At 42.5% G+C, this 64,506-nt stretch overlaps 3 protein-coding genes across 5 annotated transcripts in view; 1 reads left to right on the top strand and 2 right to left on the bottom strand.

The window, feature by feature from the left end:
• Positions 1–1,869, top strand: part of LOC110537409 (RNA-binding motif protein, X-linked 2) — a 2,888-nt gene extending 1,019 nt beyond the window's left edge. The window contains exons 4-6 of the mRNA XM_021623429.2: positions 209–338; positions 516–702; positions 928–1,869. Coding sequence (XP_021479104.1) covers positions 209–338; positions 516–702; positions 928–1,544 — 934 coding nt within the window. The 3' untranslated portion in view covers positions 1,545–1,869. The remainder of the gene's footprint in view (positions 1–208; positions 339–515; positions 703–927) is intronic.
• A 7,236-nt stretch (positions 1,870–9,105) lies between these two features.
• LOC110537410 (E3 ubiquitin-protein ligase Siah2) lies at positions 9,106–31,079 on the bottom strand. 3 transcript variants are annotated; one of them, XM_021623431.2, is made up of 3 exons: positions 30,487–31,079; positions 9,731–10,311; positions 9,106–9,429 (listed from the first exon to the last, which is right to left on the bottom strand). In XM_021623431.2, exons 1-2 carry the CDS (start codon positions 30,892–30,894, stop codon positions 9,760–9,762), a joined length of 960 nt encoding a protein of 319 aa, XP_021479106.1. In that variant the 5' UTR covers positions 30,895–31,079; the 3' UTR covers positions 9,106–9,429; positions 9,731–9,759. The 3 variants fall into 3 exon arrangements, with proteins under 3 accessions (XP_021479106.1, XP_021479105.1, XP_021479107.1); XM_021623430.2 differs by having other exon boundaries at positions 9,106–10,311; XM_021623432.2 differs by lacking the exon at positions 30,487–31,079 and adding an exon at positions 22,061–23,426 and having other exon boundaries at positions 9,106–10,311.
• An 842-nt stretch (positions 31,080–31,921) lies between these two features.
• Positions 31,922–42,374, bottom strand: LOC110537411 (transcription initiation factor TFIID subunit 9). The gene is made up of 7 exons (XM_021623433.2): positions 42,121–42,374; positions 41,248–41,329; positions 40,258–40,394; positions 40,023–40,157; positions 39,844–39,925; positions 39,537–39,647; positions 31,922–32,278 (listed from the first exon to the last, which is right to left on the bottom strand). The coding sequence occupies exons 1-7, from the start codon at positions 42,181–42,183 to the stop codon at positions 32,124–32,126; spliced, it is 765 nt and encodes a 254-aa protein (XP_021479108.1). The 5' UTR covers positions 42,184–42,374; the 3' UTR covers positions 31,922–32,123.
• Positions 42,375–64,506: the final 22,132 nt, after the last annotated feature.

A 64,506-nucleotide genomic window follows, 5' to 3' on the forward strand; every position in this document is an offset into this window, starting at 1 on the left:
CATACATATATATATACCCTTTCCTCCCATCTCTCCACTCACTCACATTCCCCTTTCTCTCCCCCGGTTCTTTCTGTCTCTTGTTTATCCAATTGCATGTCTCTTTCCATCCTTATCTTCCACTCTTCCCTCTGAACCTTCTTCCTTTTCATTCTGAATAAAAAATTCTGCATTAGATTGAGTTATCCTGGTTAATGTGTGTCTGCAGGTATGGCGAGATAGCCAACATCAACCTGGTGCGTGATAAGAAGACTGGTAAATCCAAAGGCTTCTGCTTCATCTGCTACGAGGACCAGAGGAGCACAATCCTGGCTGTGGATAACTTAAACGGGATTAAGGTAATGCACAGTAATCACTCCCAGCTGAGAGAGAACAAGAGAAATACATTTGAGACCAAACCAGTAAACATGCATAAATGAAGGTTAGATGTTCCAAACACTTTTACTGGCAAAATACTTGTAAATTACTGTACCTCATTACATTGTGTTATGATCTGTCTCTCTCTTGACATCTAGATAAAGGGGCGGACCATCCGAGTGGACCATGTGCTCAACTACCGCCCTCCCAAAGACAATGAGGACATGGATGATATCACCAAGCGCCTGAGGGAGGAGGGCTGTGCCCCTAAACTGCCCGACCATTCATCCTCTGAGTCCGAAGAAGAGGAACAGTATGCTGTACCAGTGAAGAAGCCCAAGAAAGGTGAGGAGGGGATACTACTGGAGGCTTAGAGGGTACATGTCTGCTGCTTGTCATACCCAGAGCCGTTTTGACTAAAGTAGATTTTAATTGTAAGGCAAGGACACTGAGTACAGCCGAGTAGTGAAGGATAACTTGGCTGTCAGTGTCTCAAATAGGTGTCTGTCATGTTCATATCATCTCCTCTTACCTGACCTCACTCCGTCTTTTCTTTCATTTCCAACCCAGACAAGAAAGAGAAGAAGAAAAAGAAAAAGGAGAAGAAGGCTCTAAAGGCGGAGAGGGAGCAGAGGGAGAGGCTGGCCCAGACTCCACCCAGGCCTGTCCCGACAGTGAGGGTGAAGCAGGAGAAAGAGGACCTGGGTTATGACAAGTACAGCCAGCGGGGGGCGGCAGAGGAGCGGCTGAGGTCCAGGGGAGAGAGACCAGGGCCTGGGGCAGAACTACGGAACCCCCGAGACACACACAGGCAGGAGGACGGAGGGTTCCGAAATCGCTATGGAGACCAACAGGACAGAGAGGGGGATAGGTCCAGGGAGGATGAGAAGAGGAGACATGAGATGGGGGAGAGGAGAGATGGAGGACTGCAGTTGGAGAGCAAGAGGACAGGCAGGGAGGAGGGAGAAAGAACTAGGGAAAGAGAGAGGGACAATGATAGAAATAGGGAGAGCGAGAAAGACAGTGATAGAAATAGGGACAGGGAGCGAGAGAAAGACAGGGACAGTGATAGAAATAGGGACAGGGAGCGAGAGAAAGACAGGGACAGTGATAGGAATAGAGAGAGAGACCAGTCCAGTAAGCATAGAGAAGAACACAGTCGGGAGAGAGACTACAGGAGAAAGTAACAGGAAATACATGCCATGAGAAGATGTCCTATACTGTTTTCACGATAACAGCTTAGTCAACATCAGCAGCAGAGTAAATGGGAACTGGATTTCCAATGGATTGCCACCTTTAAACTGCTGTACATTGTTTAATTTGACTTACTGATTTACTGTTGTAAATAAAAATGACAATTGCTTTTGTAGAGAAGACTTGAGATTTGCTTTCAAACAAGAGTGAGACAGATGCCATATAAATAACATTTTTATTTTTGTAATTGGATTTCAAGACGACGCAAGATCAGAGCTTCCTCTTGGCTTCAAAAATAGAGGTAATTTTGGGTGAAAAGAAATAGAGAAATAGCCTCCAAAGATAACATTGACTGTCCAAAACAACATTACACAACTTGTAATTCAGTGAAGAACCAACACAATTAGAAAATGAATAATTCTAATCAAACAGAGTATTTACATGGTATCACTAGCCCAGGATTTTAACTGTAATTCATCCGTATCACTGAAAGTCACACTAAATTATGTTTAAAAGCCACATCAACATAGTTAATCACCTAGCGAGAGAGAACAAAGCATTGCTACAGAAATATATTCCATGAATAAATTAACTTTGTGAAAACATAAAAGGGGAAAAAGAGGTAAAGCACATTCTGCCTGTGATCATCAGACATTAGAGAAACAATTTAATTCCAACCAAGCGGTTAAGCGTGTGAAGGAGCCTGTCGATCGTTGGCATTTGAAACACAGTACATGTAATCAGCTCTTTTAATCTCATCACACAAGGGTTCCAATGAAAATACCAAACTGGGGTACTGAGGACGAGCCACCATTTTGTCCTCAGTAGACAGATATGAGTTAATCTCCCTCTCAAAACTCTCCCAGTGGGGGGCCAGGCAACAGACAGGCCACACTCACTTAATCACTGGTCACCACCGTTGTTGTCTGGCTGCATGAATAGATCCTCAATGCTATGCTATCCTCTAGTCCAGTTGATGCTATCTGTTAGTTGTCTAGGTGGTGATGTACTAGACAGTTTTTATGAATTCCAGGTCTGCGCTTACTGGTCAGACTGGGCTAGAGGTCAGAGGTCAATTTCTTCTTTGACCTGGGCTCCAGATGAGCAGACACTTAGCCAGGCTGGGAAGAAAAGGAGAGGAGACCCTTGCGGTGTCCCAAATATATATATATTTTTAGTTAGGGACATAATTGCAATTGAAAGGGGAGTTTTGGAGCATGGAAGTTGGTGCAATTTAGCACTATGTGATGCAATATAGTTGAATATCATGCAAGCATCATATTTAACTGTGTTTTGACTAATTCTCTGTTGAGAGATAATAATAATAAAGTTCAGGGAGACAACCCAAATATTGACCTTCTGTCTTGGTTTATAAACTCCTCCACACTATATAGCCTCAAAGGTTTCCTACTGTATAGGAATACATCTCACAAGCAGAACAAATATTTTGCCATTACAATTAACAACACTGACAATATCAACCCCCATCATTTCCTGTTTACAGAAAACAAACTTAAAGAAATACAGAAAACAAGCTCTGATCATAAACTGTAATGATCACATCTCAATCCACAATCTGACACAGATGATGCAGTCCATCCAGAGTTGAAAAGAAGTTGTCAAGAGTATCTATCACAAATAAGAAATTGCACCCATATATCTGTTATAGAAACCTCACAGGATCTGGCAAGACTAGGGAAGAGATAAGTATTGGGCCTGCTGTACAAAATATGTCTTTGACATCATGTTTACTATGAATGTACTCAATCTAAAACACTTGGGTTGTATTTCCCTGAGGTATGTCAAGAACGTGTGTACTTTTCAGGGTTGTAGAATGATTATAATGGATTGACAGGTGGATGAAAATGCCTCTGAATGAGGTATGGTAGTAGGTGCCAGGTGCACTGGTTTGAGTGTGTCAACGCTGCTGGGTTTTTCACGCTCAACAATTTCCTGCGTGCATAAATAATGGTCCACCCCCCCAAAGGACATCCAGCCAATTTGACACAACTGTGGGAAGCATTAGAGTCAACATGGGCCAGTATCCCTGTGGAACGCTTGACACCTTATAGAGTCCTAACACCGACCAATTGAGTCTGTTCTGAGGGCAAAAGGAGGTCCAACTCATTAGGAATATTGTACACTCAGTGTACAGTGGATATCATAAGTATTCCACCACCTTGGATGTCTTCACATTTTATTGCTTTAGTGGGATTAAAATGGATTTGTCATTTTTTGTCAACGATCTACACAACATACTCTGAAATGCATAAGTGAGATTTTTTACTTTTTTCATTTCTTAAAATGTAATGAAAAATAATATACAGTACCTTAATTAGATAAGTATTCACCCCGTCAATACATGCTAGAAACACTTTTGGGCAGCGATTACAGCTGTGAATCTTCTTGGGTTAGTCTCTAAGAGCGCTTCACACTTGGATTGTGCAATATTTGCCCATTACTCTTTTTAAAATGTGTCAAGCTCTGTCAAGGTGTTGGGGGTCATGGCTACAAAGCCATTTTGAAATCTTGCCATATATTTTCAAGCAGATTTAAGTCCAAACTTTCACTTGGTCACTCAGGAACATTATAACGGTCTTCTTGGTAAGCAACTTCAGTATAGATTTGGCTTTGTGTTGTAGTTTATTACCCTGCTGAAAGGTGCATTTGTCTCCCAGTGTCTTGTGGAAAGCAACCTGAAGACTGTTTTCCTCTAGGATTTATCCTGAAAAATTCCAGTTTTTGCCAATGTCAAGCTTACCCATACCATGATCTGCCATGCTTGAAAATAAGGAGGCATTTACTCAGTGATGTATTGTGTTGGATTCACCCCAAAGATAAGGCTTTGCAATTAGGCCAAAAAGTGTATTCCTTTGCCGTGTTTTCTCGCAGTATAACTTTAGTGCTTTGTTGCACACAGGATGCATGTTTTGGAATATTCTGTATATTTATAGACTTCTTTTCACTCTGTCATTTAGGTCATTATTGTGGAGTAACTAGAATGTTGTTGATCCATCCTTAGTTGCTTTCTCCCATCACAGCCATTTATCTCTGTAGCAGTTTTAAAATCACCAATGGCCTCATGGTGACATCCCTGAGCAGTTTCCTTCCTGTCCTCCAGCTCAGTTCAGAACGACAACTGTTGTGTCTGGGTGGTTTAATACGTCATCCACAGCATAATTATTCATTTGACCAGGCTTAAAAGAGATATTCAATGTCTGATTTGCCCTTCTTTTTGAGGCTTTTTATGTGGCTCCCTGGTCTTTGTAGTTGAATCTGTGCTTGAAATTCAATACTTGACTGAGGGACCTTACAGATGTAATTTGGAGGACAGAGGAAGGTGTAGCCATTAAAACAACATTAAAATGTATTATTTCACACAGAGTGAGTCCATGTCATTTTTGTAATTTGTTAAGCCAAAATGTACTCCTGAACTAAATTTAGGGGGTGAATACTTATGCAACGACTATATTTGAGTTATAAAATGTTTATTCATTTGTAGAATTATTTTCATTTGACATTGAGTATTTGATGTAGTATAAATGACAAAAAAAAAAAAAAAATCAATTACATCCATTTCAATCCCACTTTGTAAATACATCCAAGGGGGATGAATATTTATGATACCCACTGTAATGACAGCCTAGGTATTCATTAGCATTTCTAAGACTTGGAGTTCATATGACAGTACCTGCAAAGGATTTCTATATTTCTAACTACCATCGTATGTTTAAAGTAGCTGTCCAGTGTTTCCTGATTTCTATTAAATATTTCTATGATCTATAATTTATTACTATATGAATTAAATAATGGCCATATTTTGGAAGGGAAACTATGTTAAAAATCAGATTATCTGTGTTTGAATGATGTGGGGGTATTAAAAGTATTCATGACAAGTAAACCGCTGATTGGCCAGCTCAGCCAATGAGACGTCTCGGCCAAAAACCTGACGTCCTCCTCTATGATGAAATAGCATGCATTTTTTAAGCAGTCTGTTTCAGATATGTTTTTGAAGTGTTTTTTTCCCCCTCAAATGTATGCTTTGGCCACAATTAGTGTAGGACGAGTCAACAACATTATTTGGCTGAGTGAACAGATGAGCTTTTAAAAGTGAGCTTTTCCCTGGACAGTTACTTTAAGTTAGATGATAGAATGCTTATGATTGTTGACAGATGTTTCTGTCAGGTAATGGTGATGTAGACCTAAAGGTGTTTTCAATTTGCAAAGTGGAAACAAATGCGCCATGAAATCCTGAAATCTCATTTTGTGGACAGTGTCTCTGCCTTAGTTTTCACTGATTTGATCTCCTATTGCACCATTAACAATACATTAATGCAATGTCAAACAGATCATCAATTACTATTATTACTGATGTTTGTTTTTATTTCTGCTTGCATTTTGTATTGATATTGATGTGTTTATTTTCTGTAATTCAGGGCTAATCTGTGAATGAGACATTGGTCTCAGTATGACTCCCTGATTAAATAAAGGTTTAAAAAAATTAAAAGACTGCAGTTCTCGATGACTCATGGCAACTGATCATGATAACTGACGCAGTATTAAAAGCTTAAAGTCCATCTTAGGAAAATATGACCGTCACAGTTAGCATTTTTTGCTGACATTACAGATAAACCATAGTGATTGCAGAGCTGTGCTGCCCAAAGGACTGTGTTGGCAGAAATGTCTGTCCAGGCAGTGGGTAAAGCAGGGACACTGACCACTAGAGCAGAATGGCAGGTAGTTACAACAGCTCAAAATAACCTCAAAACCTCTGTACAGCAGTTGGAGTAACCGTGAACACATAAATAGCGCTCAAATTAACAGAATATCCTCATACTATCTTTTAGAAAATATGGTAATCCAACATCTACATATTTCAAATTTTTATAAGAAAGACGAGAGCAGTGGAGCAGAGGTGATTGGCAGAGGATGTTTCTGGGTATACTGCAGGGGTTTGTGGGCAAGTAGTGGGGATCCCTCCCCCCATGCAGGACATCAGGAGAGCGAGCAGGAGAGGACTGTTGGATTAGACATATCCGTGGTCGACGTCAGAGGTATTTCATGGAAAGGTGGGTACTTGCTCGGTTACTATGATGCCAGGTGAGGGCGAAGGTACATGGCTACACTACTATGGGATGCCCATTTTTGCCCCGAAGTCCACTCAAACCGAGAGTCTGTTCAAGACACTAAGGGTTGGTCTGAGTCAGTCCTCAGAGATGCCCTCCCAACGCAGGGCATGCTAGTTAGGATACGTACAAAAGTAAGGCTGTGGTGGGTTGACTGACACAAGAGGAAAACTACCCCCATATTACAGTATATCAGAGCATAAAATAATTGAAGGTAAACCAGGTTCAACGATTAAGAGAATTGTTACACATAGGAACAAATAAGAAAATGTGTGTATTTACAAATGCGTGCCTCCTCCATACTGTTCTCTGTTGGTAAGGAGTGTATGCAGAGAAAAACCCAGCATAAATAATCCCAAGTGGTGGTACTGTGGGACTTGCTCCAGAACCTTCTCAGTGCTTTAAACCTTGACAATAACCTCATCTTCAAAGCAAACATTGAAGTATTCACAAACGCACACACACAATAAAATGTGACTTGACTTGTGTCATGAAGTGAACATAATGTCATATTTTAAATAGCATGACACCTCAAGACCTTGGGACGATCTGCGCAAAGCAGTTCTGAGATATTGAGCATAAAAGTCCACACATCTCAGAACTGTTTTGTAGTGAATTATTCTTTCTTAATTAACATTCATCACATTTGTTAAAGCGAAAGTTCCCCAAAATGGCAAATACACTATATCCTACAGAGAACTAGTAACATTGTTAAAGCTTAGCTATGGATGAGTAAACTGATACTGTTCTGGTCTCTGACACAAGGTCAGTAAACTACTTGCTATTAATCGATAAAATCTGGTAAATTTATAATTTCAGTGAAATAACCTCCATGGAGGTTTTCGTATTGATATAGAACAAGACAAAAACAGTAATGCCTCTCCTAAGTGCCTAAAATATGCTCTAATGCACCTGTATTTATTAGTTTTTACCTTACATTATGGCCATTGTTCTGAAAAAGTGGTGAAAAAAAAAATGTGAATTGGAAAAAGAGGACCTATGATATAATAATCAAGAACTTGGGACTATAAGGTTCTATCTGCAAAATCTATCGTTTTTAGATGGAGTAATTTTCAAGTCCCAGATCTCAGAACTGTTTTGCGATGTCTTACTCTTTTATGACTCAATAAGTATATCACCTTACATGCAGTTATTTTTGATTGACAACCCAGCATTGTGAATGGATTGCAGATAAAACCTTAAAATTAAAAAGGTGTTTGCGCAAATAGAACTTAGAATTGATTCATTTTCTTTCCATTACAAACCAGACCTCTCTCACATGTAAAGGACCACCAAAAGATCTGAATAACTCACTTTTGACCAAAATGTAAGATAGAATCCGGTCTTTCATTCAGGGATTTAAATAAAAAAATGATCATACAGAAAGGCGTGGGACTTCATTGTTAGCAAACAAGCTAACCTTCGATCAGTCAGGGTATAAACAACAGAACTTGTGACTTTGGAGAAGTAACATGCTTTTGTTGTTTGAGAATGTAAATATTCAACTTAAGTTTGTTTTACATTTGTTGTTTGTATTGTCATACAGAATCCATGTGAATAACTAGGCACTAGGGTTTTACCAAACAGGGGTTACGACAGGTTTCATACCATCATTACGAAGGCATTATGAAACCTTTATGATACGTTATGATGACCAAAAATCTAATCTTTCTTTATTCTACATGCTGGACAGATATGCTTACAATCTCAGGATCAATCGCCTGAGTTTACAAAACATTAGGAACATCTGCTCTTTCCATGACAGAGTGACCAGGTGAAATCTATGATCCATTATTGATGTTACCTGTTAAATCCACTTCAAATCAGTGTAGATGAAGTGGAGGAGATGGGTTAGCAAAATATTTTAAGTCTTGAGACAATTGAGATAAGGATTGTGTATGTATGCCATTCCGAGGATGAATGGGCAAGACAAAATATTTAAGTGTCTTTGAACGGGGTATGGTAGTAGGTGCCAGGCGCACCGGTCTGAGCGTGTCAAGAACTGCAACACTGCTGAGGTTTTCATGCTTACGGTTTCCCGTGTGCATCAAGAATGGTCCACCATCCAAAGGACATCCAGCCAACTTGACAACTGTGGGAAGCATTGGAGTCAACATGGGCCAGCATCCCTGTTGAACACATTCGACACCTTGTAGAGTCCATACCCAGACGAATTGAGACTGTTCTGAGAGCAAAAGGGAGTGCAACTCAATACTAGGAAGGTGTTCCTAATGTTTCGTACACTCAGTGTATATTATACACACAACTTCTCAGTTACAGTGTCATCTTCATTTCATAGACACTCGGGGCATAACATAGGCTTGTTTTAATAAGCATGACATACTTATGGAAATGGTTGCGTTTTGCAGCTTACTGTTTTGAACAGTCTGTGTAATCCTTTAGCAACCCCTCAGCTCACACTAACCCAGACTGGGAGGCAGCGCATTGGTCACCATCAGGCCCCGACTCTGCCCACATGCGTCTCTGAAGCCCCGATTTGTCCACTGTCCAATTTACTGAAACTTGATTCGCTGTGAGGATTAGAAAGCTGCATCTGCAGGGGCCACTGGCTGTTGAAGTGGAGCTTCTCTGAATCTGCCGGGTGGAAGCAGATTGACGGACCGCCTCTTCTTACCCTGGGCAGTGCCCTCCTTGCCTGGCACCGGTTGGCTGGGCAGAAGAGGTGGTGGGGGTGAGCGGGGTGGGAGCAGTTGAAGAGGGATGTGGGGTCCTGGGAGCAAGGCAAACTCACCTGGGCACAGGTAGGGAATCAATCATTACAAGCCCACCACATGTAAGCTACTGTACACTGTCTCCAGCACACACAATGAGAGAACAGGCACACACCTTGAAACTACGCTACAGGCCAGTCTCCATTCAAGCATTATGGGGAGCCAACAAGGCTCAAGCAGCAACACACACACACACATATATCCTCTCGATCTCCTACCTGTCCTCTCACACACACACTCTACTGCATCACACAGCAGTCAGTAACTGTATACTGGTTTGTGTGTAAGTCTGAGAACGAGAGGTGTGTAACTTCTACGCACGGGTGTGTGTGTTTCCACATCTGAGCAGCTCAGCACATAGAGATGGTGACGTTGATCCCCAGGTTGCCGTTGTCAGCAAACAGGTGAGCAATGGACGTGTCAAACACCAGACAGTCGCTGTTCATGATGGCGGCCGCCACGCCGTCGTGGATGGAGCGGGGCGTGGCCTCCCAGGTGAGGCGCCGCCGGTTCCCGTTGAGCTCCAGGCGGTAGGCGAAGTTCTCGGCCTGCTTCCTCGTTCCGATGAGCAGCACCACGGCAAAGAACTGCTGGTGGCCCTCGTACTTCTCCTGCTTCTCCAGGACCAGCATAAAGTGGTGGCCGAAGCAGGACTGCATCATGACCCAGTCCACAGCCCCCGGCAGGTTGATGTCTGTGGCCAGGAAGACGATGTCCTCTCCCTGTAGGGTGGTGATGGACTTGTGGGCATGCATCAGGTGGGGCATGACAGCCTCCAGGGAGCCCTGCCACTTACAGGAAGCTCCGGGGCACGGGCAGGTGTAGGGACGGTACTCACACACTTCCTCGTGTTCAGGCTTCTCACTGTGGTGGAGGGACAACAGGCAGCCGGCTGATGCGTACTGGAGGGGGGAGAGCGAGAATGACAATTGTTTACAATTTGGTTTTAGGTATGTTGATTGATAACCTATTCTTGTTTATGACAATAAGCTTGAAGTGGAGTGGAGTTGAATGAGCCACAGATGGGAGAGGGAAAAGAAAAGAGATGACAAAAGGAGATGGGAGGGGGGGGGGGGGGGGGGGGGGAGAGGAAATGAAGGAATGATGGTGGAAAGGGAACGAAAGAAGAACAAATTGAGAGAAAGAAAAATGTGGGGGAGGAGAGGGAAAAGAGAGGCAGGGAAAGAGTGCAAGAGAGAGGGAACAAAGACATGGAGGAGGGAGGGGGTGTGAGGGAGAGCATGTGAAGAGTAGTAGATCAAATGAGGAGTGTAAGGAGTGGGGGAGGAGAAGAACATGATCAAGATAAATGTTCATCAAAAGACCCATGACATTGTAATATCACCAATTACCATTCATGAGACATTACTGTCCAACCAATGTCATGCATAGAAAACTAAGGCTATACAGATGATGGGAGCCAAGGTTGAGTGTAAATGCCAGCTGCATTCCATTTTTCGGTGAAAGTGTCAGGGTACGAGTGTGTGATGTGTACGTGTGTGGTGTGCGTGTTTGACGACGAAGCAGCTGCCTATAGATGTTTGTGTGTGCATGCTTATGAGCTGGTGTGAAGCATGCATGCATGCTCTTTAAAGGAGGAGAGGCTCAGGTCAATCAAGAAGAGATGAATTGCATGGCTCCAGTACAGAGCTTTCTCCTTGATCATCTTCGACAGGGAATACCAATGAAGGTCATACTGGTATGCTCTCCCTCCCTCTCCTCCTCATACAGCTGCTTAATCTAGTTGAACAGCAGCAGCACCTCTCTAGACAAACCCTCTGGCACTACTACAGCTTCCAAACACATCAGCGGAGATGTTAGGCAGGACAAATCTTAGAAGATTCGATGGTAATGAAACAATGTACGAAAGCAATGCAATACAAGGCCATTCAACTAAATGAGACACATGACATCGTTAGCAGGGATGTTTTTAAAAGAAATGCACAATCTGAATCATCAGCAGACAACAGTAAAGATCGAGTGTAGCAGGAGAGGAGAGACAGTATGGGAAGACATGTCATGTGCGTAGCTCCTCCATTTCTGGGAGTGCTGGGGAGGTATTGAATGGTTGGAGTAATAAATTGATTATCAAATGAGGAGGCGGATCTGGCTGTTTGGCCTTGATTAGACTGGAGGGAGAGGGCTTCTGCTGAACTAGAGCGGGACTCACGTCCTGAAGGGCTACTAAAACAAGGCCAGGAGATCTATTTGATGTCATTAAGGTGGATAACCTGGGATAGATAGACAACCTATTGTCTATGATGGAAAGCTTGAATTGGAAGTTCCTTCAGGAAGGAATTGAAGCAAATGTCACTATATACCCACGCAGTTCTGTTAGATCAGTCATTACTCCAAGCAAGGTAGGAAGGAAGAAATTATGCACTTTTCTAAGCATTCCAACAGGGTCTATGTGCTGTATCTTTTAACCTGGGATTGAAAGGATGGGAGCGTGTGAAGGAGGAGAACCGAGGGAGGATGTGGGGTGACATGGTGTGAGAGATGCTTGTGTTTTGGCCCCAGTTAACCAAGGTTGTGGTCAATTCAGAATTTAATAGAGAATGACTCAAATTCCAATTGAATTATTGGATTTTAATTTTAAATAGTAAACATGAATTAAAAGGAAATAGAATGCAATGAAATTCAAATGCCTCTTCTATTCTATATAAATACACATCTTGTACATAAAACATTTCGTTATACACATGCATATAAAATATGGTTGACATTTTCCAGAATGCATTAGTAACCCTCAAATTATAAATGGGCTATTCTAAGCACTAAGGTCAAAAAAAGTATGAACATTGTTTCCATATAAAAGTGATATATTCTTTGGTATCTGGAAGTGTGTCAGATACAATGAAAATCTCATGTTCTATGACGGAGTGGAATTTCTTTGAATTGCACTGAATTAAATTCTACTTCCTGAACCTCAAATTCTACATCCTGTGGGGTGTGGTCAATCAAGTCAAATTTCAACTCATGAGTTGAATGGGAGTCAATTCAAAATTCTGAATTGAGCACAACCCTGCAGTTAACTGCCCTAGGGGGAAAGTTTTAATATTTGCCCCATTAAATATTAATCTATGTGGCAGATTAGAGGCTTCCCACTTGGTGTGATAGCATAGCTATTGGACCCACTGGACCATTTGAGAGAATAGAAGCATGACCGACAAACCGTGCGTTATATATAGGGTAGCTGGGTATTAAAACCATCAGGGGCCAGACACGCACAACTGCAACTGTTTGGGTTAGAACATGTTGGTTAAAATCAAATACTGATTCCCGTCTCCATTAAAAGTTTCCCAATCATTAACCTAACAATGTGGTTAAACGTCATTCCATTCGGATTTTCAACTGGGCCTACTTGCAGTCACGCAAATTCCTCTGTATCCTCTCTCACCCTCCCCCAGACCAAATATCTGTATAGAAGTCAGTCTGTTTCACTGGTTAAGTCCCTGGGGGAAGCTGATCCTCTTATCCACCTTTATTAATGAGTGATTGACAGGATTTGTTGCCGTAATCCTGTCGGCAGGCCGTCTGTGATAAAGCTCGCTCCCTCCTCTCCCCTCCTTGATGAGGGGTGTGTGCGCTCGGGGGTTGGGAGGGAGAAGGGGTAAATGAGGACCTCTGGAAGAGTGCCCCAATGTTGCCAATTAATTTAGGCAAATATAATTGAAAAACCTTGAACAAAAATGGTCACATTTCCTCAGAGCCACCAAAACATGAACACACGCTAAACAACTGAGCAGCGTTCACATTACATCTCATGGAATGTAGCGTGTCCCTGCTCCATTTGGATCAAACCCCTTGTTCTCCTCTTCATCTCTGAATACAATAACAGTGATTGTACACCTTCTCCTACCTCCATCTACTCCTCCTCCAGTGTGTGTGTGTCGGACCAGAGTCATAGCCCGGCCTCTCTCTGTGGGGTGCTACAGAGTCTCAGGGTTTTCATGTCAACTACACTTCTCTACACTGTCAATGACATAGTGCACACACACACACACACAACCCCCTGACACTTATTCACCCACACAATTAAAACAAAATCTATTTAGCTCTCTAAACCAGGGAGTGAAAAACCAACTGGTTTGTTGGCAATCCCCTGACATTAACAAAAGCTGGTAAATTCGCCCAGTGGTGGTAAATGCTATTTTCTTCCTCGCACTTATTTTAATTAAACCTAATCTAGCCTGGGCCTGGGCTCTGGAGGCCTGCTAAAATCCTAACTAAAGCATTATCTTTCTAGTACTGGCTGGCTTGGGATAACTGCATGGTGGGGGCGATATGGCGGAGGCTGGGGGATAGGGCTAGCAATAGGGATGGGACTGGTGCTGGGCAGATAGAGATGGGGCTGAGGCTGGGGAGATGGGGATGGAGATAGGTCTACTAGGGTACGTGGGCTGGAGCGAAGGCATGGGGCCAAGGTCTAGAGCAGGGTTTCCCAACTGGCGGGTGGTTTTATTTAAAAAAGGAAATGGCCTGCGGCCAAATCTAGTTGATGATCCCTGGTCTAGAGAGAGAGATGGGGCTGGGTTCCTGCCAGGAAACGGGCCAAACCTTTGAAGAGGCACAAAGGTCAGCCCAGCCGCTGGCTGCTGAATTAATGAACTTCCACATTTAAGTTGCAAATCATGTGCAGTGAGCTTGGCCAGCGAGGGGAGTCTGACTGGAGCTGCTGGTGAACGTTTCCTAGACTTATGTGTTCACGTTAAATCAAAACAGAAGTTCGATAAACCGCCTTGGCTTGTATCCCTCTGCTTTGACATTCTTAAATGTACATATATTTTCTGAAATTCTGTATGCTTCTTTGTTGGTTTGATGACAGCTTTTGACTTGAGGGTATTTCCATCAAAAAGGAACCATGAGCTTCAACATGAAGTTCAAAGGAGCTTGTCGAAAAGCTAAAAGTAAATATATTTCTGGGGAAATTAAGGCATAGATAACATTTTCAACCATTTTTAGAATTTGGCATAATTAAAGGCTTTGATTTCTGGATAAACATCTGCCAGAAAGTCTTAAAAAGGTATCAGAAACACATCAAAACACAATAATGTTGACCCCTGTCAACTAACATCAATACATATTTAGTTTTGGAGAAGCTGTTTACCTTCTATGAGTTAATGAAATACTCTGCCTTGTCTCAGGATGGTTAGTTGGTGGTTGAAGATATCCCTCTAGTGGAGTGGGGGCTGTGCTTTGACAAAGTGGGTGGGGTTATATCCTGCCTGTTTGGCCCTGTCCGGGGGTATCATCGGATGGGGACACAGTGTCTCCTGACTCCTCCTGTCTCAGCCTCCAGTATTTATTCTGCAGTAGTTTGTGTGTGTGTCGGGGGTCTAGGGTCAGTCTGTTATATTAGTATTTCTCCTGTCTTATCCGGTGTCCCGTGTGAATTTAAGTATGCTCTCTCTAATTCTCTCTTTCTTTCTCCCTCTCTCGGAGGACCTGAGCCCTAGGCCCATGCCTCAGGACTACCTGGCATGATGACTCCTTGTTGTCACCAGTCCACCTGGCCGTGCTTCTGCTCCAGTTTCGACTGTTCTGCCTGCAGCTATGGAACCCTGACCTGTTTACTGTGATTACTATTATTTGACCATGCTGGTCATTTATGAACATTTGAACATCTTGGCCATGTTTGTTTATAATCTCCACCCGGTACAGCCAGAAGAGGACTGGCCACCCCTCATAGCCTGGTTCCTCTAGGTTTCTTCCTAGGTTCTGGCCTTTCTAGGGAGTTTTTCCTAGCCACCGTGCTTCTACACCTGCATTGCTTGCTGTTTGGGGTTTCAGGCTGGGTTTCTGTACAGCACTTTGATATATCAGCTGATGTAAGAAGGGCTATATAAATACATTTGATATATTGCCTTGTAATTCCATTAACGAAAACCACCACATATCTTTAAGATATTTTCTAATCTCTCTACCTCATGAGGGAGGATAATGAAAGTTCACAGAATTAACAAGTAATGGTAGACCTACCAATAAATTGGTGATTCTACTGATATACATGGTTTATTAAGTGATTACAACTTCTACCGTCCTTTCACTGGCATACTGTTTAAAAAAAGTGTTTTAATTTTATTTCACCTTTATTTAACCAGGTAGGCTAGTTGAGAACAAGTTCTCATTTGCAACTGTGACCTGGCCAAGATAAAGCACAGCAATTCGATACAACACAGAGTTACACATGGAATAAACAAAGCATACAGTCAATAATACAGTAGAACAAAACGTCTATACACAGTGTGTGCAAATGAGGTAAGATAAGGGAGTTAAGGCAGTAAATAGGCCACTCAGGCAAAGTAATTACAACATAGCAATTAAACACTGGAATGGTAGATGTGCAGAAGATGAATGTGCAAGTAGAGATACTGGGGTGCAAAGGAGCAAGATAGATAAATAAATAACAGTATGGGGATGAGGTAGTTGGATGGGCTATGTACAGGTGCAGTGATCTATGAGCTGCTCTGACAGCTGGTTCTTAAAGCTAGTGAGGGAGATATGAGTCTCCAGCTTCAGAGATTTTTGCAGTTTGTTCCAGTCATTGTCAGCAGAGAACTGGAAGGAAAGACGACCAAAAGGAGGAATTGGCTTTGGGGGTGACCAGTGAGATATACCTGCTGGAGCGCGTGCTACGAGTGAGTGCTGCTATGGTGACCAGTGAGCTGAGATAAGGCGGGGCTTTACCTAGCAGAGACTTGTAGATAACCTGTAGCCAGTGGGTTTGGCGACCCGTATGAAGCGAGGGCCAACCAACGAGAACGTACAGGTCGCAATGGTGGGTAGTGTATGGGGTTTTGGTGACAGCTCATAACTGTTTTCTTTGTCTTTCTGTTGGTCAAACCAAAAGTGTTTAAACAGTCAGTCTCGACAACCCTTCTCTATCACCCCCTCTCTGCCTCTCTCTCCAGTTAATGTCACCTCTCCCAGTTCTTACTGACACCTACCCATGAGCCCCCTCTTTCCATTTACTGTAAGCAGCATCCTCACCCACTGAGCACCGACCGACACTGGAAGTCCATTGCCATTGAAAAGTAGTTGAAATTTGGTCAGTCTACCCTGGCCTTGATGTTAATGGATTGTACCAAATCTGAACCCATCATAGACGAATGTTTCACAAGTTTGGATATCACAGTACAGTTAAGTGAGTAGAGCACAGTACTGAGTCCAGTACAGCAACTTACTGTACAGTGAGTAGAGCACAGTAGAGTAAAGTCAAATACAATAAAGTAAAGAAAAATAAAGGTACAGTTATTGTGTTCTGCGATGTCCAATTATGCATTTCTGTGTTGTACACATCAGGGACCCATGATTTAATTCTGTTAGCAGGTGTTAATCCACTTCAAACACATGGTGCCATGACGAATTGCAAACATCGCTGAAGTTTGAGACTTATCTGCTATCTGAGCAGCTAACCGATCGCTGCAGCTGTACATAGTCCATCAGTAAATAGCCCACCCAATTTACCTACCTCATCCCCATACTGTTTTTATTTATTTACTTGTCTGCTCTTTTGCACACCAGTATCTCTACCTGCACATGAATCACTCCAGTGTTAATCTGCTAAATTGTAATTATTCGCCTACCTCCTCATGCCTTTTGCACACATTGTATATAGACTTTCTTTTTTTTCTACTGTGTTATTGACTTGTTTATTGTTTACTCCATGTGTAACTGTGTTGTTGTCTGTTCACACTGCTTTGCTGTATCTTGGCCGGATCGCAGTTGTAAATGAGAACTTGTTCTCAACTAGCCTACCTGGTGAAATAAAAAATAAAAAATAAATAGCAGACATCGTATTCTTTCTGCAGACATCTTTGAATCTTAAGTCGAAGCAGATATTTAAGAGTTTCTTGGAAACCACGTTCGCATATAAAACTGAAGGGAGATTCCGTTACCAAAGTTTACATTTGCACAGTTCAACCACAAAATAAATGTTTTCAAATGTTTCAGTGTAAACTGTTAAGTAGTCCTTGTGCATGGAGTTGTATGGTTTACTATGAAATCAATGGTGGTTTTTTGGAATACATTTTAAAGTGAAAAAAACAGAGTCCATGATTCTCGCTCTTAAATTCTGTCCAAAAAGCAACACAGCCAACCTCAATTATAAGCTGGTCAGCAATCAATTAACACATGACATGACATGTAACCATCTCAAATTTGAGAAGATGAATATAAAACACTCAGTTGTGGGACCATTAACTGTGAGGGCATTGCTAGAAAATTAAATTTACGGACAACCTCCTGAAGCAGCAGTAAAACACTGCCAACCCCACCTCAATTCAGCTGAGAGAACCAGCTTCTCTCCCACCACTACCTCTTGAGATGACCAACTCAAAGTACACAAACTACCTCACTGGCTGTGCAGGAGTGGAACAGTCAGGCCTGTTCTAACAGTTAAAAGTTGTTAGCTACACTGAATTATTGAACAGTTTCTCAGACTAAGACAACGTTCACCTGGACAACTTCCTCACTGCTGTGCCGGGCTGGGTTGGTATCGACTGACTGGCTGAGGCACTTTGGAAGCACTCCTTCTGAGGTAGAGGTGTCTTGTCCTCCCTCCAGGATGTGTTCCATCAGGCCTGTGAAGTTGCAGACTCATCAGTCCTGCTAAGTGGCTACTCTTCACAAGGCAGCAGGGCTGGCTGGGAGACCTGGTCCAGACACTACAAGGTACGTGGGTTAATGGGCCTCAGACTAAGCTGATGGAAGACTTTACAGGTCAGTCAATGAGAGTCTGGGATCACAGTCGTGGAGTAGTGTACATTAGTGCCCTTTTAGTCGTTGTGCTTAAAAACAGAACTATAAACTAGAGGATGCCCGATTATGATTTTTCAACCGGATGCCGATTGGAGGACCAAAAAAAAGACGATACCAATTAAATCAGCCAATTGATTGATTGAGTGATATATATTTGTAATAATGACAATTACAACAATACTGAATGAACACTTATTTTAACTTAATATAATACACATAAAATCAATTTAGTCTCACATAAAATAATGAAACATTCAATTTGATTTAAATAATGCAAAAACAAAAGTGCAATATGTGCCATGTAAAAAAGCTAACGTTTAAGTTCCTTGCTCAGAACATGAGAACATATGAATGCTGGTGGTTCCTTTTAACATGAGTCTTCAATATTCCCAGTAAGAAGATTTAGGTAGTTTTTAAAGGAATTATAGGACTATTTATCTCTATATCATTTGTATTTCATATACCTTTGACTATTGGATGTTCTAATAGGTATTTTAGTATTGCCAGCCTAGTCTCGGGAGTGGATAGGCTTGAAGTCATAAACAGTGCTGTGCTTCAAGCATTGTGAAGAGCTGCTGGCAAATGCAGGAAAGTGCTGTTTGAATGAATGCTTATGAGCCTGCTGCTGCCTACCACCGCTCAGTCAAACTGCTCTATCAAATCATAGACTTAATTATAATAAACACACAGAAATATGAGCCTTAGGTCATTAATATGGTCAAATCTGGAAACTAAACTAACGTTTATTCTTTCAGTGAAATACAGAACCAATCCATATTTTATTGAACGGGTTGCAACCCTAAGTGTAAATATTAATGTTACATTGCACAACCTTCAATGTTATGTCATAATTATGTAAAATTCTGGCAACTTATTTAGTCTTTGTTAGGAAGAAATGGTCTTCACACAGTTCACAACGTGCCAGGCGGCCCAAACTGCTGCATATACCCTGACTCTCCTTGCACTGAACGCGAGTGAAGTAACACAATTTCCCTAGTTAATATTGCCTGCTAACATGAATCTTTTAACTATATATGCAGGTTTTTTTTAAATATACTTGTGCATTGATTTTAAGAAAGGGATTGATGTTTATGGTTAGGTTCATTGGTGCTACGATTGTGCTTTTTTCGCAAATGCGCTTTGTTAAATCATCCCGTTTGGCAAAATAGGCTGCGATTCGATTATAAATTAACAGGCACCGCATTGATTATATGCAACGCAGGACAAGCTAGTTAAACTAGTGATTATGTTAAGATGTATTGTTTTCTTATAAAGGTATGTTTAATGCTAGCTAGCAACTTACCTTGGCTCCTTGCTGCACTTGCGTAATAGGTGGTCAGCCTGCCACGCAGTCTCATCGTGGATTGCAATGTAATCGGCGTACAAAAATGCAGATTACCAATTGTTATGAAAACTTGAAATCGGCCCTAATTAAATCGGCCATGCTGATTAAAATCGGTCGACCTCGACTATAAACGGAACGATTTATTTCATATTGACGTTGACAGAGCAGATTGGAGAAAGTGAGATGGTGGTACGGATACTGTACATTTGTGTGTGTTGTCTAGGCAGATCCTCTGAGACAGAGCCCTGGGGGGGAGTGATGGTGGTGCTGAGGGGACTTAACTCCTTGGAGAAGACTGCATCATTAACCGCCATCAGACTCAGAACACAAACCCTGCTAGCTAGCCTCCACCCTGCAGCTCTCTCTCTCTTCTCCACGGATGGCTGGAATGTCCCACGAGACAGAGAGCGGGAGGGAAAATAATGATCAAAAGGGAGAGAGAAGATGGATGAAGTAAGCAAAAAAAGGAAGGAAGAGCTCAAGAGAAGTGCGAGGAGGGTGGCGAGATCAAGAGAATAACCAAGTGGATGTAGACGTTCCCTAAAAATTGAAAATCCCACTGAGCAAATTTCAGGTCTACTGAGCGCAAACTTGAACTTTGTGAAAATTCTGTGCAACTTCCAGTGCGTGTTCACAGTGAACACTGAGGCTGTACCCGCTTTAAGTTAGTTTTAACAGTGGCCAAGTAGGCTACTGTGGCTATTTGATCATAAATGTAGACCTAACAGAGTGGTCTACCATCATCAATGGAGAAAATGCATCCCAAATAGAAATAGCTCACAGTAGCAGCCACAGTGTGGTGTTTATTGTAGGCCTACATTCCATGAGACGTTTGAACAAAACCATGCAGAGCTTGACATGAACCTGTTGACATGAACCTACTTGTCCTTCAGACAAGGTGAGTGAAAATGTTGTTTGATGCAAGAAACCACTTTACAAAATAAAATGCATCATTCCCATACCATTATTATATAGAATCAGACAAATGATGCTTCCCTCTACCTATTTAGCTTATTCAAGTCCGTCTCAAAATACAACACGACCCCTTTACTTGACTTGATTTTCAAAGATGTCTAGAAATGTACACGGTTTGTGCTCTTGTAGGAAGCAATCAGTACAAATGATCTATAACTGGCCTAATTTCTTACACATGGCTACATGCAGCTCTTGCTTTGATCTCAAAACAAGCACATCTACTCATGACTGCTCATGCTGTAAACACAGTCCAGTTCAAAGTAAATGGCACAGATTCATATATGGCAATGGTCCATTTGCATAGGCCTTACTGCAGCTCTGATTGGTTATCCTGTGCCGGTCTGTGTAGAATCCTTCTCCGATGCTTTCTGCCTACAACAAAATCTCTTGCATATTTACTTTTGCATACTCAGTCTGGCATAGTTTGTTTTGGTATGTTGCATTGAAAGTGGATAATATCGCGCTGATTCGATCACAATTCCCACAGTAAAAGGAAACGTTGATAGTGTTAACTAACATGGAAAACTCTAGAAAGTTGAGTGAAGTTCAAGCTCATGTTTCTCTGCGGAAGCTGATATTTCTTCTGCGCGCAGCTTAGAGGAAACAGATGTAGAGGTAGACGGAGAGAAAAACAAAGGGAAAGGAAAAAACAATGGTGAACTGTAGAAGAAAAGCAAGAAGCTGGTGAGGAATAGAAAGAGAACAGGTGTGGTCCTCTCCTGTAGTTCCAGTGAGAGGCAGTGACCTCATGGTTCTCTTCCTGGGAAGCGTGATGAGGTCATAATGACAGACTACTGAACAGAGTACCCAGAGGCTCATGTGTCCCGAACAGTCATCCAGCTGCCGGACCAGGGGTGTTTGATTACCCTCTTGGCCAGGGAATGGGTCACAGAGGGCCGTCTGCATTCTCTCCATCTCCCCCCACCCCTCCAACCCCAGCCATTACACCCACCACCTCCTCTCCATTCCTCTTCACACACTAGGATCAATAGCAATCTGGCTAAAAGTTTGGGATGAGATTGGCCGGCAGTGAGAGACTGTCTAGTAATTGGGTTAGAGGCATCAAATTTCCCGGATTGAACACCACACGTTCCATTACCTGTTCTTCTCATCCAATTGTTTTTCCTTCAGTCACACTCTTTCCTTGGCTGCAATAGCAGGCTTCAAAATGAGATACAGCAACATTGTTTTGATGCCATGGTGAGAGGAGAGCGCTTCTAATTTTAGTACAAGACTTTCCTTCATCTGCTGCTGCTAAATATTCAACATCATGCAGAACAGAGGCAAGAATTTCATCAAACGAGTTACATTCTGGTGGTAAAAACAGTTCTGGGCATAACAACCCTCACATCAGCAGCAAGACCCCCAATGACAAACTCTTCTCAAAAGAATACAGAACTCTGAGGGGAGAGACACCTAAAAGACAGGGTTTATAAATTATTAATTGCTCTTTTAGCAGTATCTAGCTGATCTAAAGTGTGGTGTAAAAATACTAGGTTTAAACTGTCTGAAAGGTTGCTGAGGTTGTCTGAAACCTGTCTGAAAGGTTGCTAAATTAAGGTACTCACCTTGCGCCCCTGTTGAGGATTGGTGCGGCAGATTGGTCGAGTCGTGTCCCCCACCGCAACCCTGACTTCTGACCCCAGCCCAGCCCCTGCCGTGACCCCCGTGCTGACCCCGTGATGGCGGTGCCACCCCAGCAGGCAGCGCCACTGAGCCATCTCCCTCAGGAGAGGCAGGCAGGATGCAGGGCACAGCATGACGTGTGAGAATGGACACACACACACTATCCCTCAACCAATTTCACGCACCACTGAGTCTTTACTATACCCCCCCACGAGACCCGTCAATGACCGCGCTCTTCCTTCACAAGCGGATCCAATCCAAATCTCAATTCCTGTATACCAAAGTCCTGCTGAATTCACAGTCTCAAGTAGTTTAGGTGCTAAATCCCTTCTGCACTCTAAGGATAGAATACCTCTCCGGCTCCACCATAAGCCAGGTAAGACAGATGAGGGGCTCCACAGCTGGCCTGCTGGCTACATAAAGCAATCTGAGTATCAGTCCCCAAAGCACACTGCTGTAATGTAACGGCAGCCTGAGGTGTAAGGAGAGCTGCCTGCCTAACTGACTGCTCTAATGGTGCAGTAACGGCTGAAAATACACAAAGTCCCTAATATCGGTTCCACACAGTCAATGGTATGCATGTCTCTCTAAGTGTGAATGAATGGGTGTTGTGTCTGTCCGGTCCACAGTCACACTAAGTTACCTCTAGTACTCAGGCACCTGCCAAGCTCAGCTCACACATTTATTGTGCCTCTGACTGAACACACTGAAATCAGCCCAATGTTTCTCTCCTGCCAGACAGCCTAAACAAAGCCACGAGGAGCTCCGAACCCCTCTGCTGTGGGGGAATTCAGTCTCTTCTCTCTCTCACACAAACAGTCTGATGCGAAGCACACAGCAGCATGGATCCCAGCTGACTAGCTACCTCGCCGTCTGTCCTCTACCCAGAGAGAACATTCAGTACCGCCCTTGTAGGACTTCAGCCTGGCTCAGGCATGTGCTGTATCAGCCACACAGCTAAACACTAGCAAGCAGCATCTCTAGAGAAGATGAACAGACCAATGGACATGGAGGGTAACATCTGTCTCTCTTTCACTCGTTCCAGCGCTCCCCCTTTCCTGCTCCCTCCCTTCCTGGCGGTCTCCTGCTGCAGTCAAATACAAACAGCCCTCAATGACAGCTCCTCCTCGATGGCTTACCGAGCTAAACACACGACCAACAGCAGAATAGTGGCTGTCACACACAGCAAAAGCGCCTACTGAATCACCTGAAGCTGGACAGAGGAATGCCTGCATAACACACAAACACACTCTGCTGTGCTCTCCTTTCAGCTCAGCGCGGTGACAGACAAGGCGCCGCGCAAAAACATTCCCCCATCGAACGACTGCAGCACACACACGAATGGAGGAGGCGGGGAGAAACACTGCCTGTGTGTGTGTGTGAGGGGAGGGGGGGGGGGGGGGGGGGGGGGGGGGGTACTGTATTCGTCACGGCAGCATCCCTCCCTCTGCATATTGAGATACATCCTCAGTGTAAATCAGTTTATACTCCAGAGTTTGTTTACTGGATTTCTATTGAATGTTCTATATGTTGACTGTGTGTCTATTCAGTATGTACATCGTCTATGTCAACAACCCCTGGCCTTCCTCTCTCATGTTTTTCTTTGTCCTTCTCTTTTTCCCTCTGCATCCATCTGCCCCTGTAGGACAGACTGTTTGGACTCCAGAGCAGACTCACCATCCTCTGGCCTTTTCCTTGCAGATTGTGTGTGTGTGTGTGGGGGGGGGTGGGCTGGTTTCATTGATTCTGGCAGGTAGCTGATCGAAGAGCAGCTGGCCTTGGCCGAATGACTTTCCATTTCCCCAGCATCTGTTCCATTGTGTCCCCCCTATCCAAGGCCAGCCTCTAATACCTCCCTCAACGGGATGTGGATGAGATGCCGGAGGTACATGTATGCGTGTGCACTTGTGTCTGGAGGCTAGGGACACACCTCAGTCTAAAAACAACAGATTCAGCAGCAGGTCCTGCCAGAGGAGAGGTTCTGCAAATGCAATGACTTCAGAACACCCACCACCTCAGTGGTATCAGGTGAGGTTACGATTAGGGAAAGGGAGATACCTAGTCAGTTGTACAACTGTATGCCTTGATTGCCTTCAACTGAAATGTGTCTTCCCCATGTGTCTTCCCCATTTAACCCAACCCCTCTGAATCAGACAGCTGGAGTCGTGTGATGTAATGAGGCACACGCATGCACACACACACAAACCCATACACTGCAGTGCAACATGGACAAGTGCCATGGACAAGGACAAACAGGATGCCCCTGAAGCCAAAAAGGACCAGGAGCCTCCATTACTGCCAAATAATTGATGATTAAAGAGTGAGAGCAAAGGGAAGGAGATGGGGAGAGCAAGACTAGAACAGGAAGGGAAAGTACTCCCTGTATATTAGCTTCATCCTTCTGGATTTTATTTCTCCTGTTGCTATTTCTATAATTTTTTCTTTCACTCCGCATCATTGGAAGGGCTCGTGAGCAAGCATTTCACGGTCAAGTCTACTCCCGTTGTATTTGACGCGTGTGACAAATAACATTTCATTTGAAAGAGAGAATGAGGCCTTTTGCCAGGTCATTATTGTAAATAAGAATTTGTTCTTAACCGACTTGGCTAGTTAAATAAAAGGTTAAATCAATAGATAAATAAATGATAAATGAGTGATAGTGAATGAGGAAATAACAAGAAAAAGCATGAGAGAGAGGAAGAGAATGACGAGTGAGAAAAGGCATGATTAAAAGACCCACATCGCGCAGAGACAGACGGGTGCTCAGTGTTCTTAATCACCAGGCAATTCAATTCAGTGCTGACGGGTTTATGGTGCAGTCAGGTGTGAATGACTCCTCACACAGGAGAGAGGGAGGAGGAGGAGTAGAGATAAGGGGAAGGAGAGGAAGGAAGACTAGAGGACACACTGAAGATCTGGTCATTGTGATTCAGCAGTATAATAGAATGGGACCGGTATGGTGGTAGCTGGGCTAGGAGCTCATAAAGCAGATAAATCATGTTCTTTTGTTTTCATGATGACATTCATTCAAGTACATCTCACCCCCACTGAGCCCAGGCTGCTAATACAGCATGATGAAAACAGGTTCCAGTCAAATAAATCCCATTCAGGGGCTTGGTGAACACACACAGCAACCATACACACCCTACCGCAGTGGTCGCCAACCGGTTGATTGCGATCGACAGGTCGATCTCCAAGGCATTTCTAGTCGCCAAACATCGGTAAAAAAACAACAACGATAAAGCCTCGAGTTCCCCTCAAAAAAATATTTTTCTTGCGCAGTTGGCGGTAGGGTGCACACGATTCAGCCCTGCGTGTTCTGATTTTTGAACCATTTCATGTGTCTGAAGGTACAAACTCTGCCTTCCCAGCGGGCCCGGAGAACCAATCAAGCGCACTACTGTTCTCTCCCGCGCTGAGACTGACCATCAGATGCAGGCACCATCAGCCCAGTAAAATAAAAAATAAAAAGCAAATTATTTAAAATGTATGTTCACTCAGCTGTGCCTCATAAGTAATACAACTGATCGATTGCCGGTGTGATCAAATAGCCGACCAAAAAATGGTCAGGACAATAATGCATTGGCAGGGCAATTCAAGCAAAGCCAATATGCGGTGATAATGTATTGGGCCTGTGTGTGTTCACCAAGTCCCTGAATGGGATTTATTTGACTGGAACCTACTCCACAAACCTCATTGCTACAGAAATGTTTTTAATAGCTTCATGTGCCATAGGATTACATTTGTTAAGTCATGTTTTAAAAAAGTCTAAGCGGAAGATCTCGGTTTGTATTTTGATTCAGAAAGTGATCTTGACTCAGATAAGGTTGGTGACCACTAATCCTACCGCAAACATCAGTAGAATGAGATATTGAGATGGAATGGTATTTTTCAGATATACAAGACAGTTCTATACATTTATGCAAGGGAAAGCATATCACACTACTGGAACAATCAATAGGACAGACAGGTAGACATGTTATCAAATGGCTCCGGCTAGAGACTCTCCCCTCAGCTAGAACCCCAAGACCGCAACACAGAAGCACACGTGTCAATCACAACGCTAACACACACACACACACAGGAGAGCAACACTTCAGAGGGGGAGAGGGGATGGGGTTGGATTGGCAACCTACAGTGTAGGATGATATTTTCAGGTTGACTGAGTGTGAAATGTGATGATGGCTTTGAGAAGGAGAGCCAAGGAGATTCAGGGAAAGACTGAGGAGGAGAAAGAAGAGGAGAGCTGAGGAGATAAAATGCCCCAGAGTCTGCTCACGATCCTCTTCATTAAATCACACACTTAACAAGACTGCAGTAGTGCGATCCAGACAGCTAATGCTGGTTTAATCAAATCCCCATTAGAAACCCCCATGGTGAGACATCACATCAGCTGTAATAGCTAGTAGAGGTCGGATATACTGACTCGCAGGATCTACTACATCCTCCCTGCATTACAAACTCACATTTTATTGGCAATTCCATTTCATCTCCAAATGAGGTCTATCATTTTAAATTGATAGCCTAAAAAATAAACACTGCAGTTTCCCTTTAGGAGATAGTGGCACTACAGACAAGTTGATGTACAGAGCAGTTGATACATTCACTGAAAAACAACCACAACAAACATTGCACCGTCCTACTTCCTAACACCTCCCTTGACTTGACATCCTAACAAATGAAAACAAATAATTAATGAATAAAAGGTAACGCAAAAGTATACAACCAACAAGACTGCTAATACAAAAACAACCAAAGTAAGGAAGCAGCTCTCACACGAATAATGTAAAACACACCAAATGAACAGCCATTCCATCCACACCACAACTGAGCTGAACTACCATCTGTCATACATCAGCCCTGCTCTCTCTCTAACACATGTCCTGCTTTATCGACTAACCACGCCACAACTTTAACCACACTTCACACACACAGACTGCCTGCTCCCTCCCAGCAGAGGTCTCAGCTCGGAGGCAGAGGAGTATGCAAAGCAGATGTCACATAGCCTGCTTCTAAAAATAACATGGGGCCATAGAGGCAGAACTGAAGTGAAGAATCACATGCTCAGGAGTGACGCGCCAGGCCAGCGCAGCACCACAGGCCATGCAACCGCAAGGGGGATGCTGTAGGGTGGAAGGACCAGACATAGTTAGCATTTCATAAATAGTCCATCAATACAGACCTGACACATCCAATTAAAATCTGTACTTGTATTGGGATAACCAATCATGAAATAAGGGGAAGACGATTCTCGACCTGCTAACAGTTTTACTGCTCCTAAAAAGATAATGTCCCAACAACACCTGCACCCTGAAATCGAGTTAAGCTTAAGGTTTTTTATTGAGTGAAAATGCCAAATATCCTGAGTGGAATTAACCATGTTCGAGTTCCGCTCCATTCAAGTGTGTTTATTCAGTCGTCAACTCATTTCCTGAAAATGAGTAACCAGAACTCCCTAAGAGGATTTTGTTTTCTTCGATAAACAGGAAATAGTGCATATTTCCTGCTAAGACAATTGTCTCATGGTGTGTGTGTGTGTCTGTTCACATGGCCCAATGCCTGATTTCGACAAAAGCTGCAAGGGCACATGGGTCACCCTGCAATCAGCAAAACTGTGAAATTAGCCAGAGGCAGCAGGCAAGGCATCCTCACTCCCTCAGCCATATTATGGAGGGAACACACCTCAGAAAGGAGGGGAACAATGTTTGCATGTGTTTGTGTGGGAGAGAAAGAGAGAGGCTAATGAGAGAGAGAAAATGAATGAGCAAGAGTGTGTGTGTATGGGCTTTTGATCTGCTTCTAAGCTCAGCTGAAGTGTGAAATGTTGCTGATTTCTCATTAAAATCTCCATTATGAGAGTGGAGGGGAGTGGAGGTAAGTGTGTGTGGGAGGGAATGTGTGTGAGAGGATTTGTGAGTAGGCCTACCTGTTGTGTGTGTGTGTGTGTGTGAGAAAGAAAGAATATGAGACATTACTATTATGATGCATAAGCGACTCCTAGTGTGTATAATGATGTTTGTGTGTGTTGTTCCCCGTCTGCTGCAATGAGGCTCTGCCATTCTAAATGACTCAGATAAGGGGTGTGATTAGAGGGGTCCAAAAAGGTGTGCGTTTGTCTGTCCGCACCCGAGCGTCTGTTAGAATCAGCTTTCGTAGCCAACAATAAACCGTCAGGAAAGCAGTTGAGTGCCGGCAGTTGGCAGTGTGTGTGTGAACAACCAAAAAAAAACAGGAACCGGTCCAGAATAGATTGACTCCTACCGAAATAAACTGTCAGCCCATGCAGGCAGGGAGGCAGGCAGGCCTGGGGCTCAGCATATCCGTGTCTAATCCCATTACGCGGTTGCAGGCCAACGCTGAGACAGTTACAACACGAACACCAGGAGAGGACCTGGTTGGAAAAAGTCCAAAATACATCAAAAGTAGCTGCATAAAACAGAGCTCACTGAATAGAGGGAGGATGTCCAGAAGGACCATCAGTGATGTAGCCTAAACAATGAGCTGCTCCTGAGGAAATGGGCATGCATAAAACCACCATATAACACCTCTATGTGCAGTGGAGCAGTGGGCTGAGGCTTTAGAGAAGATAAACACAGACATTCAGAGGAAAAACTACTGGAAGAACAAGTGCTGTCATGTTTGGGTCAAGGGTCTGCTTAGTCCTGTGCTGTTGTCGGTCATAGTGTTACCGGTCCTCAGTGGAAGTTAGAGAAGGTTAAGGGTACTGTGTTGTTGGTACTACTGAGAGATGAGGGCTGAAGATGGTTCGGCTGACGACTGAGGCAGGGCTGGGAAGGACATGGCAGGGCAGGGCTTCATACAGCTTTCAAATGTTCGTCTCAGCAGGCCTGGGTCTCGCAGAGGCCTTAGCACCCCAACGAAAACACTTGAGGACATATGGATATACAGGCAGGTATTAAATACCAAATTACTGACCTTAGTCTCTTTATCCCTGCTTCTCTCTGACACAGCCTTTAGCCTCAGCCAGAGAATGAGAAGATGAAGCAGGGATCCCCTTTCAAAGGATTGTAGCACCACAGAGCGCCGATACATCTTTAATGCAGACACAATGCAATCACAGCACCATTAAGAGGCAGGAGCTACTGCCCTGACTGACAGAGAGAGGGAATACATGTGTTTCTGTGTTTCACACTACCATGAAGTCAAGCGATGGCTTGACTGAGTGGATCCAAGCAAGCATGAACGAGAGTAGTGAGAGACAATTTAATGGTACACATTAAGCCTCCTCTGCTCCATTTTGAATGTTGGAATCCAAAGGATTCATGACCCTCAGGACCCTGGGACATTGAGGGAGTTATTTTACGCTGGCCCAGTTTGAACCGGGCAAAAGCCTGTCATGTCATCAGTTGAAAGCGGGCAGGGAGGAGAGCCCTTCTCAAATCAAACAGTAAGGCATCCTTTTGTCAACAAGGCAGCATGGTGCATCATCCAGAAGCTATTTTCCATAAAATAAATTTTGAATTTTCCAACTAGTTCTCACTGGGAAGGCAGATAAAGCATATTTATCAAAAGCAATTATTTTTTGCATGGGAAAACACAGAATGGTTCCACATGGAATGCAATCATCTTTCAGCCGGTGCAAGACACACCTACACAGGCAAGATTAATCGAACCCCCTCATTGAGCAGTTAAGAGTGATGATATCACCACCATCTCAGCAGGTCCAATGAAAGGGTGTGAACTACAAACTGAACCTTTTGATTTGTAAAGGTAATTTGAGCAGTCATAACTGTGTGAATGATTGAGCAGATTTACAGAATGTACTGTTGATGATTCACAAAGACAATGACAACACATCTGGTCCTTATGACAACACCAGATACTTCTCTGACAATGTTAGTTCAGACAAGGGCTTCTTGTACTTTGCCAGGCCAGCATTCTTCAATGTTGTGGTCCATTCAATTATGGTCTTCTCTGACAATTACATGGCAAGTGACTAACCATGACGACAACACAGTATAGATCATAACTAGCTACTTCCCAGTAGTAAAAAAAGATTGCAGAGATGCAATAGTAACCCCTGCGTGGCATCAACGTCCAAACCTTCAATTCGAATACACTTTGTTTGCTTTAGACTAATTTAATGTAACGTTACCCAAGTACAATACACTGGAAGAGATCTGATGGGAAAGATGCAGTATGGAGATTTACAGACCTGGACCTTGTATCATCATCAGAACTCGTTTTGATCTAGTTACCGGAGCGCACGAGGGACTCGCACACACACTTGTCACTACGAGCTCTCTTAGCTGTCAATCGAGTTATTAATTGGCAATAAGTACAACAAGCTAGTTAAAAATCAGATATCTCCGTATTTCGGATTCCATGCATCTCTGTATTTTCTTACCTTACAAGGAAACGGTAGAGTAGAGGCAACTTTTTCCATAGCCAAGTTCCTGATACTCGGGGTAAGAGGGCCTCGACAAGTTGGACAACAACTCAGCTTTTGACGACATTGGTTGCAAACTAGATGCCCGGCCTGGCATTGCAGAATCGGTGGCAGAACGTAGTCAAAACAAACCGGGCACTCAAACAAGGCTGTAAGTTCAGCAGATTGTCCAGGTAGTGCTGCTGAGGGCAAGGAAACAACAGCGGCAGGTAGAGCCGAGACAGACCCGGCCACAGCTCCTACTCCGGCGGCGGCGACTGCAGCAGCGGCGGCCGCAGCTCCTCCCGAACCTCCGTGCTTTCCTCCTCCAGCTTTCCCGGCACCAAGTCCTCCGCCCCCGCCGCCCGCAGAGGACGGGTGGCTCATAGCGATTAGTTCAGTTCTTTAGGATAAACCCAGCGCGAAGTTTGAAGCCCAGAACACTGTTTACGCACTCCTCGGCGTGGCAGACTCCGCTCCAAGAAATCTACAAGCCCCCGGGGACAGAACATGGCGGCCTGTGTTTGACAGAAAGCAAGTAGTCCATTGGAGAGCATGGTTTGGACTGACAGCTTCTGCGCCAATTAGAAAGTGAGCCTGGGCGGTTATATAACGTGCACTTTCTTCTGCCCAGGCTTTGCTGGCGCTTCCCAGATCTTACAACGCCTGGATAGGTATTTTATGTATCAGTTAACCACATGTTATAGCAATCTGTCAGTCGCTGACAGTCGACGTGCCAAGCAACCAATGGTTGATGCATGCAACGCCTGAGCAGGGGACCCGCGACCGTAGTCATGGGGTAAAATGAACGTTGGGATCAGAGGTTTTGATAAACCATTGATCGTAAAATAATATATCGTGTAAAACATTTAGAACGCTGCATAATTTATTGGACAGTTTGAAGTCCAAGTTATTCATGTGCAATATGATTGTTGTATCCTAGTAGCTGGGTAAGGTTTGACAGGACAGTCGTTTCTTACGGTTCATCTCAGGATTATATATAAAAATAAAAAAAAGAGCACCAGCCTACTGCTTTGATATTCAAGTGTATATTGCCAATAAAATGATAATCAGATTGGGGAGCCAATAGACTGAAGTCTCCCTCTATTGGCCACTAAATGGAATACATCTGAACTATGCCCAAACAACTGGAAAACCCCTATTGTATTCACTCACTTCTTGCTTTCTTCATTTTAAGTCCCATTATAACAGTTATAATGGACTAGACTTGCTATTGGAGGTGGCAGACAGCCTAGCAGTTAAGAGTGTTGGGTCAGTAACTGAAAGGTTGCTGGTTTAAATCCCTGAGCAGACTAAGTGAAAGAAATCTGTCAATGTACCCTTTTCAGCAAGGCACTTAACCCCAATTGCTCCTATAAGTCGCTCTTTATAAGAGTGTCTGCTAAATTACTAATTTATTCTCTTCTTGTCACAAATATCTTTATTTGTATGTACAAAAATTTGTGGCAAACAGGCATGACAGTTAATAATTTTACACAATGTGATGGGAGAATTGTAAACTGGCTGGCTAACCTCAAAACTAACTTCTACAATATTTACAGCACACAGCTTTCATCTAGCCGACTCCTCCCTGCTTTATCTACTTATCCATGAGGTCATAATGCATCATAGTCATCATCTTCGTGCTTCCTTTTCAGCGATTCACTGGCCAAGTTCTGTGACACCATGTTGGTGGTGATGAGGATGTTCTTAGAGCCGATCAGGGAGGGATTGATTAGGACGTTTTGAACCGTTGGGGTAGATGGTGTGGCTGTCGGAAAACAAGACAAAAATAATGATTTATTATTAACATTTTGAATTTACAATTTATTGACTGAATAAATGCTAAGACAATCCCCACAAACTACTGAATTGAAGCTTCAGAGACCTGAATTACTCTAATGATGTACAGTGCATTCAGAAAGTATTCATATCCATTGAAGTATTCCAAGGGTTGGAAACTTTCCGGACATTTTCCATGGGAAGTTAAGCCCAGGAATTTGGGGAATTTTACTTCAATTCATCAAAGAAAAGTTAGCTTATAACCTTTTTGTGTGGGATTCACATGGCAATTCTAGGTCTTGTGGCATATTTTGGTTAAACTATTCCCAATTCAATGGAATTGCAACCCTCGCTTGCACAGTGCATTCTTCCATCACATGTACAGCTGATTCTGAAGATCTTGCACACTAATGAGATGCTATCGAGCCAACACTGTCTGAGCAAAGGACTGTCTGAGCAAAGGACTACATGCTTTCTGGTAAGTTGATTACAATACTGGATGGGGTGAATCTATTTTATATGACATACATTATTTGTTAATTAGTAAATAGTACCCTACAGCAAAGTGTGTTTAAATCATTTCTAACTTGTTAACAATTTCTGCTAGTTAGTTTTTGCTACCATGTGGGTTTTAGCTTGCTTGAGCCTGCTAAGTGAGGAGTGTTAATTCACCTGTTTCCATATATGTTTCATTTTAAAACATTTATCTTACAAAATTAGTTGTTTAACTGCTTAACTATTTACTTTGTATTTGTTTTGTTTTTTTACTCTTTTTTTCTAATCTTTACAGGAAAATGCCATGGGCACTATCTGATTTGTGGAGACATTTCACTGCAGCTAATGTAGAAGGAAAAGCTTGTACAATTGCAAATACTGTGCCAAATCATATGTAAAGAATGCAACAAAGATGCAGAATCATCTGGCCCAGTGCATAAAGTTCCCTCAGCGCCCACGACAAGCAACCTCTGACAAAAGTTACTCTAGGTGAAAATGATAAATCAGACACCGTATTGATAACAGCTCATGGTCCTCCTGGAATCAGAAGTTTTTGACTCAATGGAGGAACGTAGGCAGAGAAATGCTGATGAATGTCTTGCTCAAGCTGTGTATGCAACTGGTTCACCTCTGATGCTCACAGGCAATGTGTATTGGAAGAGATTTTTGAATGTTCTTCCCCCAACATACACCCCTCCAACCAGACATGCTTTATCTACTCATTTGCTGGATGCAGAGTTCAAGTGAAGGTCCAACAAATCATAGAGAAAGCAGACTGTATTGCAATCATCTCTGATGGGTGGTTGAATGGTCGTGGGCAAGGAATAATTAACTACATAATCTCCACCCCCCAACCAGTATTCTACAAGAGCACAGACACAAGGGACAACAGACACACTGATCTCTACATTGCAGATGACAGACAATGCTGCAAACATGAAGGCTGCTTGGTCTAAAGTGGAGGAGTCCTACCCTCACATTACACCCATTGGCTGTGCTGCTCATGCATTGAATCTGCTCCTCAAGAACATCATGGCACTGAAAACAATGGATACACTCTACAAGAGAGCCAAGGAAATGGTTAGGTATGTGAAGGATCATCAAGTTATAGCAGCAATCTACCTCACCAAGCAAAGTAAGAAGAATGAAAGCACCACACTGTAGCTGCCCAGCAACACCCGTGGTGTTGTCTTGTTTGACAGTCTCCTGGAGGGGAAGGAGTCTCTCTAAGAAGTGTCCATATCGCAGTCTGCCGATATGGACAGCCCCATCAAGAGGATCCTCCTGGATTATGTATTTTGGGAGAGAGTGGTAAGCAGCCTGAAACTCCTGAAACCTATAGCAGTAGCCATTGCACGGATTGAGGGAGGCAATGCCATCCTGTCTGATGTTCAGACTCTGCTTGCAGATGTAAGAGAAGAAATCCATACTGCCCTGCCCACTTCAATGTTGCTCCAAGCAGAGGAAACTGCAGTTCTGAAATACATCAAAAAGCGTGAAGACTTCTGCCTGAAGCCCATACACGCCGCAACGTACATGTTGGACCCCAAGTATGCTGGCAAGAGCATCCTGTCCGGTGTAGAGATCAACAAGGCCTGTGGTATCATCACTACCGTGTCTTGCCACCTTGGCTTGGATGAGGGCAAGGTTCTTGGCAGTCTGCGAAGTACACATCCAAGCAAGGGCTTTGGGATGGAAATGCAATATGGCAGTCGTGGCAACATCACATCAGCCACCTGGTGGAAGAGACTTTGTGGATCTGAGGCTCTTTCCCTGTTGCCTCCATTTTCCAAATCCCACAAAAATCAGCTGACTCAGAGCGCAACTGGTCCTTGTATGGGAATACACAGACCAAAGCACGCAACGGGATGACCAGGGTTGAAAAATTGGTGGCCAGCCGGGCAAATTTGAGGCTTTTTGAGCCTGACAATGAGCCATCCTCAACAAGGTTGGAAAGTGACAGTGAAGATGAGGCCTCAGAGTCTGATGTTCAAGAGGTGGACATTGAGGTCATCCATGGAGAAGACATGGAAGCCTGAGGGGAAGACAACCAAAGCTTTAGTTTCTAGGCTATCATTTTATGTTGAAAACGTTTTTGGGAGATGCGATGGATCATTGGGGATCATTCAATATTATTTTTCTTTTGTTGTTCAGTGAAATCATCCCATGTGAAGAGTCAACTCATTTAATTAAAGTTACATTTGTAACTAAATTGTTTTGTTTTTTTCTATTGGAAGGATTTAATCATTTGCAATTATGTCTACTTATGATCATGTAAAAGGTTTATGTTTGTCGCCATATGATATGGTAAATATATCCAATGGAAAAAAACATTACATTTAAATGGTATTAATATTAATTCCCATGGAAAGTTTCCATGACTGAATATTCCCCAAAATGTGCAACCCTAGTTACAGCCCAAATAAAAAATGGATTAAATGGATGATTAGTAACCCATCTACACACAATACCCCATCATGAAAAAGTAAAAACACGTTTAGAAATTTTAGCAAATGTAATGAAAATGAAATACAGAAATATCTCATTTACATAAGTATTCACACCCCTGAGTGAATAGATGTTAGAATCACATTTAGTAGCAATTACAGCTTTGAGTAGTTCTAGAACTACAGGATTAAGATTGAATCTTACTACACCGGCTTTGACGCTCGTTGGATGTGGCAGGGCTTGAAAACTATTACGGACTACAAAAGAAAACCCTGACACGAGCCTACCAGACGAGCTAAATGCCTTTTATGCTCGAGGCAAGCAAGAATGAAGCATGCACGAGAGCACCAGCTGTTCTGGATGACTGTGTGATCACGCTCTCAGAAGCAGATGTGAGAAAGACCTTTAAAAAGGTCAACATTCACAAAGCCGCGGGGCCAGATGGATTACCAGGACGTGTACTCAAAGCATGTGCAGACCAACTGGCAAGTGTCTTCACTGACATTTTCAAACTCTCCCTGACCAAGTCTGTAATACCTACATGTTTCAAGACGACCACAATAGTCCCTGTGCCCAAGGAAGCGAAGGAAAGCTGCCTAAATGATTACTGCCACCTGGCACTCATGTCGGTAACCATGAAGTGCTTTGAAAGGCTGGTCAAGGCTCACAACAGCATCATCCCGGATACCCTAGACCCACTTCAATTCGCATACCGCCCCAACACATCCACAGATGATGCAATCTCAATCACACTCCAAACTGCCTTTTCCCACCTGGACAAAAGGAACACCTATGTGAGAATGCTGTTCAGTGACTACAGCTAAGCATTCAACACGAAAGTGCCCACGAAGCTCATCACTAAGCTAAGGACCCTGGGACTAAACACCTCCCTCTGCATCTGGATCCTGGACTTCCTGACGGGCCGCCCCCAGGTGGTAAGGGAAGGCAACAACACGTCTGCCATGCTGATCCTCAACACTGGGGCCCCTCAGGGGTGTGTACTTTGTCCCCTCCTGTACTACCGGTTTACCCACGACTGCGTGGTCAAACAACTAACACCATCATTAAGTTAGCTGACGACAGTGGTAGGCCTGATCGATCACCAACAACGAGGCGGCCTTTAGGGAGGAAGTCAGCGTACAACAACCTCTCCCTCAATGTGAGCAAGACAAAGGAGTTGATCGTGGACTACAGGAAAAGGCGGGCCAAACAGGCTCCCATTAACATCAACAGGGACGTAGTGGAGAGGTTTGAGAGTTTCAAGTTCCCTGTTGTCGACATCATCAACGATCTAACATAGTCCCAACACACCAAGACAGTCGTGAAGAGGGCACAACAAAACCTATTCCTCCTCAGGAGACTGAATTGTTTTTTCATGGGTCCCCATCTCCTCAAAAGGTTCTACAGCTGCACCATCGAGAGCATCCTGACCGGTTGCATCACCGCCTGGTATGGCAACTGCTCAGCATCTGACCGTAAGGATCTACAAAGGGTAGTGCGTACAGCCCAGTACATCATTGGGGCTAACCTTTCTAAAATCCAGGACCTGTGTAAATAGGCGGTGTCAGAGGAACGCCCATCCAGTCATAGACTCTTCTCTCTGCTAACGCATGGCAAGCGGTTACAGAGCGCCAAATCTAAGACCAAAAGGCTCCTCAACAGCTTCTACCCCCCCAAGCCATAAGACTGATTCGGTACCAGTACCCCTGTATATAGCCTCGTTATTGTTGTGTTACTTTTTATAATTTATTTGGTAAATATAGGACTTCTAAGTAAACATTTCATGGTAAGGCTACACTTGTTGTATTCGGCACATGTGAAAAATAAATGATTGAACTTTGCACACCTGGATTGTACAATATTTGCAAATCATTTTTTATTCATCTCTGTGAAGTCGGTTGTTGGTCAGCCATTTAAGTCTTGCCAGAGATTTTCAAGCCAATTTCAATCAAAACTAACTGAGCCACTCATGAACATTCAATGTCGTCGTGGTAAGCAACTCCAGTGTAGATTTGGCCTTGTGTTTTAGGTTACTGTCCTGCTGAAAACTGAATCTCTCCCAGTATCTGTTGGAAAGCAGACAACCAGGTTCTCCTTTATTTTTATCCTAAAAATAAATGTAAAGTACATATCCTTGACACATTTTTTTTGCAGTTTTACTTTAGTGCCTTATTGCAAACAGGATGCAAGTTGTGTAATATTTTTATTCTGTACAGGCTTCCTTATTTTCACTGTCATTTAGGTTACTATTGTGGAGTAACTACAATGTCGATCCATCATCAGTTCTCCTATCACAGCCATTAAACCCTGCAACTGTTTTTAAAGTCACCATTGGCCTCACAGTGAAATCCCCGATCGGCTTCCTTCCTCTTCGGCAACAGAGTTAGGAAGGACAACCATCTTTGTAGTGACTGGGTGTAATTGATACACCACCCAAAGTGTAATTAATAACTTCGATCAAAAGGGATATTAAATGTCTGCTTTTTAAAATTGTTAACCAATCGACCAATAGGTGCCCTTCTTTGCAAGGCATTGGAAAATCTCTCTGGTCTTTGTGGTTGAATCGGTGTTTGAAATTCACTATTCGACTGAAGGACCTTAGAGTGTGTGGGGTAAAGTGATGAGGTAGTCATTCAAAAATCTTATGACTTGTTAAGCAAATTTGCACTCCTTAACCTTCAGGCTTGCCATAACAATGGAGTTGAATACTTACTGACATTTCAGCTTTTCATTTTTAATCAATTTGTAAAAATTTCTAAACGCATAATTCCATTTGGACATTATGGTGTATTGTGTGTAGGCCAGTGACACAATCTCTAAATTCAGGCTGAACAAAAATGTAACATTTAAAAAGTGTTAGTCCCATGTTTAATGAGCTCAAATAATAGATGCACAAATTTAATAGGTGCACAAATTTGTTGAAATCCCTGTTAGTGAGCATTTCTCCTTTGCCAAGATAATCCACCTGACAGGTGTGGCATATCAAGAAGCTGATTAAACAGCATGATCATTACACAGGTGCACCCTGTGCTGGGGACAATAAAAGGCCACTAAAATGTGCAGTGGTGTCACAACAATGCCATCGATGTCTCAAGTTGAGGGAGCGTGCAATTGGCATGCTGACTGCAGGAATATCCACCAGAGCTGTTGCCGGAGAATTTTAATGTTCATTTCTCTACTATAAGCCACCTCCAACATAATTTTTGAGTATTTGGCAGTACGTCCAACCTATGTTACAACCGCAGACCACACGTAACAAAGCCAGCCCAGGACCTCCACATCCGGCTTCTTCACCTGCGGGATCGTCTGAGACCAGCCACCCGGACAGCTGATGAAACTGAAAAATGTCGGCACAAACTGTCAGAAACCGTCTCAGGGAAGCTCACTTGCGTGCTCTGTGTCCTCACTAGGGTCTTGACCTGACTGCACTTTGACATAATAACTGACTTCAGTGGGCAAATGCTCACCTTCAATGGCCACTGGTATGCTGGAAAAGTGTACTCTTCATGGATGAATCCCGGTTTCACATGTACCGGGCAGATGGCAGACAGAGTGTATGACGCCACGTGAACGAGCGGTTTGCTGATGTCAACGTTGTGAACAGGGTGCCGGTGGGGTTATGGTGTGGCCAGGCATAAGCTACGCACAACGAACACCGTTGCATTTTATCAATGGCAATTTGAATGCAGACATACTGTGACGAGATCCTGAGGCCCATTGTCGTGCCATTCATCCGACGCCATCACCTCATGTTTCAGCATGATAATGAGACATGGGACCGTACAAGGACCTGTACACAATTCCTGGAAGCTGAAAATGTCCCAGTTCTTCCATGGCCTGTACACTCACCAGACATGTATCAATTGAGCATGTTTGGGATGCTCTGGATCAACAGCATGTTCCAGTTCTCGCCAATATACACAAACTTCGCATAGCCATTGAAGAGAAATGGGCAAAAATTCCACAGGCCACAATCAGCCTAATCAACTCGATGCGAAGGAGATGTGTCACGCTGCATGAGGCAAAGGGTGGTCACACCAGATACTGACTGGTTTTCTGATCCACACCCCTACTTAAGTTATCTGTATTCTCAGTATTGTGAAAACCATAGATTTGGGCCTAATGATTGTATTTCAATGAACCGATTTCCTTATATTAACTCAGTAAAATCATAAATTGTTGCATTGATATTTTTGTTCAGTGTACATAGTATAAACTTATATAACTAATATATAACTACAGTAGACTCGTTCACCAGCCGTCTGAAACAAGTTAGCAGTGTGAAATGAAGGATAGTCTCTTACAGGACTTGGAGGCTGCAGTCTGTGAGGATGGGATCTGAACGGTGAAGCGCTGCCCCGACAGAGACATTGGCGTCCCCACTTTGGTAGTGACTGACTGAACTGAGGGAGTGCCTGGAAACATGCAAGAAAAAATGAGTCAATGTTTTTGTAATGAAACAGAAAATACATCAGATATGGTAGCAACAGGGCTGCACACCAAAAGGCCAACCCAAATCCCAATGTACGTGCTTGGGACAATGTGTTCGAAAAATATGTAATACAATGAAGAGATATAACTGAAAAGTTAATGCACTAAAGGGTCCCTCACCAAAGGTAGGTGTGCTGGACCTGCTGGATACAGCTGCTACACTGAGACGAGGCACTGTAATTCTCCCCGCGGATGAGGACATCTGCACAGGAGAGGAACAATCAGAAAGATTCACAAAATAGAACAGAATGGAATACAATAAAGATGAATTGCAAGTGCAGAGCAGATCATGAGGTTACCTTTTTCTGTATGGATTTGAGCCTGTAGTTAGGAGCTGTTAGACAGTAACGGTCTGGGGGCAGGCGGGGCCCAGTGTATGGCTTAATCAAAGGCAGCGGGGTCTGGTTCTTCTGCCTAGCTACCTCCAACAGGAACTACACAAAGTCAACATAGTCAGGAGTTAGTCTTGATCATATGTGAACACCTGAATAGGCAAATAATGATGTCGGCCTTGACACTGCTACTCAATCTTACATCTCGTGGTGGTGGGGAGGTGAAGGACTGGTCCATGCGACTCTGGATCGCCAGTCTTATATCGTCAGCATCCACATTGTTCTTCTTAGCATGTGTTGCATAGATTTTGGCATCCTCGATAATGGTTGTCACATATCCTGTAAAATCAAATTACTTTATTTTATTGTAGTGCTCAGTGATCAACCAACATTTTGGTTATTTTGGGGTTTTAAAAATGTATTGACCGACGTCTGTTCAATTATTTAAATTCCATTTCGTTCTTAATTTTTTTTTTGTGAGCGCAACGTGCAGTTTTTCTAGAGATGAATCAGGTCAAGTCCGATCTGTGCGATGTAATACAGAGTTGTAATTATTATTATAAATAGCTTAGCCCAGAAATCGTGGTAATGAACTACAATGACCATAATCCATTGCACGCCTACTTGTCTGGTCTGAGACGGAGAGAAGAGATAGAAAAACGAGCGATCGAGATGGATAGAGCACTTGCTTCGTGAGGCATCTTCTCTACCTGAAAAAACATTATATAAGAATAATAGTTGATATTCAGCAGTCATAAAAATATGCCTTATTTACTTTCAAAAACTACTAAAATAGTGATTTCGTCAGACAGCAGCTCTATGGAGATATGAAATAATAAAGTCATCAAATAGGCCTAAAACACATTTTTTTTAAATATTTCAGTTGTTTATTTAAGTAAACTCATGTGAATAAATGATGGTTAATAACTGATAAGTAGTAATGGGCAATCAATCACAACCATCATAGTCATTGCTTTTATTAATTGTTTTATTCTGTGTCATTACAGCATTCAACCCACATAATACATTTAGTGTGTAAAAAAATTGACTCTGAAATCCACCGAAACGACCACAAAAAGCACTAATCCCTCAGCACTATTGTTTTGGTACGTTAACGTTTGTCTTATAGCTGCTAATATGTAATATTGCACACAGAGCATAACAAACAAGGGAGAGTTGAATGTATACTTACTGTAGGTAAATTCCAGCATTTGATTAATCACTCTGGGCTCATACTCTGTTATCCCCATGTCTTTGAGGATTTGAATCATAACCTTTGCAACGGAAGAATTAGAGGACAAGAAGCTAGAAAAGCAGTATACTGTGTCATCAATTCGTCAATGCAGACATTAGCTTTGAAGTCCCATGGGCAATTCAGACAGCTGACAGGATTTTTACGTGTTACGTGTTGGTTTTAATTGACTTTTTGTTCTTAATGTGTTACATTGTGTATATTTATCTATACCTACCTGTTTTATGTGCTTGTTTGTGTATTGTGCAGGGCTCAATTGTGAAAGAAACTTTAGTTTCAATATGACTTCCTTGTTGAAATAAAGATAAATAAACTAGCTAATAGCTAGATAAAACAATAAAAATTATGCTAGCTGCTGACGTTAGCCTGTTAGTTATCCGTACAAACTAACGTTAACTAGCTACTATAGCTAGTTAAGTTACTGTTCCCAATACAATAGGCAAGTAGATGCATTATGTAAATACATCCAAATAGAATGACATGGGGTTATATTTCTGAACAGCACCCTACATAAATGTACTTTGAAAATGAAAGTCTTATGTTCTAGTTCTAACGTTATCTACCTAAAAGATAAATAACTGTCTAGCTACCTAGCTCGCAAGCTACCGTAATTTAGCTAACGTTAGTTAACTTAACTAATGTTAGCCACCTAGCTAACGTTAGCTAACGAGATAATGTGCTGAAAATACTGCAAAAATCTACTTAAAAACTTAAGACAAAGCCACAATAGATATTTAACTAAACACTCATCATTACTGTGAATGATTGAGACTATGACATTTCACAAATTGTAACTAGGTGGTATACTCCTACCTGTGCATCTTTAGGAACAGTTTTCGGAGTAGCCATTTTCACGTTTGTTCCTTTCCCGCGCATCCACTTCCGCACTAAAATCTAGGTTGAAGATGGAATAATAATAATAATAATAATAATAATATTCTGTATCATGCCGGTCCGGAAACAGATGTTGTAGGTGCAAGACGCCACCTATTGTATCAACCTACTATTCTGCAGTATGATTTTATTACACTTTGCGGGGAATTTCCCCCCTACCAATTTACCCTACAGCCATTAAAACCTCCCCATTATTCCACTAATTTGGCTCTATCTGATGCTACACCAGTCCAGCAGCCTGAGAGGATGTTCAAAACACCTTGTAACTCTTCTGCAGTAAAATCTCATACACCCAAGTACTTCTCTGCAGCTGCCACCACAATATCTATCCTCTGTGATAAACATTCCCTTCCTGAGGTACAGTTGACAACCATGGCCATGAATGTAAAAAAATATATATACTTATTGAACCACACGCAATTCCTATCACTTTCTATTGGCCTTGGCCTACTCACAGGGATTCTCTTTGGACCCATCTTCCTCTACTACTCAATTCAATTCAAGGGGCTTTATTGGCATGGGAAACATATGTTAACATTGCCAAAGCAAGTGAAGTAGATAATATACAATATTGAAATGAACAATAAAAATGAACAGTAAACATTACACTCCAAAAGGATACAGACATTACAAATGCCATACTATGTATATATACCGTGTTGTAATGATGTGCAAATGATTAAAGTACAAAAGGGAAAATAAATACATGTACATATGGGTTGTATTTACAATGGTGTTTGATCTACACAGGTTGCCCTTTTCTTGTGGCAACAGGTCACAAATCTTGCTACTGTGATGGCACACTGTGGAATTTCACCCAGTAGATATGGTTGTTTATCAAAATCGGGATTGTTTTCAAATTCTTTGTGGCTCTGTGTAATCTGAGGGAAATATGTGTCTCTAATATGGTCGTACATTTGGCATTAGGTTAGGAAATGCATCTCAGTTTCCACCTCATTTTGTGGGCAGTGTGCACATAGCCTGACTCTTTTGAGAGCCAGATCTGCCTACGGCGGCTTTTCTCAATAGCAAGGCTATGCTCACTGAGTATGTACGTAGTCACTTTCCTTAAGTTTGGGTCAGTCACAGTGGTCAGGTATTCTGCCACTGTGTACTCTCTGTTTTGGTCAAATAGCATTCTAGTTTGCTCTGTTCTTCTTGTTAATTCTTTCCAATGTGTCAAGTAATTATCTTTTTGTTTTCTCATGATTTGGTTGGGTCTAATTGTGTTGCTGTCCTGGGGCTCTCTTCAGCATATAACACCGCCTGCCTTTCTCTCACCGGACACCTCTGATCTCCAGCACCATGGGTATCCCTACAGTTTACACACACAACTTTTTCCACGGATACTACACATTCCTTTGTATCATGTCCTCCTGCACGCTTCTCACATCTAGGAATCTCCCTCCCACACATTGCTGCCACATGACCATATGCTTGACACCTAAAACACCATAATGGGTTTGGGACAAAAGCTCTCATGGGAAAACTGACACATTCGAACTTGACTTCATCTGATAAAGACTCTGCATCAAAACTCAGTAGTACAGACAGTGTCTTATCTGATTCACCAAGCTCTTCAGCAGGTCTGTGTTGCACCAAACGACGGGCGCCACAGACACCGGGAATCTTCAACTTCAGTTGACCATCCTCAACACTTAACACCACTCCAGTTATCACTCCATTCAACAGCGCCCTGCTCCAGAGAGGAAAGCAAGTCACAGTTCTTGTCCCCAGTCACGTGGTCGAAGCAGACGCTCCCTCTGGATGACAGAAACACAACAAATCAACACAACTCCACTTGGAGTTACTTTTACCGACCCAACATTCCCCAATCTCTTCTCCACCCAACCTGACAACACATATGGATAAGCCAATAGGCAAGGGTCCATTCTTTTCAAATATCTCACTCCCACTGGGCCAAAAATCACCTTTATCACTATTGGGATGAGGATCAAACTTAGCTTCACTGCACCTGCCACTGCAGTTAATTTACCCTCATTCTCATCATGTTCAATTTCTTTCTGTAGCATTCCATATTTACTCTTAATATGTTCCACTTTATTTTATTTTTTGCCTAACTTCTTCCCAACCTACAGTTGAAGTTGGACGTTTACATACACCTTAGCAAAATACATTTAAACTCAGTTTTTCACAATTCCTGACATTTAGTCAGAGTAAAAATGACCTGTCTTAGGTCAGTTAGGATCACCACTTTATTTTAAGAATGTGAAATGTCAGAATAATAGTAGAGAGAATTATTTATTTAAGCTTTTATTTATTTCATCACATTCCCAGTGGGTCAGAAGTTTACATGCACTCAATTAGTATGTGGTAGCATTTCCTGTAAATTGTTTAACTTGGGTCAAACATTTCAGGTAGCCTTCCACAAGCGTCCCACAATAAGCTGGGTGAATTGTGGCCCATTCCTCCTGACAGAGCTGATATAACCAAGTCAGGTTTGTAGGCTTCCTTCCTCTCACATGGTCATTTTCCATGTGGAAGACCCATTTGCGACCAAGCTTTAACTTCCTGACTGATGTCTTGAGATGTTGGTTCAATATATCCACATAATTTTCCTGCCTCATGATGCATTCTATTTTGTGAAGTGCACCAGTCCCTCCTGCAGAAAAGCACACACACAACATGATGCAGCCACCCCCGTGCTTCATGGTTGGGCTGGTGTTTTTTGGCTTGCAAGCCTCCCCCTTTTTCCTCCAAATATAACAATGGTCATTATGGCCAAACAGTTCTATTTTTGTTTCATAAGACCAGAGGACATTTCTCCAAAAAGTACGATCTTTGTCCCCATGTGCAGTTGAAAACCGTAGTCTGGCTTTTTCATGGCGGTTTTGGAGCAGTGGCTTCTTTAAATGAAAACTACACATTTACTGTGAATACATTGCTCTTATAAAATATAAAGCTATTCTATGTTGCAAAAATATGGTGAATTTCCAAGTGCAATGAATTAAATAATCTCACTAGGTGGCGCTGTGAAACTTGAGGTTATGTGTGTGTGTGTGTGTGTGTGTGTGTGTGTGTGTGTGTGTGTGTGTGTGTGTGTGTGTGTGTGTGTGTGTGTGTGTGTGTGTGTGTGTGTGTGTGTGTGTGTGTGTGTGCAAATTACTTCTACCTATTTACATATTGATTGCCAAAGCCTGGACTTAATTGACATATGGAGAGTTAAAAACCCTGGAGAGAAACAATACACATGGAGTAATAGAGATCGTTCACTACAATCAAGAATTGACTTGTAGGTGATAACCTCTAGTCTTGAGCCCAACACTGTAGAGGTAAAAAATACTGCCTGCAGTCCTAACGGATCATAAAGTCATATGGCTGACTTTCAGAATGTGCAGTAATGATGATAAAAAAATACTGTGGTGGTTATTGGAAATTAAACAACTCATTGTTATTGCATGATGATTTAGAAAATGTGATTAAGAATCTAATTTCTGTTTACTGGAATCTATCTACATCTAATGTAGAATATGGGAAATATTGGGAACTGCTGAAAATTCAAATCCGCTCAGCCTGTATTACTTGTGGAAAACGGCTTGCTTTAAGAAGGAAATGTGAGGTAGCTGAACTCTCTAAGACAGTTGCGGATATCACAGAGATTGGGCATCTTGATCTTAATGAGAAAGCTAAATTGAAGGATTCACAGAATCAACTAGATACATTTTATGAGGAAAAGGCTAGAGGAGCCTTCATAAGATCCAGAAAACAATGGTTTGAAAAAGGCAAAAAGAACAGTAGATACTTTTTTACCACTGAGAATGGAGAGTTGTAATCAGACTTTAACACTAAGTTTTATGAGAATCTTTACTCCTTAGATAACTATTTTAGTGACTCTAAGGATTGCCTTGATTCTATAGAGAATGTTAACTGGTTAGTGAAGAATTAAATTCTCTATTTGGTTAGGTCAGGGTGTGATGTGGGGTGGATAATTGGCGTCCAATCCCACTCCTAAATAACGAATACAAAATTATGGCCTTAATTATTCCATTCAAGTCTTGCTTGAAGTCTTGCTTGAATGGAATATTATATATCATTTTGTTCTTCAGAAGCTCGTAGGGCTTAATTTTTTAGTACAATGTCCCTATATTGTGGGTTAACTTCCTGTGAAATTGTCGGCTTTTGACAAGCAGGCTTTAATATGCTGGGCTTTGCTGTTTAATAAACAACTTTTTACCTCAAATGTTTGATATAGAATAATGGGACGATATTACATAGAAACAAGATGTTATTTTACCGTAACTGGTTCTCGAAAAACAATGTCCTTGTCAGCCAATCAGTTAGTATTAGTGGGAATCTTTTTACGCTGAGAGAATTTATGGAAAGATACAACTTTGAGGTTTCAAGCATGAAATATGACACTGTTATAAAAGCTATACCTAGTGGGATAAAATCTTTACTCCAGAATAATGCATATTTTGGAATATCTCCTATTGTAAGCAATATCCAGGTGAATGGCATGGGTTTACTAGATAAGAAATTCAACAATCGTTTAAGGAATATTTTCTTCAGGAAGTCTATTCCCACTGCAAAATTTTGTTGGGCTTTATCGTTTGATGTAAACGGATGCTGTCCTTGGCTCACTCCACACACATTTATGGTGACCAATAAAGGAAAGAAGATCTCCTTTAAGATTATCCATAGATTCTATCTGTGTAAGAGCTTGATTTCTAAATATAAAGCTGAAGTGACCAGTGAATGCAGTTTTTCTGAACGAGAAACTGAATCTATTGAACTCTTATTCTGTCATTGTTCACATATTGAAGTGTTCTGGACTGATGTAAAACTATATCTTGGCAAAAGAAAATCTAAGTTTGACATTATTTCACTACACTGATTCCACAATTGAACTTGAATACGTCAAATCTCTTTATTTAATTAGGATACACAAATCAACATTTATGAAGAAAAGGTCCCTTTATTTTTTATCTGATTTGGAAAACTATTTAGAATCATTAAAACGTATACAAAAAAATGTCCCAAAAAATTATTCACTACATGTCTGCATTTGAATTGATATAATGTGGATTTGTATTATTATTTTTTTCTTTCTATTTCTTTGTGGAATCCCTCTGGCTGTTCTGTTTTTGTGTTTTGCATGTTACTGTTTAATTAAAAATATATATATATATAAAGGGATTTTGTTTTGTATTATTAAGTAAGCAAGTATCCTGTAGGAAAGCAAAGTTCCACTCCATACTAAATCATGACATTTTAATTTACAGTTAGCTACTGTAATGTGGTAACGTCAAAGACTAGGAGTCACATTCTAGCCAAATCAAGTGAGTAGGTTGTTCTTTAGCTGCTGGTACATTCATCTCAATAATTGTGAATCACACCCATTGGAAATGCTGATCTTTGACAGTCTGAGCACACAGTAGTTTAGTTGATGTCAAGCTCTTTATACTATTGGACCTTACTGCATTTAGCAACGCTAGTATTTACACTAGCGTTGATAGGAAATAGCTTACAAAAAAATAATGTCCTACGGAAGCCAGAAGTTAAATACAATTCAATTTCAATTTACTCGTAAGGTTGGTCCTTATGCAGGGAGTAAATTGAAGAAAGAAAAAATTGTAATAGAAAATAAATTAAAGACTTTCCAAACGGGTGTCTGTTGTAGACCCAATTCCTCTCCATTTACCTCATGTCAAAATAAAAGTCCCAGTTGAAATTGTATTTGATGTAACTTCCGGCGGACTATTCCGTTTTTTTTCAAGCTTATTCCCAGCAATGCTAGTGTGTAAATACTAGCATTGCAAAAGCAGCTAAATTGGATCTAGGTTGATGTTACCCATTAAAGTTAACAAGCATTGTTTTCTTATTATTGTTCTCCAGGAAGATGAAATCCCAGGTGTTCATCTTTTCCTCCGAAGGAGATGACCTCGTCTACAAAGACTGTATCCTCCTCCTACAGGCCTGTGTCACTCCTCAGCACCTTATCTAAAGTTGTTGAGACTGAGATTAGTGTTTTATCAACTTGAAGTATACCTTCTCAAGCATAAACTACGGAGACTGATACTTACATTATACACCTTTTTGAGCACATCAAGCAGGAAAGTGAGAAGGGGAACTATACAGGTATGGTCATGTTAGACTTGCAAAAAGCGTTTGACACTGGACAATGACATTCTTCTGATGAAACTGAAATGCATAGGTCTAAATGATATAACAATGGATTGGTTTAGGTCTTACCTGACTAACAGAACACAAGGATGTAATGTTATTAATGTTCTAATAAATATCCTGTGGCGTACCGCATGGATCAATCTTAGGGCCACTCTTATTCCTTATATACTGTATGTCAATGATATGCCATCTGCAATAAAGTGCAAACTCATGCTTTATGCTGATGACTCTATCAGGGAAGGGTACTGCTTATATAGAGGAGACCTCGAGTAAGGAATTGCATTCTGTTAGAGATTGGTTGGTTGACAGCAAAGTGTTGCTATATTTGGGCAAAACTGAATCTATTTATCCAGGCATTTGTCTGTGGAAGGTTTACTTTTGGACAAGATTGTCTAACTAAGAGAAGCCACTCCACTGCCCCCTTGTGACATCTATGTTACATTTGTAATTTATTCTGAATGTATTATAAGGCTTACTTATTGGGCGAATACATTTTTCAACTAATCTGCCCATGTCAACAAGGATGACGACGAAACATCACGTGATTCCTGTGACTTGTTCAATTGCATACAGATAAGATCATTTTTTATAGACAAAGCTACAGTACAAGCTGTTTTCAGACAGGTCAAACAGCCAGTCGTGTGTGTGCAAACGCACCAGCCGGGGGAGGCTTGCAAGCCGAAGAACACCATACCAACCGTGAAGCAAAATAGATGGCATCATGAGGAAGGAAAATTATGTGGATAAATTGAACCAACATCTCAAGACATCAGTCAGGAAGTTAAAGCTTCGTCGCAAATGGGTCTTCCACAGGGACAATGACCCCAAGCATACTTCCACAGTTGTGGCAAAATGGCCTAAGGACAATAAGGTCAAGGTATTGGAGTGGCCATCACAAAGCTTTGACCTCAATCCTATAAAAAATGTGTGGGTAGATCTGAAAACGCTTGTGCGAGCAAGGAGGCCTACAAACCTGACTCAGTTACACCAGCTCTGTCGGGAGGAATGGGCCAAAATTCACCATCTTATTGTGGGAAGCTTGTGGAAGGCTACCTGAAATGTTTGACCCAAGTTAAACAATATAAAGGCAATGCTACCAAATACTAATTGAGTGTATGAAAACTTCTGACCCACTGGGAATATGATGAAATAAATGAAAGCTGAAATAAATCATTATCTCTACTATTATTCTGACATTTCACATTCTTAAAAAATAAAGTGGTGATCCTAACTGACCTAAGACAGAGAATTTTTACTAGGGTTAAATGTCAGGAATTGTGAAAAACTGAGTTTAAATGTATTTTGCTAAGGTGTATGTAAACTTCCAACTTCAACTGTATGTATGTATGTATGTATGTATTCAAAACTCTGTATTTTCCCTTCTGTCTTCAGGGAGGCAAAAACAAGATATTTGTGAATGTGATTGAAAGGATGTCTGTAGTCATTGGTGCCAAATCACTTTTTATTGATCGCAGACACACATTTAGCAGATGTTATTGCTGGTGTAGCGAAATGCATGTGTTCCTAGCTCTAACAGTGCAGTAATATCTAACAATACACACAAATCCAAAAAGTAAAATAGTGGAATTAAGAAATATAGAAATATTAGGAGGAGAAATGTCATAGTCCGGAACGGTATATATACAGTATATACACTACCTTTCAAAAGTTTGGGGTCACTTAGAAATCTCCTTGTGTTCCATGAAAACATAAATGAAATTAGTTGCAAAATGAATAGAAAATATAGTCAAGATGTTGACAAGGTTATAAATAATGATTTTTAATTGAAGTAATAATTGTGTCCTTCAAACTTTGCTTTCATCAAATAATTCTCCATTTGCAGCAATCACTACAGCCTTGCAGTGATTGCTCCTTCCACTACAGCCTTGCAGTGATTGCTCCTTCCACTACAGCCTTGCAGTGATTGCTCCTTCCACTACAGCCTTGCAGTGATTTCTCCTTCCACTACAGCCTTGCAGTGATTGCTCCTTCCACTACAGCCTTGCAGTGAATGCTCCTTCCACTACAGCCTTGCAGTGATTGCTCCTTCCACTACAGCCTTGCAGTGATTTCTCCTTCCACTACAGCCTTGCAGTAATTTCTCCTTCCACTACAGCCTTGCAGTGATTGCTTCTTCCACTACAGCCTTGCAGTGATTGCTCCTTCCACTACAGCCTTGCAGTGATTTCTCCTTCCACTACAGCCTTGCAGTGATTGCTCCTTCCACTACAGCCTTGCAGTGATTGCTCCTTCCACTACAGCCTTGCAGTGATTGCTTCTTCCACTACAGCCTTGCAGTGATTGCTCCTTCCACTACAGCCTTGCAGTGATTGCTCCTTCCACTACAGCCTTGCAGTGATTGCTTCTTCCACTACAGCCTTGCAGTGATTGCTTCTTCCACTACAGCCTTGCAGTGATTGCTCCTTCCACTACAGCCTTGCAGTGATTTCTCCTTCCACTACAGCCTTGCAGTGATTTCTCCTTCCACTACAGCCTTGCAGTGATTGCTCCTTCCACTACAGCCTTGCAGTGATTTCTCCTTCCACTACAGCCTTGCAGTGATTGCTTCTTCCACTACAGCCTTGCAGTGATTTCTCCTTCCACTACAGCCTTGCAGTGATTTCTCCTTCCACTACAGCCTTGCAGTGATTTCTCCTTCCACTACAGCCTTGCAGTGATTGCTTCTTCCACTACAGCCTTGCAGTGATTTATCCTTCCACTACAGCCTTGCAGTGATTTCTCCTTCCACTACAGCCTTGCAGTGATTGCTTCTTCCACTACAGCCTTGCAGTGATTGCTCCTTCCACTACAGCCTTGCAGTGATTGCTCCTTCCACTACAGCCTTGCAGTGATTGCTTCTTCCACTACAGCCTTGCAGACCTTTGGCATTCTAGTTGTCAATTTGTTGAGGAAATCTGAAGAGATTTCACCTCATGCTTCCTGAAGCACCTGCCACAAGTTGGATTGACTTGATTGGCACTTTACGTACCATACGGCCAAGATGCTCCCACAACTCAAAAGGGTTGAGATCCGGTGACTGTGCTGGCCACTCCATTATAGACAGAATACCAGCTGTTGCTTCTTTCCTAAATCGTTCTTGCATTGTTTGGAGCTGTGCTTTGGGTCATTGTCTTGTTGTAGGAGGAAATTGGCTCAAATTAACCTCCGTCCACAGGGTATGGCATGGGGTTGCAAAATAGAGTGATAACCTTCCTTCTTCAAGATCCCTTTTACCCTGTACAAATCTCCCATTTTACCACCACCAAACTACCCCCAGACAATCATATTGCCTCCACCATGCTTGACAGATGGCGTCTCCTCTAGCATCTTTTCATTTTTTTTGCATCTCACAAATATTTTTCTTTGTGATCCGAACACCTCAAACTTCGTCTTTCCATAACACTTTTTCCACATCTTCCTCTGTCCAGTGTCTGTGTTCTTTTGCCCATCTTAATATTTTCTTTTTATTGGCCAGTCTGAGATATGGCTTTTTCTTTGCAACTCTGCCTAGAAGGCCAGCATCCCAGAGTTGCCTCTTCAATGTTGAATTTGAGACTGGTGTTTTGTGGGGTACTATTTAATGAAGCTGCCAGTTGAGGACTTGGGAGGCGTCTGTTTCTCAAACTAGACACTCTAATGTACTTGTCCTCTTGCTCAGTTGTGCACCAGGTCCTCCCACTCCTCTTTCATTTCTGGTTAAAGGCAGTTTGCTCTGTTCTGTGAAGGCAGTAGTACACAGCGTTGCACGAGATCTTCAGTTTCATGGAATAGCCTTCATTTCTCAGAACAAGATTAGACTGACGAGTTTCAGAAGAAAGCTCTTTGTTTCTGGCCATTTTGAGCCTGTCATCGAACCCGCAAATGCTGATGCTCCAGATACACAACTAGTCTAAAGAAGGCTAGTTTTATTGCTTCTTTAATCAGAACAAAAGTTTTCAGCTGTGCTAAATTAATTGCGAAAGGGTTTTCTCATGATCAATTAGCCTTTAAAAATGATACATTTGGATTAGCTAACACTACGTGCCATTAGAACACAGGAGGGATGGTTGCTGATAATGGGCCTCTGGACACCTATGTAGATAATCCATTAAAAATCTGCCGTTTCCAGCTACAATAGTCATTTACAACATTAACAATGTCTACACTGTATTTCTGATCAATTTGATGTTATTTTAATGGACCAAAAAATGTGCTTTTCTTTCAAAAACATGGACATTTCTAAGTGACCCCAAACTTTTGAACGGTAGTATATACAGTATATGTGTGATTGGATGTATGGACAACATGGACAGTATATGGATAGAATATATAGTATATCTGAAGAATAGTATATGTACAGCAATAGTTAAATAGGATAGTCCTTGACTAGAATACAGTATATACATATGAAGTGGTTAAAACAGTATGTAAACATTATTAAAGTGACCAGTGTTACTTGACTATGTACATTTGGCAGCAGCCTCTAAGCCTCTAGAGCAGGGGTGTCAAAGTCAAATGGACGGAGGGCCAAATAAAAAAATCAGCTACAAGACGAGGGCCGGACTGTTCGAATGTTCATTGAAAAATTTTTAAATGACGCATATAGTCTAGTGAACCTAATTGAACCTACTGAAAACCTAACAAATATATTACAATATGATCAGATAAATAAAGCAATATTTTCTTATGGCTCTGTCAGTAATCTTTAATTTTCAACAGACACAAAAGACAAATTTCCTTTATATAAATATCCCCATAACATGAACATTAAATGAAAGAAACCGGTATTCAAGGCACCATCAGTAGACTATATTTTCTATTTTAGCAAAAGTGGGCTAAATTTACTTCAAAGAAAAAACAATAATAGCAATTTTCTATCATCCACTCAACTGAAATATTTTTAAAATATAATTGGATTGAAATACAAAAAAATAAAGTGCAAAAATCTATTAATCAAAAACAACACTTTGTTTAAGGAGAAGTAACATGCAGTGAAAACAAATATTAAATTTTAACTTTTAAACTTGAACTGAGTAAAAACTCTAAATATGTGATTGCACAGTAATGTTCACTTGTTTGAGGTTGAGGGTGATACTTGGTGGTGTCCCATCTTTTCCACAAGTTCATCAATGTTCGGGGTAAGGCTCTGAGCTGAAGAAATCCTCAGAATTGAGTGGAGGTGTTCAGCAGTAAGTCGACTTCTGTGTGATGTTTTGTTCAGGTTCATCAAAGAAAACAGTTGTTCACACAGGTATGTGCTGCCAAACATAGACAACGTTTGAGCAGCCTGGATGCGCAGCTGGGGCATTGTGCCGGGGAGGAAACGGGCGAACTCCGCAGCACCCACTGCCGCATATTTTGCCCTCAGTGCATCATTGCATTGGAGGTCAATCAACTCCATTTGGAGGTTTGGTGGTGAGCTTTCCACGTCAACAGCAAATGGGTTACCGAGCAGTTCCAACCTGCTTTTTTGTGCTTCAAAGTCAGCAAATCGGCGTCGAAAGTCAGCGGCAAGCATACCTATTTTATCAGCCAACTGTGTGCTCGGGAACGCACTGGTAGAGAGCTTCTCTTTCATGGTCTGGCAGCTGGGAAAGTGGCTCAAATTTTCTTTCCGCATCTGCGTCTCCCACAGAGTCAGTTTGGTTTTAAATGCCTTCACTGTACTGTACATATCAGAGATGACACGATCCCGACCCTGCAGCTGCAAGTTTATTGCATTCAGATGACTCGTAATGTCACACAGAAAAGCCATTTCACACAGAAACATTTCGTCTCGGAGTTGTGTTGTGTCTTTCCCTTTGCTGTCCAAGAACAGACAAATCTCCTCACGAAGCTCGAAACATCTTTGAAGCACCTTTCCCTGGCTTAGCCATCGCACCTCTGTGTGATAAGGCAAATCACCATGCTCCGTTTCTAACTCCGTCAGAAATGCCTTGAACTGGCGGTGATTCAAACCTTTGGCTCTGATAAAGTTAACTGTGCGCGTGATGATGCTCATTACATGCTCCATTTTCAAGGCTTTACCGCACAACGCTTCCTGGTGTATGATACAATGATAAGCTGTCAGCTCACCTGTCGCGTTTTCCTCTTGCATCTTTTCCCGTATCTTCGCCACCAGTCCGCTCCTGTGTCCACACATCGCAGGTGCTCCGTCGGTTGTCAAACCCACGAGTTTTTCCCAAGGCAGCTCCATCTCATTTACACATCTTGACACCTCTTCATACAAATCATGCCCCGTAGTTGTGCCATGCATAGGACGTAAAGCCAAAAACTCCTCTGTCACGCTTAGGTTGGAGTCCACTCCGCGGATGAAAATTGACAACTGGGCAATGTCAGAAATGTCGGTGCTCTCATCCACAGCCAAGGAATATGCAATAAAATCTTTTCCCTTTTTCACAAGCTGCTCTTTTAGATTGATGGACAACTGGTCTACTCTCTCGGCAATGGTGTTTCTGCTCAGACTCACATTTAAAAGAGTTGCCTTTTTTCTGGGCAAACTTCGTCACAAACTTTAATCATGCAGTTTTTGATGAAATCCCCCTCCGTAAATGGCCGGGCTGATTTAGCGATCTCTTCTGCCAAAATAAAACTGGCCTTGACAGCAGCCTGGCCTTGTGATTTGGCTTTTTTGAACAGAGCCTGTCGAGATTTGAGGCCTCGTTTTAATTCCTCTGCCTTTTGTAGCCTTTGTTCCATGTCCATATTCTTGTTTTTGTCCGCGTGTTTCGTTTCATAATGTCGTCTCAGATTATACTCTTTCAGTACCGCCACACTTTCTCCACACAGAAGACACACAGGTTTTCCAGCTACCTTCGTGAACATATACTCCGACTCCCACCTTGTTTGAAACCCCCGGTTCTCAGTATCCACCTTCCGTTTTGCCATTTTTGATGGGTATCTGAAAGTTAATTTTACTGTGATGCTGACGACTGCTGTGCCAATAAATATTGAAATGAAGCAGCCTACTGCTCGGTGCGTCACCTTTGCATTGTGGGAAATGTAGTATTGGTGCGTGTAAAAGATCTGCGGGCTGCCGGCTTGCTGCGGGCCGGTTCTAATAATAAATCAAGATCATCCCAGGGGCCGTAAAAAACCTTCTTGCGGGCCGGATGTGGCCCGCGGGCCTTGACTCTGACATATGTGCTCTAGAGCAACCGGGTGGTAGCTGGGTAGTAACTAAAGTTCGGGGCAAGGTGGAGGGAGGTGGAGGCCGGCTAGTGGTGACTATTTAATCTCAGCTCACTGGTCACGATAACAACACCCACCCGGAGCACGCGCTCCAGTAGGTATATCTCACTGGTCATCTCCAAAGCCAACACCTCCTTTGACCGCCTTTCCTTCCAGTTCTCTGCTGCCAGTGACTGGAATGAATTGCAAAATTCGCTGCAGCTGGAGACTTACATTTCCCTCACTAACTTTAAACATCAGCTATCTGAGCAGCTAACCAATCGCTGCAACTGTACATAGTCCATCTGTAAATAGCCCACCCAATCTACCTACCTCATCCCCATATTGTTTTTATTTACTTTGCTGCTCTTTTGCACATCAGTATCACTACTTACACCATCATCTGCTCATCATCATCTGCTCATCTATCACTCCAGTGTTAATCTGCTAAATTGCAATTACTTTGCTACTATGGCCTATTTATTGCCTTACCTCCATGCCATTTGCACACACCGTATATAGACTTTCTTTTTTCTCTATTGTGTTATTGACTGTTCGCTTGTTTATTCCATGTGTAACTCTGTTGTTGTTTCTGTCGCACTGCTCTGCTTTATCTTGGCCAGGTCGCAGTTGTAAATGAGAACTTGTTCTCAAGTAGTTTACCTGGTTAAATAAAGTGAAATAAAAAATAAAAAACAGTCTGATGGCCTTGATATAAAAGCTGTTTTTCATTCTCTCTGTCCCAGGTTTGATGCACCTGTACTGACCTCACCTTCTGGATGTTAGCGGGTGAACAGGCTGTGGTTTGGGCGGCTGAGGTCTTTGATGATCTTATTGGCCTTCCTGTTACACCGGATGCTGTAGATGTCCTGGAGGGCAGGCACCACCCTCTGGAGAGCCCTGCGGTTGGGAGCGGTCCAGTTTCCGTTCCAGGCAGTGATACAGCCCGACAGGACGCTCTCAATAGTGTATCTGTACAAGTTTGTGATGGTCTTAGGGCACAAGGCAAATTTATTCAGCCTCCTGAGGTTGAAGAAGTGTTGTTGTGCATTCTTCACCACACTGTCTGTGTGGGTGGACCATTTAAGATTGTCAGTGATGTGTACGCTGAGGAACTTGAAGCTTTTCACCATCTCCACTTCAGCTCTGGCATTGTGGATGGGGGCGTGCTTCCTCTGCTGTCTCTTGAAGTCCACGATCATCTCCTTCGATTTGTTGACATTGAGGGAGAGGTTATTTTCCTGGAAAAACTCCACGAGGGCCCTCACCTCCTCTCTATAGGCTGTCTCATCATTGTTGGTTATCAGGCCTATCACTGTTGTGTCGTCAGCAAACCTGATGATTGCGTTGGAGATGTGCGTGGCCACGCAGTCATGGGTGAACAGCAGTGGAGGCTGCTGAGCGGAGGACGGCTCTTAGTAGTGGCTGAAATGGAGTAAATGGAATGGTATCAAACATGTTTGATTTCATTCACTCCATTCCAGCTATTATTATGAGCCGTCCTCCCCTCAGCAGCCTCCACTGGTGAACAGGGAGTACAGGAGGGGGCTGAGCACGCACCCTTGTGGGGCCCCTGTGTTGAGGATCAGCTGTGTTGTTGTCTACCTTTACCACCTAGGGGGGGGGGGGGGGGGGGGCGGCCCGTCAAGAAGTCCAGGATCCAGTTGCACAAGGCAGGGTTTCGGACCCAGGGCCCTAAGCTTAATGATGAGCTTGGAGGTTACTATGGTGTTGAAGACTGAGCTGTAGTCAATGAACAGCATTCTTACATAGGTATTCCTCTTGTCCAGATGAGATAAGGCAGTGTGCAGTGCAATGGCGATCATTTGTGGATCTATTGCAGTGGGTCTAGGATGTCGGGAAAGGTAGAGGTGATATGATCCTTGACTAGCCTCTCTAAGCACTTAATGATGACAGAAGTGAGTGCTACAGGGCAATAGTAATTTAGTTCAGTTACCGATAACATGGTGGAGCCATGCATGTGATAATTATCTCCTCCTTAACCTATACTTCCTGTCTGTCCTTTCCATTTCTCTCTCTCTGTCCCCAGGCATTTAAATGGGATACTTACGTTTTAAACTGTACCAGGTCAGAAATATAATTTAGGTTTTTATATTTCTATAAGGATACACTCTAAGCATTATATATTTATGAATGATCATAAACTGATGAAATTCCCTCACTGTTCTCCAGGGATTCCTTACGAAAGCAGACAATGAGGGAGAGATTAGAGTGAAGTGTTACATGTCAAGCTGCTCAGGTGAGCTTTCTTGTTTAAAGTCTTCACTTTGAATGATGTGCTGTCAGAGGCAAGTACAACCTTAAATAGGTTCTGATTCTTCCATGCCTAACCATTTTTACATTCTCAAACTCTCCTTTCTCTCTCCCCCTTTCCTTCTGTCCACTGCTCCTCACCCTGTCCATAGAGATGCAGATTGGACTGAATGAAGAGTTCAGCATAGGAAAATTCCAGCTGAGAGGTTGGTACTGTTAGGTTCTAATTCTCAGAGTAAAAACTCACTGGACACTATGAAAGCTCAAACCAAGTGTATTCTTCCCAGATGGTCAGTGCAGCTGTATTAGACAAAAACATGTTTACAATAGTGATGGTATATGTACCCCACTTTGGGTGGAGTCTCCTCCTTCCCGCTAAACATGGTATCTTTAATGCTAGGCAGGAGGTGACCTGACCTGTCCTCGACCACCTTCATCACTAATCCATGGCTCTCTCCCGTTATCAATGTCTGCCACATGTGATCACCTTCTCTACACTCAGTCCATTTCAAGCTTAATTGCACCCACCTTCTTCCTACAGATAACCATGAACCTCTGGTGTAGCCCCTCGGCTATGGCACCCCTCCGGTCTCAATTACAACTAATGATTAATAACATTTAAAGTTCAGAAATCCAAACCTATCAGTACCCTCCCCTTGCAAATGCTACATCCTTCACTGGCTAGATCAGTCACTGTGCTGGCCATATGGGTGACCTTATAACTACACTGTAATGGTCATCGGTGCATGAAGAAGTGGACCAAAGCGCAGCAAGTGTTCATGATTTATTAAAAAGAACCGAACACTGAATAACAAAACCAACAAAGAGACCAAAACCGAAACAGTTCTGTCTGGTGCAGACACAAAAACAGAAAACAACTACCCACAAAACTCAGGTGGGAAAAGGCTACCTAAGTATGGTTCTCAATCAGAGACAACGATAGACAGCTGCCTCTGATTGAGAACCACACCCGGCCAAACACACAGAAATAGAAAACATAGAACACAAAACATAGAATGCCCACCCCAACTCACGCCCTGACCAAAACAAAATAGAGACATAAAAAGGATCTCTAAGGTCAGGGCGTGACATACACTTCCTGTACAATCCTACAATGGATGAATATGAGGCAATTTTTTTGAAGGTCCAATGCAGCCGTTTTTATCTCAATATTTAATCATTTTTGGGTGACAATTAAGTACCTTATTGTTTTAAAAAATAAACTTAAAGTGCAATTTCTCAAGCAATTTTGCTAGGACTGTCTATCAGTGGTCAGAGTGGGGAGGGGTGAAATGGAAAACTAGCTGTTATTGGCAGAGAGATTTGGAACTCTTTCTTATTGGTCTTATTGGTAATTTACCGCTTGGGGATGTCACCAGACAGGCCAAAACTCCAAACTTCAAACAGCTCCTACCTACAGAATCCAGAAAGTGTGTCCCAGCCAAGGAGAGGTGCTCATGGAATTCACTCACTCACTCACTCACTCACTCACTCACTCACTCACTCACTCACTCACTCACTCACTCACTCACTCACTCACTCACTCACTCACTCACTCACACACACACACACACACACACACACACACACACACACACACACACACACACACACACACACTACAGTCGTGGCCAAAAGTTTTGAGAATGACACAGATATTAATTTCCACAAAGTTTGCTGCTTCTTTAGATATTTTTGTCAGATGTTACTATGGAATACAGAAGTATATTACAAGCATTTCATAAGTGTCAAAGGCTTTTATTGACAATTACATGAAGTTAATGCAAAGAGTCAACATTTGCAGTGTTGACCCTTCTTTTTCAAGACCTTTGCAATCCGCCCTGGCATGCTGTCAATTAACTTCTGGGCCACATCCTGACTGATGGCAGCCCATTCTTGCATAATCAATGCTTGGAGTTTGTCAGAATTTGTGGGATTTTGTTTGTCCACCCCGCCTCTTGATGATTGACCACAGGTTCTCAATGGGATTAAGGTCTGGGGAGATTCCTGGCCATGGACCCAAAATATCGATGTTTTGTTTCCTGAGCTACTTAGTTATCACTTTTGCCTTATGGCAAGGTGCTCCATCATGCTGGAAAAGGCATTGTTTGTCACCAAACTGTTCCTGGATGGTTGGGAGAAGTTGCTCTCGGAGGATGTGTTGGTACCATTCTTTATTCATGGCTGTGTTCTTAGGCAAAATTGTGAGTGAGCCCACTCCCTTGGCTGAGAAGCAACCCAACACATGAATGGTCTCAGGATGCTTTACTGTTGGTATGACACAGGACTGATGGTAGCGCTCATCTTGTCTTCTCCGGACAAGCTTTTTTCCGGATGCCCCAAACAATCGGAAAGGGGATTCATCAGAGAAAATTATTTTACCCCAGTCCTCAGCAGTCCAATCCCTGTACCTTTTGCAGAATATCAGTCTGTCCCTGATGTTTTTCCTGGGGAGAAGTTGCTTCTTTGCTGCCCTTCTTGGCATCAGGTGAATCAACTTTAGGAGACGGTCCTGGCGCTTGCTGGACTTTCTTGGGCGCCCTGAAGCCTTCTTCACAACAATTGAACTGCTCTCCTTGAAGTTCTTGATGATCCGATAAATGGTTGATTTAGGTGCAATCTTACTGGCAGCAATATCCTTGCCTGTGAAGCCCTTTTTGTGCAAAGCAATGATGACGGCACGTGTTTCCTTGCAGGTAATCATGGTTGACAGAGGAAGAACACTGATTCCAAGCACCACCCTCATTTTGAAGCTTCTAGTCTGTTATTCGAACTCAATCAGCATGACAGAGTGATCTCCAGCCTTGTCCTCATCATCACTCACACCTGTGTTAACGAGAGAACCACTGACATGATGTCGGCTGGTCCTTTTGTGGCAGGGCTGAAATGCAGTGGAAATGTTTTTTGGGGATTCAGTTCATTAGCATGGCAAAGGGGGACTTCATCTGATCACTCTTCATAACATTCTGGAGTATATGCAAATTGCCATCATACAAACTGAGGCAGCAGACTTTGTGAAAATGTATATTTGTGTCATTCTCAAAACTTTTGGCCACGACTGTACACCAAGACTGTTACATATACAAATGTATTCTCCCTCAATGTTTTTCACACACGCTTTTTCGCTCTCAAGCAAACAGTGATGCAATAACAGTTGTGTGATGACCTGCTCACTTTTCCCTACTATAGAGAGGGACAGTGGTTCATTCATTTTGGGTAGAGAACCATTTATTAGAACCATCTCAAAATATATAGAACACACAAATTTCACTTCTTCTTACTCATGATGAAAACTGTCATTTTAACTTCCCCATTTTACTAACTTGAGTGTTAGGAAATCAAGTTTTTAAACATCCTAACCACCACCCTCAACACACAATTGCTCTTTTTGTAGGTTAATGATGAACTTGTACTTGAAGCTGCGGTGTGACCTGCCCCCAAAGAGGTCAGTTCTCTAATAACAGGGAATGCTGATATGCATATACATTATGTTGAGAATGTAGAGTTTGCATGTAGCATATGTGGTAGTCATTGAACACTTGATAATGCTTTATGAGTACTTTATAATAGTTCAATGTAGTCTGTCAGTGTGATTGTCCTTGCCTTTTCTGATTGGGCTGCAACCTAGGTCGCTATCTGTCAATTAAGCAATCTATTCTCTCTTACAGCGCTGCTATTAATGTTTCCATTACAATACCGGTCCCCAAGGGCTTGCTTAGGTGCGGAGAAACTAATTTCTCTATCTCATGTTCCTTCCATCCTTCTCTCGGTCTCTCACCATGTGTACCCTCTCAGTACATAACAATCTCCCCCTCCTCGCTCTCTCCATCTCTTCTCACCCTTGTTGTTTTCCAGTTTCTCTCAGGAGTTGAGCAGTCCGGACCAGAGTGCTGATCTGAAGCCAAAAAACAAGACTGTCCACTGGGAGATCCCTCGCTTCCCTGGGGGGCGCCCAGCTCTCCGCCCTGTTCAAGGTGACTAAACATTATCAGCATAATAGCAGATAGCAGGTCTGGTAATGTGAGGGTAAAATAGGTCAGTTTCGGTGATGCTGATGTCAGGAAATCAGGAATGTCTTATCATTGAGGAAGAATCACATCTCTGCACACTTGTTTGCTATAGATCAGATAGATTGTAGATCAGATCGTTAGCTATAGACCAGGTTCTCAAAATCCATGAGCCATTTGCTTGTCACTTAGAGCAATGAGGCATCTGCAGACAGCATTATATGAATAAACATACTTCAGTGAAAACTTTGCAAGTACAAAATAATCCTGTAGTTCAAGGTACACTATTTGAATGTAATAGACATGTAATAGATAGACAACTATGCATAGCATTGACCAACATGCTGTGCACTTCCTCTCTCCCTGTACATTCAGCTGGAGATCCCTGGCCTTAGCTCTGCCTCATTACAGGAAGTAGGACCGGTCAGTCTGAGCTTTGAGCTATCGAAGTACACCTGCCCAGGACTGCAAATTAGATTCCTCTGCCTGTCCCTTTCAGACTTGTGTACCATCCGTATCTGATGCGGACATGCAGTGCACACAGACACACCATTGATCACTCAGAATCTTGTCTACTCTCAATATGGATGTGAACCCTGATCTTGACTGCCTGATAAAGTCAAGGGACTTTTGTTTGACATGTTAATTCTGTGTATTGGAGTGACCCAATAGAAATGCATCTAATACACCAAAAAAGCTACACCTACATTATATTATGTCATATGGGAAACTATTCAGGAAAATCTATGAATGTGCATAGAAACTCTCAGCACCCTTCCTGTTTTTTTTTATTTTTTAATTTCACCTTTATTTAACCAGGTAGGCCAGTTGAGAACAAGTTCTCATTTACAACTGCGACCTGGCCAGGATAAAGCAAAGCAGTGGAACACAAACAACAACACAGAGTTACATATGGAATAAACAAACATACAGTCAATAATACAATAGAAAAAATCTATATACAGTGTGTGCAAATGAGGTAGGATAACGGAGGTAAGGCAATAAATAGGCCATAGTGGCAAAATAATTACGATATAGCAATTAAACACTGGAGTGATAGATGTGCAGAAGATGAGTGTGCAAGTAGAGATGCTGGGGTGCAAAGGAGCAAAATAAATTAAATAAACAACAGTATGGGGATGGGGTAGTTGGATGGGCTATTTACAGATGGGCTATGTACAGGTGCAGTGATCTGTGAGCTGCTCTGACAGATGTGCTTAAAGTTAGTGAGTGAGATATGGGTCTCCAGCTTCAGTGATTTTTGCAGTTTGTTCCAGTCATTGGCAGCAGAGAACTGGAAGGAAAGGCGGCAAAGGAGGAATTGGCTTTGGGGGTGACCAGTGAAATATACCTGCTGGAGCGCATACTATGAGTGGGTGCTGCTATCGTGACCAGTGAGCTTGGTGGGCTTTACCTAGCAAAGACTTATAGATGACCTGGAGCCAGTGGGTTTGGCGACGGATATGAAGTGAGGGCCAGCCAACGAGAGCATACAGTGGTGGGTAGTATGGGGCTATGGTGTCAAAACGGATGGCACTGTGATAGACTGCATGCAATTTTCTGAGTAGAGTGTTGGAGGCTATTTTGTAAATGACATCCCCGAAGTCAAGGATCGGTAGGATAGTCAGTTTTACAGGGGTATGTTTGGCAGCATGAGTGAAGGATGCTTTGTTGTGAAATAGGAAGCCGATTCTAGATTAAATTTTGGATTGGAGATGCTTAATGTGAGTCTGGAAGGAGAGTTTACAGTCTAACCAGACACCTAGGCATTTGTAGTTGTCCACATATTCTAAGTCAGAACCGTCCAGAGTAGTGACGGGCAGGCAGGTGTGGGCAGCGATCGGTTGAAGAGCATGCATTTAGTTTTACTTGCATTTAAGAGCAGTTGGAGGCCACAGAAGGAGAGTTGTATTGCATTGAAGCTCGTCTGGAGGTTAGTTAACACAGTGTCCAAAGAAGGGCCAGAAGTATACCGAATGGTGTTGTCTGCGTGGAGGTGGATCAGGGAATCACCAGCAGCAAGAGCGACATCGCTGTTGTATACAGAGAAAAGAGTCGGCCCGAGGATTGAACCCTGTGGCACCCCCATAGAGACTGCTAGAGGTCCGGACAACAGGCCCTCCGATTTGACACACTGAACTCTGTCTGAGAAGTAGTTGGTGAACCAGGCGATACAGTCACTTGAGAAACCAAGGTTGTTGAGTCTGCCGATAAGAATGTGGTGATTGACAGAGTGGAAAGCCTTGGCAAGGTCGATGAATAGAGCTGCACAGTATTGTCTCTTATTGATGGCGGTTATGATATAATTTAGGACCGTGAGCGTGGCTGAAGTGCACCCATGACCAGCTCGGAAACCAGATTGCATAGCGGAGAAGGTACAGTGGGATTCGAAATGGTCTGTGATCTGTTTGTTAACTTGGCTTTTGAAGACCTTAGAAAGGCAAGGTAGGATAGATATAGGTCTGTAGCAGTTTGGGTCTAGAGTGTCTCCCCTTTGAAGAGGGGGATGACCGTGGCAGCTTTCCAATCTTTGGGGATCTCAGACGATATGAAAGAGAGGTTGAATAGGCTAGTAATAGGGGTTGCAACAATTTCGGCTGATCATTTTAGAAAGAGAGGGTCCAGATTGTCTATCCCGGCTGATTTGTAGGGGTCCAGATTTTGCAGCTCTTTCAGAACATCAACTATCTGGATTTGGGTGAAGGAAAAATGGGGGCGCCATGTGCAA

The sequence above is a fragment of the Oncorhynchus mykiss genome, chromosome 12 (genome assembly GCF_013265735.2).
Source record: "Oncorhynchus mykiss isolate Arlee chromosome 12, USDA_OmykA_1.1, whole genome shotgun sequence".
Taxonomy (NCBI): domain Eukaryota; kingdom Metazoa; phylum Chordata; class Actinopteri; order Salmoniformes; family Salmonidae; genus Oncorhynchus; species Oncorhynchus mykiss.

What these genes read in the sequence shown, in the direction of transcription:
- LOC110537410 (XM_021623431.2), bottom strand. Translation starts at nt 30,894, where the DNA reads ATGAGCCACCCGTCCTCTGCGGGCGGCGGGGGCGGAGGACTTGGTGCC. An exon ending in CTCTACCGTTTCCTTGTAAG is followed by an intron (nt 10,312 to 30,486) that starts GTAAGAAAATAC and finishes TCCCCCCTCCAG; the next exon opens with TACGCATCAGCCGGCTGCCT.
- LOC110537411 (XM_021623433.2), bottom strand. Translation starts at nt 42,183, where the DNA reads ATGCGCGGGAAAGGAACAAACGTGAAAATGGCTACTCCGAAAACTGTT. An exon ending in CTGTTCCTAAAGATGCACAG is followed by an intron (nt 41,330 to 42,120) that starts GTAGGAGTATAC and finishes TCCGTTGCAAAG; the next exon opens with GTTATGATTCAAATCCTCAA. An exon ending in CCTCCCCACCACCACGAGAT is followed by an intron (nt 40,158 to 40,257) that starts GTAAGATTGAGT and finishes GACTTTGTGTAG; the next exon opens with TTCCTGTTGGAGGTAGCTAG.